Source organism: Myodes glareolus, chromosome X (assembly GCF_982192425.1).
Source record: "Myodes glareolus chromosome X, mMyoGla1.1, whole genome shotgun sequence".
NCBI classification, from domain to species: domain Eukaryota; kingdom Metazoa; phylum Chordata; class Mammalia; order Rodentia; family Cricetidae; genus Myodes; species Myodes glareolus.
The window spans coordinates 62,105,573-62,177,661 of NC_142053.1; the positions used below are offsets into that span (position 1 = coordinate 62,105,573).

At 36.3% G+C, this 72,089-nt stretch overlaps 1 pseudogene across 1 annotated transcript; it reads left to right on the top strand.

The window, feature by feature from the left end:
* The first annotated feature begins 9,305 nt into the window (after positions 1 to 9,305).
* LOC125389448 (cyclin-D-binding Myb-like transcription factor 1 pseudogene) lies at positions 9,306 to 44,237 on the top strand (annotated as a pseudogene). Its single transcript, XR_015000237.2, has 3 exons — positions 9,306 to 9,412; positions 9,673 to 9,751; positions 41,239 to 44,237. The product of XR_015000237.2 is annotated as a cyclin-D-binding Myb-like transcription factor 1 pseudogene (transcript).
* Positions 44,238 to 72,089: the final 27,852 nt, after the last annotated feature.

Consider the following 72,089-nt stretch of genomic DNA (forward strand, 5'->3'; position numbering starts at 1 on the left):
CTGCAACCTCATGGTGGCTCACAACCATCTGCAATAAGATTTGGTGCACTCTTCTGGCCTGTAGACACACATTCAGGCAGAACATTGTATACATAATAAATAAATCTTTTTAAAAAAGAAAATTTGTGTGACAATCCAGGCTGCAAAATGTCTCTGTCAAATCCAGAGTTTTGGAAGTTGCTTACAATGTACTTCCTGTTTTGTTAGATAATATCATATCCTTCTGGAGTCTTTGATGAAGTTGAAGAATTTCTAGTAATAGCTTTCTTTAGTTATGATAAAAGATAAAGGAGCTATAAATATTATAACTATTATTCTTGTTTGTTAGCTGTTTTGTTATAGCTAATTTTACTATGCTAAAGTTAATGCCTTCCTTTTTATTTAAACAGAAAGAAGGGGTTAATATAAGTATCCCCTCTGTGTTCTGTGATTACCATTAATGAGTAAAGAATCTGATTTGGACTTATAACAAGGCATAACAGAGGCAGGCAGGAAAATTTAGGCTGAATGCTGGGAACAAATGGCAGAGTCAGAGTAGAAACATTGGAGCCAATGCCAGAGTAAGATATGCTGAAACTTTGCAAGTAAGCCACTGCCACATGACATTTTACAGATTAATAGAAATGGGTTAAATTAAGATGTAAGAGTTAGTCAATAAGAAGTTAGAGCTAATGGTGATTAAATCAAATTAAATGGTGATTTAATTAAAACAGTTTCTGTGTGTTTTTTCAGATCTAAGCTAACTGGGTAGCTGGAAACCAACAAGTGGCTTCCTCCATCAACATCTGACTGTACTCTATCTATATTGCTATTGCCTTGTCTTCCAAGCCCAGATACATTTTTAAAATAAAATGTGATCCATTCCCATATATATCTTGGTCTGAATCTGTCTTTATTATACAACTGAAATCATTTCCTTACCTGGGACGCTTTTGTTTAATGCTCATTATATGTGGCTATGACTAACTCCAGGGCCCTGCCTGTTGGCTCTGCCTTATCCATCATGGCAGATGGATAGTATGTTTACTATCTCTGCTAGCCATGCTCTTGCTCCAGTTCCAGGGATGCAGTGGGTCAATATCAATATGAAACAATTAGTAGTATGCTGCTCACAAACCCCATTTAAGTGTAAGACCTCTAGAAAGAGCCAGAGTTCATATGTCAGCATGAACCAGGTTGTCATCTCTTAAAGAAGCCTATCAGGTTTTGCAGCTAGTGCTGAGTTAGGATGTCTGGTCTTAAAGGAACCATGCCTCTGCTTGCAAACAGCAAAGAAAGAATTTCTGAAAAAAAAAATGCTGCTATCAAGAAGCTTCAATTGGAGCAGTTCTTCCCAGAGAGGTGAGTGGGTGCTAGCCTGGGCAGCCTGCCTGCCTCTCCGGGAAGGGAGCACAGCCCTTCCCCCCTCAGCTTCTGCGGCAGGGTCTTCGGTGTTCCAAGGGACCCCTCCCCTCCCCCCACTGCTGCGGGCCCTTTGTCTCCTGAGTCCTGGGAAGACCAGCTAGCCCTGTTGCCCTGCTGAGCAGTTCTTCCCAGAGAGGTGAGTGGGTGCTCACCGGGGCAGCCTGCCTTCCCAGGAAGAGAGCACAGCCCCCCCCAGCTTCTGCAGCAGGGTCTTCGGTGTTCCAAGGGACCCCTCCCCTCCCCCCCACTGCTGCAGGCCCTTTGTCTCCTGGGTCCTGGGAAGACCAGCTAGCCCTGTTGCAATGCTGAGGCGCTCTTCCCAGAGAGCTGAGTGGGTGCTAGCCTGGACAGCCTGCCTGCCTCTCCAGGAAGGGAGCACAGCCCTTCCCCCCTCAGCTTCTGCGGCAGGGTCTTCGCTGTTCCAAGGGACCCCTCCCCTTCCCCCACTGCTGCGGGCCCTTTGTCTCCTGGGTCCTGGGAAGACCAGCTAGCCCTGTTGCCCTGCTGAGGAGTTCTTCCCAGAGAGGGCTGAGGAGCTCTATCCAGAGAGTGCTGTGAAGTCCTACCCAGAGAGTGCTGAGGAGTTCTATCCAGAAAGTGCTGAGGAGTTTCATCCAGAGTGGGGGAGATGGGCAGGCGCCAATGCAAGAATTCCTCCAACAACCTGAAAGGCAACATGACATCGCCAGAATCCAGGGAGCTCGAAACTAGAAGAATTGAACACCTTACTCCAGAAGAAATAGAAGAAGTCGACTCTAAGCGCTTCTTTATGAAAATAATAGAGGAACTTAAACAGGAGGTGAAAATCTGCCACAAAGAAATGGAAGACAAGTATAACAAAAAAATTGAGGAAATGAGTAAAGAATTGGAAGAGAAATATACCAAAAAGTTTGAAGAAATGAGTAAATCCGTAAATGAAATTCTGGGAAACCAAGAAAAAACAATCAAACAGGTAATAGAAACAGTTCAAGATTTGAAAACTGAAATGGAGTCAATGAAGAAATCACAAACCGAGGGCCGGCTGGCTATGGAAAATCTGGGTAAACGAACAGAGACTTCAGAAAAAAGCTTAACCAATAGAATACAAGAGATAGAAGAAAGAATCTCAGACTCTGAGGACACCATAGAGAAATTAAACACTCTGTCCAAAGACAACAGCAAATCCAACAAATTCTCATCACAAAACATTCAGGAACTGTGGGACACAATAAAGAAACCAAATCTAAGAATAATAGGAGTAGAAGAAGGAGAAGAATTGCATTTCAAAGGTCCAGAAAATATACTCAACAAAATTATAGAAGAAAACTTTCCCATCCTAAAGAACGATATTCCTATGAAGGTTCAAGAAGCATACAGAACACCGAATAGACTGGATCAGAAAAAAACATCCCCTCGTCATATAATAATCAAAACACAAAGCATTCAGGCTAAAGAAAGGATATTGAGAGCTGCAAAGGAAAAAGGTCAAGTAACTTATAAAGGTAAACCTATCAGACTTACACCAGACTTCTCGATGGAAACCATGAAAGCCAGAAGGTCCTGGATAGAGGTACTGCAGAAACTAAGAGACAAGGGATGCAAACCCAGACTACTTTACCCAGCCAAGCTATTGTTCACTATCAACGGAGAAAACAAAATATTCCAGGATAAAAACAAATTTAAACAATACGTAGCTACTAATCCAGCCGTACAGAGAATACTAGAAGGAAAATCACAACCCAAGGAATCCAACATTCCCAACAATGCCTACATTAACTCAGACATCTAGCGACCCTTCAGAAGCACAACTCAAAGAAGGAAAACACATTCACACTACTACCCAAAAAAATGACCGGAGACATCGATCACTGGTCATTAATATTACTTAATATCAATGGTCTCAACTCACCTATAAAGAGGCACAGACTTAGAGATTGGATACGAAAACAGGATCCAACATTCTGCTGTCTACAAGAAACACACCTCAACCACAAAGACAGACACCTACTCAGAGTAAAGGGTTGGGAAAAGGTTTTCCAAGCAAATGGACCTAAGAAACAAGCGGGTGTGGCCATTCTAATATCTAACAAAATCGACTTCAAACTAAAATCAATCAGAAGAGATGGAGATGGACATTTCATACTCATAACAGGAACAATTCATCAGGAAGAAGTCTCAATTTTGAATATCTATGCCCCTAATATAAAGGCACCCACATATGTAAAAGAAACTCTTCTAGAACTCAAGGCAGTCATCAATCCACACACACTAAGAGTAGGAGACTTCAACACTCCTCTCTCACCAATGGACAGGTCAATCAGACAGAAACCTAACAGAGAAATAAGAGGTTTACTGGAGGTACTGAATCAAATGGACTTAACAGACATCTATAGAACATTCCACCCAAATAGGAAAGAGTATACCTTCTTCTCTGCAGCTCATGGAACCTTCTCGAAAATTGACCACATACTTGGTAACAAAGCAAACTTCCACAGATACAAAAAAATATTAGTGACCACCTGTGTCTTGTCAGATCACCATGGATTAAAATTAGAATTCAACAACAATGGTACCCCCAGGAAGCCAAAAACTCATGGAAGTTGAACAGTCAACTACTAAATCACCCCTGGGTCAAGGAAGAAATAAAGAAAGAAATTAAAGTCTTCCTTGAATATAATGAAAACAAAGACACAACGTATTCAAACCTATGGGACACAATGAAAGCAGTGCTAAGAGGAAAGTTCATAGCACTAAGTGCCCACCTAAAGAAAACAGAGAAAGCACACATTGGAGACTTAACAACACACTTGAAAGCTCTAGAAAAAAAAGAAGCTGATTTACCCAGGAGGAGTAGAAGACTGGAAATAATCAAACTGAGGGCTGATATCAACAAAATAGAAACACAGAAAACAATTCAAAGAATCAATGAAGCAAAAAGCTGGTTCTTGGAGAAAATCAACAAGATTGACAAACCCCTATCCAAACTAATCAAACGGCAGAGAGAGAACTTGCAAATTAATAGGATCAGGAATGAAAAGGGGGACATAACCATAGACACAGAGGAAATTCAGAGAATCATTAGATCTTACTACGAAAGTTTATATGCCACAAAGTTGGAAAATGTAAAAGAAATGGACATTTTTTTAGATAAGTACCCTATACCAAAGTTGAACCAAGACCAGGTGAACAATCTAAATAGACCTGTTAGTCGTGAAGAACTAGAAGCTGTTATGAAAAATCTCCCTACCAAAAAAAGCCCAGGACCAGATGGTTTCAATGCAGAATTCTACCAGAACTTCCAGGAAGAGCTAATACCTATACTCCTTAATGTATTCCACAATATAGAAAAAGAAAAGTCTCTGCCAAACTCCTTTTATGAAGCTACAGTCACCCTAATACCAAAACCACACAAAGACACAACCAAGAAAGAGAATTACAGGCTAATCTCACTCATGAACATCGATGCAAAAATTCTCAATAAAATACTGGCAAACCGAATCCAAGAACACATTAGAAAAATCATCCATTATGATCAAGTAGGCTTCATCCCAGAGATGCAGGGATGGTTCAACATACGCAAATCTATCAATGTAATCCATCATATAAATAAACTGAAAGAAAAAAATCATATGATCATTTCATTGGATGCTGAAAAAGCGTTTGACAAAATTCAACACCCATTTATGATAAAGGTGTTGGAGAGACTGGGGATACAAGGATCATACCTAAATATAATAAAAGCAATATACAGCAAGCCGACAGCTAACATCAAATTGAATGGAGAGAAACTCAAAGCCTTTCCACTAAAATCAGGAACACGACAAGGCTGTCCACTCTCTCCATACCTCTTCAATATAGTGCTTGAAGTTCTAGCAATAGCAATAAGACAACATAAGGGGATCAAGGGGATTCGAATTGGAAAGGATGAAGTTAAAGTTTCGTTATTTGCTGACGATATGATAGTGTACATAAGCGACCCCAAAAACTCTACCAAAGAACTCCTACAGTTGATAAACACCTTTAGTAACGTGGCAGGATACAAGATCAACTCCAAAAAATCAGTGGCACTCCTATACACAAAGGATAAAGAAATGGAGAGGGAAATCAGAGAAACATCACCTTTCACGATAGCCACAAGCACCATAAAATATGTTGGGGTTACTCTAACCAAGGATGTGAAAGACCTATTTGACAAGAACTTTAAGCCTTTGAAAAGAGAAATTGAGGAGGATACCAGAAAATGGAAAGACCTCCCCTGCTCTTGGATTGGGAGAATCAACATAGTAAAAATGGCAATTCTACCAAAAGCAATCTACAGATTCAATGCAATCCCCATCAAAATCCCATCAAACTTCTTCACAGACCTTGAGAGAACAATAATCAAGTTTATATGGAAAAACAAAAAACCCAGGATAGCCAAAACAATCTTATACAATAAAGGAACTTCTGGGGGCATTACTATCCCTGACTTCAAACTCTATTACAGAGCTACAGTATTGAAAACAGCTTGGTATTGGCATAAGAACAGAGAAGTCGACCTATGGAATCGAATAGAAGACCCAGATACTAACCCTCAAACCTATGAACACCTAATTTTTGACAAGGGAGCTAAAGGTATACAATGGAAGAAGGAAAGCCTCTTTAACAAATGGTGCTGGCATAACTGGATGTCAACCTGTAGAAGAATGAAAATAGATCCATATCTATCACCATGCACAAAACTCAAGTCCAAATGGATTAAAGACATCAACATCAATCTGTCCACTTTGAACCTGATAGAAGAGAAAGTGGGAAGTAGTCTACAAGATATAGGCACAGGAGTCCACTTCCTAAGTAGTACCCCAGTAGCACAGACAATAAGAGAAACAATGAATAAATGGGACCTGCTGAAACTGAGAAGCTTCTGTAAAGCAAAGGACACTGTCAGTAAGACAAAAAGGCTGCCTTTTGACTGGGAGAAGATCTTCACCAACCCCTCATCAGACAAAGGTCTGATCTCCAGAATATACAAAGAACTAAAGAAACTAGACACTAAAACTCTAATTAACCCAATTATAAAATGGGGTACTGATCTGAACAGAGAATTCACAACAGATGAACTTCGAATGGCCAGAAGACACTTAAGGTCATGCTCAACCTCCTTAGCGATCAGGGAAATGCAAATCAAAACCACTTTGAGATACCATCTTACACCTGTCAGAATAGCTAAAGTTAAAAACACCAATGATAGCCTATGCTGGAGAGGATGTGGAATGAGGGGAACACTCATCCATTGTTGGTGGGAATGCAAACTTGTGCAGCCACTTTGGAAATCAGTGTGGCAGTTTCTCAGGAAACTGGGAGTCAACCTCCCTCAGGACCCAGCAATTCCTCTCTTGGGAATATACCCTAGAGATGCCCAAACATACTACAAAAGCGTTTGTTCAACTATGTTCATAGCAGCACTATTTGTAATAGCCAGAACCTGGAAACAGCCTAGGTGCCCCTCAATAGAAGAATGGTTAAAGAAGGTGTGGAACATATACACATTAGAGTTTTACTCAGCGGTAAAAAATAATGACATCTTGAATTTTGCATGCAAATGGATGGACATAGAAAACGCTTTACTGAGTGAGGTAAGCCAGACCTAAAAAGAGGAACACGGTATGTATTCACTCATAAGTGGATTCTAACCATAATTAAAGGTCTTTGAGCCTATTATTCGTGATCCTAGAGAAGCTAAATAAGAAGACGAACCTGATGAAGATTATTTAGCTATCCACCAGGAGGTAGGAAATAGTCAAGAGTCCCAGGTAACCTTGGGTGCATGGGGGGGGGGGTGGGAGGGTTGTTGGAAGGGGAGAGGGTTAGAGAGAAGGGAGTAGGGGAGGAATGGAGAAAGCTCGGTTGACCGGGATGGGGGGAAGGGAGGAAGGATGAATGTGGGATCAGGGAAGAATATATTTCAACTAAGGGAGTCATATTAGAGTTTACAGGAAACTTGATTATATATGGCATCCCAGGTCCAAGGAGAGATCCCCAGATTGTTCTCTGGACAGAGGAGGGGGTGCCTGAACCGGCCTAGGCCCGTGACCATAATGATGAATATTTTGCTTATCACCATAGATCCTTCATCTGGCATTGGATGGCGATACAGATGGAGGCCCGTGTTGCAGCACCGAACTGAGCCCCTCCAAGATCCAAATGAGGAGCAGAAGGAGGAAGAAAATGACGAAGGACTGCGAGGGATACTATCACCCACTGATTCAAGGGGTCGGATCTAATGAGAGTTTACCAAGGCCAGATGGACCGTGACTGAACGAGCATGTGATCCAACCAGATTCTCTGAATGTGGCCGGATTTTCTGAATGTGGCTGGCCTGCAGTCTTTCCGAGAAGCCATTGACAATGACACTGGGACTGGTTTCCTCTGCATATACTGGATTTTTGGGATCCAATCTGTTTGGATGCTCACCTTCCTGGACCTGGAGGGAGGGGGGGAGGAACTTGGACTTCCCACAGGGCAGGAGACCCTGACTGCCCTTGGGGACAAAGAGGGAGGAGAAGAGGGAGGGGGGGAGTGGGAGGGCGTTGGGAGGAGGGGCGTAAATGGAAACTTTTTATAATTTAATAAAATTACTTTCAAAAAAAAATAAATCTAAAAAAAAAAAGAAGCTTCAATTGACTCTAGTTGTTGTTGGTCTAGAAGCCCATTTTTAAAGCTTTTTATTAGGTCTTATGTTGATCCATTGCTAAGATGGTCATTGCCATTATATAAATGAAGACTTGTAGTAGTAAGAGCGTGGGGCCCTTGTTCCATCTCACCTGGCTAGATTGCACCAGAAATAATTACATAGAAACAGTATTCATTTAATCCCTGCCTGGCCCATGATATCTAGCCTCTTCTTGGCTAATTCTTAAATCTTGATTCAACCCATTTTTAATAATCTGTGTAGAACCATGAGGTCGTTGCTTACTGGGAAAGATTCAGCATGTCTGACCTGACAGCTTCATGGAAGCTCTCTCTGACTCTGCTTTCTTCCTCCCAGAATTCTGTTCTGTATACTCCACCCTCCTAAGGACTTCCCTATCAAAAGGTCAAGGCAGCTTCTTTACTCAACCAATGAAAGCAACACAAATACAGAACAGCCTCCTACTCCAGAGACTGTTCATTCATTCTTGGCCACCCAGACTAGAATAATCACAGAGAAACTATATTAATTACAGCACTGTTTGGCCAATACCTTAGGCATGTTCTCAGATAGCTTTTGTATCATTAATTAACCCATTTCAATTAATCTGTATATTATTATGAGACTGTGGCTTACCTGGAGATTTTGGTATCTGTCTATTTTATCAGTTGCAAGGTGTCTCCCTGACTCTACCTACTCTCCCTTTCTTTCCTTCCTGACTTCACCCTGCTAAGGCCTTAACTAAAATAGCTTTATTCATCAACTGATAAAAGGAAAACATATGCAGAAGGACATTTCATATCACCACAGGCTTCCAACATCCTTGAAGCTTCAAGTAGTTAGGGATCCAGTTTTAGCTTTATTAACATATTTTAGAAAGTTTAGTAGAAATTTGTTATTCTTTTATTAGTATTCCTGTAGGCTTGAAGAATATCATTTATACCTTCTTGAATCTTACTTTTTCCATTGCAATTATATTGGCAAAATTTTCTATGTCTTTTACAAATGGTTTTTTTGTAAGCCCTTTCGTCATAATATGTTTTATATTTTAATAATCTTATTTTTGATATATAACTTCATCTTTAAATTTATATCAGTTTTTCTTTTTAATATCTATGCACTAGACTTTGTGATCCTTGTATGCAGAAGAAGTAGCCATCTTGGTTAGCTAAAGCACTGTGACCTCAGTGATGATTTAGGATTCTGTTTCCATGGTAACCTTTCTTCCTCAGTAAGGACTAGTTTAGGCTGGTCTGATACTTTATCCTTTCATGCTACATGTTATAGAGATTTCTAATAATTTTTATTAGAAAATAACATTTTTGTGACTTAAAAGTTCTATGATATTAAAAATTTGAGGTAATTAATAATTTCTTCTAAATAACTTCTATCTTTTTCTCCACTGTAATGATAAGAAACTTTTTGTAGTTCTACTTTGTGTGCTTTTCATTCTATATTTGCTTTGTAAAACCAATTTTTCTTATTTTGCTAATCTCAGAATAATTTATATACAGTTATGAAAAAAATTCTCTTCACTTTGTGTTAAACAATAAAATCCTATTTATGTCCCATCATAGAACTAGATTATGAATAACATGATTTTCTTTTTCTTTGTGAAGTGAAACCTTCTCTAAAATTTAAGTTTGTTTGGCTTACTTTAATGGAAACAAGACATCAGTAACATCTGAGACTACTTTGGTAAGTCCCTTTTCTCATTGCTCCTTTTTAAGCATGTATAGAGGATTTACTCTGTCCTTGGCATATTTAATTTGTACACATATTCTGGTATGAAAATGTATGAACTGAGTTATAATTAATTGCAAGGAATTTGTTCCTAATATAGTTTTTTAAAATAAATAAGCTCTCTCTACTTAAAAAAATATTAACTTCATTTTGATAATCAGTTTATCTATTTTGTCCTGTTTTCTCTATTCTCCTTTTTATTTTGACTTTTAAAAATTTATATTCTTGGGTGATTCTTTCCTAACTTAAAGTCTAGCTCATTGTTTGTGCTCTAAGTATGTTGTTAGCAGTCATTGACACTGTAAATTCAAGTCATCTGTCATATTAAAATATTGGTCATATATTCAGTATTTAAGAACCACTTTAAATATGTCTGATCATTATATCATTCCCATTTTATATTTTCTTTATTATTCTGTTTCCATGGAAAATATGAATATCAAATTTTTACTTGAGCTTTATTTCAGTTTGATTTTTCTGTTCTGCTGTAAACACCAGACTTAAAAGTTTTTCTGGCTACAACAGGTTCTATGTCAGATTATGCTTTGGGGTAATAGTCACTTAAGGAATTAATGTAAGGAACTCAAGAGACAGAAATCTAGAGCAGAAACCATGGAAAAAGACTGATTACTAAATTGTGTTCAGGCTCAAAATCAACTGTCTTTACTTTTTCCTGTTTTTAAAAAAGCTTCAAGTATTTTATGAGGTAAATTTTAATCATATTTAATCTGTGCATCATCCATGCCATCCATCTGTACACACCCAAGTTTGTAACCAATCTTTAAAATTCTTCAATACCAATTTGTGCTGCCCAAATATTTCTCAATATGTGTACTTTTATGGAGATTTTTCAGCTTACACTCTTAGTGAAAATTTCTTCTTCTTCCAACAGTTTACAATTGCCTATATATAAAGAGAGACATTTAGTCTGGCTTTAGATTTTTAATGTTTTGTGCATGCTGTTACAAATTATGTGAGTTCAGGTGTAAAGCTGCCCTGCTGGGTCCCAAGAATCATGTTACATTATATTCATACATCAAATTGTATCTCATAATTTTTACCTCTTTCATTCACAATAATGCTTGAGTCTTGAAAAAGTGTGGTGTAATTCAACTGAGGGCTTAGCATTCTTCAGTCTCTTTAATGCACATTGGTCAGCTGTGGGTCTTCATGCTAATCAGAATATTCTTCAAAAAGAAGATCCTTAGATTGGAGTTAAGAGATGCATTGATCGGGGCTGGAGAGATGGCTCAGAGGTTAAGAGCATTGCCTGCTCTTCCAAAGGTCCTGAGTTCAATTCCCAGCAACCACATGGTGGCTCACAACCATCTGTAATGAGGTCTGGTGCCCTCTTCTGGCCTGCAGGCATACACACAGACAGAATATTGTATACATAATAAATAAATAAATATTTAAAAAAAGAGAGATGCATTGATCTATGGGTAAAACATCAAATCATTAATTGGTGTTTTAGCAATATATCCTTTTAAACAAGTTTTATCAGTATTTTTCCACTATGGCCTATAAACTTTTTAAGTTCTTGGCCAAAAATGATACCAGGTATGGGTTTCATCTTGTGAGACAGATTTTTAACCTTATAAAATGTATAGTTGGTTGCTCCAGTGATGGTCCTGCAACTGATAACCAGTGAACATATTTTATCAGGACAGTTATTGCAGCTATGAATCTTTTCAGAATAAAGTATTATAAAAGACTGCATTCTACCTCCTGAACCTTGTTTAGCACCTTCAAGCACTCTGGAAGTTAGGAAATAGGGATGAATTTTATCAGCTTAATTTCTTCATGTTCTATGACCTTCATGTGTCAGTCTCAGCACCATTTCCTAAGGGTAAACAGATGCAATGGCAATAATCAGTTATGTTAAAGATTATGTAGCACTTCACTGACCAACAACCAAAAAGAATTAAACTGTTCCTTTTGCTGCATTTTACATTTGATAGTATAATGTTTCTAAGAGAGTCATTGTCCTCTCATTGTAGGGTAACTCAATTTAACGTCTTATAAATGCATTTATATGTTTACAATTTAGTGATCTTCTAAAATAGGAAGTTCCCATTAGGCCTTTTCAAAGTCTTTTGAGCTTTTTACCTCTCCCTAGTCTCATTTACCTAACCTGCCCTCCTCTCTAACAACTTAATTTAACTCTTCCTGTCCCATTCATTTCCCTGTAATTTAATCCTTTGTTAGTGTATTTTGCCTCCCCTTACTTGGATTTCATTCCTTACAGACTTTTACTAATTTTTTTCCTGATCATACATACCCAGAGATTCAAAGCCAACATCCACAGATGAGAGGAATGATGTTGCCTTTTCTTTCTGGTTTTGTGGTAACTCATTCATAATGAATGTTTTCACGTCCATCCATTTACATGTAAATGTTATCTAATTTTTTGTAATATTTAAGTATCATCCTGTTTTGAAAAATCTGTCATAATTTCATCCATTTATTAGTTGGTAATCATCTAGGCTGTTTACATTTTCTTGCCATTGTGAATAAAGCAGCAATGACTACAAACAATTGGGTATCTCTAGAGTAGGACATCCTGGAGTCTTTTCGGTATATACCTAGTAGTCATATCCTGGATCATATAATAGTTGTACATTTAGCTTTGGGAGTATTTTTCACACTGATTTCTGTAAGTACTGTACCATTTTTCAGTCCTACCTGCAGTGAATTATTTTCACCCATATCACAAATATCTGGTAGCCTTTGCTATAAGTTATTTTCTTAATGAATGATTTCTCTTAACTCAGAGTAAATCCACACCCTCTCATTTCCTGTGGAAACAAAATAAAAACCTCTTCTCCAAAGTAACATATCTTTCGACTTCAATTTTGAAGTAAGGTATTTTCAAAGGTATTTTCAAAATACCTATCTTGGATTAATTCAGCAGCATTTATAAACAAACATCTTTTAGCAGCTGTTGCTCCTTCTTCAGCATTCAAACAACTCAAAGAGAACATAATAGCATTCAGTATCCAGACTATCTGTATATTTTTTATCTTTATGTGGCTTTATTTTAACCTCTATTTCTTTAATTTTTACTTTTAACTTTTGGCTTTTTGAGACAGGTTCAATGTGCATTCTCGACTATCCTGGAACTCCCTCTGAAGACAAGGCAGTCCTTAAACTAACAGAGATCTACCTGTCTCTGCCTCCCAAGTGCTAGGTTTAAAGGTATATGCCACCACACCTTGAACTAACAGAGGTCTGCCTGCCTGTGATTACCAAGTGTTGGGATTAAAGGTTTGTGCCACCATATCCAACTACTCTCTCTTTTTTAAGGACTTTAACCTTTTTCTTTTCTCTTCCTAGCCTGCATATATTTTTAACACACTGTAAACCATTTAGATTTTTTTTTTTTGGTCTTTGGATCTATCTTTACTGTATCTCTCTCTTTTTCTGATCACACAAGTCTTTAATTTGTTAAGCAATATGAAGAGGATTAAAGCTATGGCTTTGACTGCTGGATCCAGCCAATTTCTTAACTTTTTGATATTCCAGCTTCATGGCTGAGGAACTGGCTGTAGCCATGTTTATTGCCAAAACCCTATGGTATTTTAAGGTCCCTGCCACAAAGCAAACTGCAGCAGACTGCTCACATACCACACTCAAATGATCTGTAGCCCGACCTGCCTGAAAGAATCAAAGTTTGCACTGGCAGAATGGCTCAGAAAGCCATTATTTTAAAACAGTGCAGCTTTTTTCAGAGACCATCAGAGAAAATGCTACTTCAATATAGCTGTGCTTAACTCTATTCTTTTTTGTCAAGAATTACTTCCAAGCTCTCCCAAGATTTATGTGGAAGTAGTGGTGGGTGCCATTTGTTGTCAGAGGTTGCTTCTTCTGCGGTGGTGTCATAACTGCAGAGGAATGGGCTTCCTTCTTGCCAGAATTCTCCTGTTCTCCTTGACCTGCCTCTACTTTCTGTATGGTTATCCCACCTGTACTTCCTGCCTGGCTTCTGATCAATTATCATTTATTTAAAATATAATTGACAGTATACAGACAATTGTCTTGTGGGTGACTTTATTATTCTATCTTATTGATTTCATTATACTTTGTTTTGTACATTTAGTGTTATGGTTATTATACAATGCAGGGATTTACATTTCTAATCATGACAGTTTGATGCTCTATATGTCTCTTGGACATCAATTGACATTTCTTTCTTTAGTATAGGGAAACTTTCCTTTACTGTATTATTGAAAAATATTCTTTGCTTTTGACTTCGGTCTCTTTTTGCCTTTTTATACCTATTATTTCTAGATTTGGTCTATTTAAATTGCCCCAGAGACTTTTAATTCTTTATTCTTTTTTGTTTGTTTTTATTTATTTGAATTTTTGTTTGATTGGTTGATCCAATGATTAAATACTTACACCTTGTGATCAAAACCTGATATTTTCTATTGCCCTTGTTTCAGTTTAATGGTCAAATTTTTGAGTAAATATGTTGTTTACATTTTGAATTTTTATGTTTTTTCTTTTTCATTTTCCTTTCCTTCTTTTGGAGATTCAAGTATGGCATTAATTTTGAAAGCCCTAACATAGAAAGGTTACAATTTTATTATGAAAAAAATTGTATTTTAAGTGCATGGTTCTCGCAGTAGGCATGAGCACTATATACCTCGGAACAAAAAAGGCTCTTTTCCTAAACAATGAATGATTCATAAATATTTAATATTATTCAGTTGAAACATGAAAGCAATAAGACTAAAAATAAGACAACTTAACTATTAGAAATAAGGAAAAAATTAAAAATAACAATGAATAATTATCCATTCTTTTTTATTGATTTTTATTTTGCTCTACATTTTTCTATGCTCCCATCATTCCCTCTCCCCTCCCCTTCAACCCTCCTGTAAGGTCCCAATGCTCACAATTTACTCAGAAGATCTTGTCTTTTTCGACATCCCATGTGAATTTGATCTAAGTATGTCTCTCTTAGTGTGCCCTTTGTTGTCTAAGTTCTTTGGAATTGTGATTTTTTAAGATTGCTTTTCTTTGCTTTATGTTTTAAAATCACTTAAGAGTGAGTACATGTGATAATTGTCTTTCTGTGTCTGGATTACCTCACTCAAAATGATGTTTTCTAGCTCCATCCATTTCCCTGCAAAATTCAAAATGTCATTATTTTTTTCTGCTGTATAGTATTCCATTGTGTAAATGTACCACGTTTTCCTTATCCATTTTTCAGTTGAGGGGCATTTAGGTTGTTTCTAGTAATAACACTTTTGGGTATATATGCAACGGAGGCTCAATCATGCCACAAGAACATGTGCTCAACTATGTTCATAGCAACATTGTCATAGCTACATCCTGGAATACTGCTTTCTTAATTGTATGAAAGCAAAAGCAATCTAGCATCTATTAAAACTATGTATGTGATATGTATATATCCAGGACAGGGAAGTCCACTTGTTTGTTCCCAACAGCTTATCCCTGTAAAAACCACACAGAAACTGTATTCTGTCCAATGATAGTCCTGCCACTGATTACCAGTAAACCTATTTTAGTAGGACAGTTATTGCAGCTATGAATCTGTCTTTGGTAGAGCTATATGACTTCACTTGGCTATGCCTTCTTTCTTTCTTAGCATAAAGTTTAATATTTCCCCTTACTTCTCTTCTACCCTGCCATGTCCAAGATATATTCTTTTTAACCAATGGTAGTAACATCACACAGAGGGGAAGCCCACCTCATCTCTTTTTTTTCTGTATAAATAAAAAGGAAGGTTTTAACTTTAACATAATAAATTTACATATACCAAGATAGGCATCCAGAAAGAATTAGAGTTACAATATTAATAATTACTTTATCTTTTAACATAGCTAACAAAAAATATAAATATAACTATGCCTCAACTCTATCAAAGACTCCACAAGGATATAATTTTACCTATGTAAACAGGAAGTGCATTGTAAGCAACTTCAAATATGCTAGAATAGACAGATTCATTCCACTGCCTGGACAGTCACACAAATTTCTTCCGTACCATTGGGGCATCCATCTTCAGCCTATAGGCACATAGTATCCACCAGATTTTTCCAAAAAGCAGGAAATTTGAAGATCTAGTCTGACTTATAAAGTCAAAGTCCATTGGTTGCATTCTTCTGCGTCTTACAGAATGTCTGGCAGACTCTTTCATATAGTAGGAATCATAAAGACCATCTTAACTTTACACAAATTCAGCAGTCATTTCTCTTTGGGTCCTAAATGTTCATTTCATACAGCATAGCATCAAACACTCCAGACAAGAGCAGTTTCTTACCCCAATCTCTAATCAATGTAATAAGGATCCTCCTTGGTTCCCATCATCCACTTGAAGTAGCTTGGTGTTTCCAGAAAGAGATGTGTCACACTGTGATGAAAAGTCCTAAGTTCTTAAATATTTTAAATGTCATAAACTGTAGTCTTTGAAAGGTATGAAGAATGTCTATCCATTTGAAATACATCTCTGTATATCTAGAAAATCTAATTAACATGATTATAAATGTGGATATTTTAACCTATATTTTTTAATTACATTTTTAAATAAGATGGAAAAACACAATGCCTTAATCAGGATCAGAAATACATATTTGCAGTATAACAAAATTGATCTTAAATTTGTATCAATAAACCAAGATCCATATTAATGCAAATCTCTATAGCATATCCTCCTATAAATGTAAACAAGCCTTTATAAACAATAATTGCAAATATGGGCATAGTATTCTCCATACTGCTTCCTGCTTTTTATTGGGTGAAGTAATTTAGGGGTGTATTTACAGTGACCTTTTGTGGGCTCTTGGTCAATCAAGCCACATTTACATGGAAGGATTCCATAGGTTCTCAGACTCTGTGGTAACAAAAGAAGAACCTGTTTTCTGAAATAAAAAATTCCTAGACACAAATTCTGAAGGAATGATTCATTTAATGTATATAAATATATATATACATACATATATGTATATATATATGTTGCTTAGCTTCTTTGCAGTCCAAAAATTAAAAGAAAACACAATAGTATACATATTACCGACTCTCTGTATATTGCAACTTTATGTGGATTATTTTTCTTACTCTATTACTTTTTATACAAGTTTAATATTTATTTTATTGTCTTTACTTCTTTAATCTGTGACTATCTGTATTCTTTTATATTATAATTGCTTTTTCTTTGCTCTTTTTCTTCTCTCCCAACCTATATACATTTTGAAAACACACTGTCTCATTTAGAAGTCTTTTACATCTGGATTTGTCCTATTATGTATCTGACATTCTTTTCTGTCCAGGAACACAACTTAAAATGCTAAGCCGTGGTGTGACTAGGGCCAAGGCTGTTTTGCCTTTTGGTTATACCCAGTCCAACATGTGGGAGACACATTAAATGCCTCTGAAAGCCACACACACTTCACCAGTTCCAAATATGCAGTGGGTCTATACCATACCATTAAGCAATTTGTAACACTTTGCTCACAAACCCATTTAAATGACCAGTCTCCTGAAATACCCATAATTTGTACAGGAGCATGGCTCAGGAAGCTGCCATTTAAAACCAGGTGGGTTTATTTTTTATGTTGCCACTGCATCAGGAAAACCTCTCTTAAGGGAGCTGCGGATTGTTACCATGTGAAAATTTAAATGGGGTTTAACTTTGTTTTCTTTGTGTGTGTGTCTAGTGTTCCTTTCCAAGCTTTCTCATGTTATACATGGATAGAGTCGAACACTTTGGAGCATAAATTTTTTGTAGGAAGTCCACTTGTTTGTTCACGGATGCCCAGTCCTGAAATAACCATTCAGAAACTCTATTTAAATCAATGTTTGGTATATTAGCTTTTGTTTCTTATTGGCTAGCTCTTACATCTTAATTTAAGCCATCTTAATGTGTGTATCACTACGTGGCTTTGGTTTACTGGGAAAGTTCCATCTGACATCTGTCTCTGGTGATGTTACATAGCTTCTCTTAACTTTGCCTTCTTTCTCACAATATTCAGCTTCATTTTCCCTACCAATATCTATTCTATCCTGCCAGGCCCAAGGCAGAATTTTTTTTATTAACCAATTGTATTCACAGCATATAGAGATAAATCAAGCATCACATAGTTGAATGAATATCTTTGTAGCATGATTCATCTTTGGGGAAGATACTCAAGAATAATATCACTATATTCTGAGGTAGGTTGATACCCAATTTTCTGAGAAACTGCCATACTGATTTCCAAAGTGGTTGTTTAAGTTTTCATTCCCACCAGCAATGGATGATTGTTCTCTTTACCCCACATCCTCTCCAGTATAAGCTATCATTGGTCTATGTTATACTCATTCTGACATTTGTAAGATAGTATCTCAGAGTTGTTTTAATTTACAATTCCCTGATGGTTAGAAATGTTGAAGATTTCCTTAAGTGTATTTTGGCCATTCAAAAATTCTTCTGTTGGGAATTCTCTGTTTAGTTCTGTACCCCATTTTAATTGAGTTATGTAAAATTTTAATGTCTAATTTCTTGAGTTCTGAATGTAGTTTGGAGATCAGTCTTTATTCTAATGTGGGGTTAGTGAAGATCTTTTCCCATTCATTATGTTTCCTTTTTATATTATTGACTGTGTCTTTTGTTTTACAGGAGTTTTACACTTTCTGGAGGTCCCATTTATGTATTCTGTGTCTGTACTACTCGAGTTATATTTAGGAAGTGGTCTCCTGTGCCCAAGCAGTGAAATCTACTTTCCACTTATTATTCTATCAGTTTGAGTGTTGTACAATTTATATTGAGGTCTTTAATCCATTTGGAATTGAATTTTATGCATGGGGATAGATATGGATCTATTTTCATTCATCTACATGATAACATCCAGTTATGCCAACACCATCTGTTGAAGATGCATTCTTTTATCCATTGTATGATAGATTCTTTGTCAAAAATCAGGTGTTCAGAGGTGTGTGGATTAATATCTGGGTTTTTGATTTGGTTCTATTGATCAGCTTCTGTTTTTATGCCAGTACCAAGCTGTTTTTATTACTGTAGCTCTGTAATATAACTTAATGACAAGGATGGTGTTGCTACTAGAAGTTCCATAATTGTACAGGATTATTGTAGCTATGTTGTGTTTTTTTGTTCATCCATATGATGTTGACTATTGTTCTTTTAAGGCTTGTGATAAATTGTGTTGAGATTTTGATGGGGATGGCATTTAATCTATAGATTGCTTTTGTTAGGATTGTAATTTTTATTATGTTGAACCTCCCTATCTAAGTACATAGGATATCTTTCCATTTTCTGGTATCTTCTTCAATTTCTTTCTTCAAAGACTTAAAGTTCTTGTCTAATACATCGTTTACTTCTTTGGTTAGTGTTACCCCAAGATATTTTATGTTATTTGTGGCTATTGTGAACTACAGTGTTTCTCTGTTTTTTTCCTCACCTTTTCCATCATTTTTATATAGGAGGGCTACTGATTTTGAGTTGTTCTTGCATCCTGCCATGTTACTGAAGGTATTTGTCAGCTGATGGAGTACACAATTAAAGTTTTCAGGGTCACTTATATCATTTTCAAATAACAAAAATTGACTTCTCCTTTTTCAGTTTGAATCCCCTTGATCTCCTTTTGTTGTCTTATTTCTATAACCAGAACTTCAAAAACTGTGTTGAAGAGACAAAGCGAGAATGGACAACCTTGTCTTTTTCCTGAATTTAGTGGAATAACTTTGAGTTTCTCTCCATTTAATTTGATGTTGGTTTTCAGATTGCTATATATTGCTTTTTTATGTTTATATATGTTCCTTATATCAGTGATATCTCCAGGACCTTTATCATCAAGGGGTGTTGGATTTTGTCAAATGCTATTTCAGGATCTAATGATCATATATTTTTTTTTCCTTTCAGTTTATTTTTATTGTGGATTACATTGAAAGATTTTTAAAGCTTGAACCATTCTTGCATCTCTGGGATGAAGCTTGTGTGATCATGTATTATGATTGTTTGATATGTTCTTGGATTCGGTTTGCCAGTATTTTATTGAGTATTTTCGTATCCATGTTCATGAGTGAAATTGGTCTGTAATTTTCTTTCTTGGTTGAGTCTTAGTAAAGTTTTTGTATCAGAGTAGCAGCAGCCTCATAAAATGAGTTTGGCAATATTCCTTCTGTTTCTATTATGTTGAAAAGTTTGAGGAGTATAGGTATTAGCTCTTCTTTGATGTTCTGGTAGAATTTTGCACTAAATCCATCAAGTCCAGGGCTCTTTTTGGTTGGGAGGTTTGTGTTTATAGGTCTATTTAAATTGTTTACCTGGTCTTGATTTAATTTTTGTATATGGTATGTATCCAGAAAATTGTCTGTTTCTTTTATGTTTTACAATTTCATAGAATACTGTTTTTGTGTAGTATGACCATATAATTCTCTGAATTTCCTCAGTGTCTGTTATTATCCCCCCTTTTCATTTCTGAATTTGTTAATTTGTAAGTTCTCCTTCTACCTTTTGATAGTTTGGATAAGGGTTTGTCTGTCTTGTTGATTTTCTCAAAGAACAATCACTTTGTTTCATTGATTTTTGTATTGTTTTCTTTGTTTCTATTGTTTTGATTACAGCCCTCTATTTGATTGTGTCTTGCCTTCTACTTCTGAGTGCATCTACTGTTGTCTTCTAGAGGTTTCAAGTGTGGTGTTAAGTCACTGATATGAGCTTTCTCAGTTTTCTTTATGTAGGCACTTAGTGGTATGAACTTTCCTCTTAACACTGATTTCATGCGGTCCCATAGCTTTGCGAATGTTGTGCCTTCATTTTCATTGAATTCTAGGAACTGTTTATTTTCTTACTTTCCTTCCTGCTTTCTTCCTGTCTTTATTTTCTTTCTTTCCTTACTTCTTTCTCTCTTTTCTTTCCCCTTCCTTTCTTCTCTTTCTTTCTTTCTTTCTTTCTTTCTTTCTTTCTTTCTTTCTTTCTTTCTTTCTCTCTTTCTTTCTTTCTTTCTTAATTGACCCACAGGTGGTTCAATTATTTACTATTAAATTTCCGTGTATTTGTAGGCTTTCTGAGAGTAGTGCTATTGTTAAATTCTAACTTTATACCTTGGTGATCCAATAAGACACAGGGGATTGCTCCAATTCTTTGTATCTGTGGATGTTTGCTTTGTTACTAAGTAAGTGATCAATTTTAGAGAACGTTCCATGAGGTGCTGAGAAGAAAGTATATTATTTTGTGTTTGGGTGGAATTTTCTATAAATGTCTGTTTCACCCATTTCTTTCATGACATCTGTTAGTCCTATTTGTTCTCTGTTAAGTTTCTGTCTACTTTATCTATCCATTGCTAAGAGTGGACTGTTGATGCCTCCTACTATTAGTATGTAGGGTTTGATGCATGATTTAAGTTTTAGTGATGTTACTTTTACATAAGGTGGTGATCTTGTATTGGGGGCATAGATGTTCAAGAATGAGACTTCATCTTGAAGGATTGTTTCTGTGATGAGTATAATGCATTCTTCTCCATTTCTTCTGATTAATTTTAATTTGAAATCTATTTTGTTAAATATTAGGAGAACTATACCAACTTGTTTCTTAGGCCCATTTGATTGCAAAATCTTTTCCCAACCTTTTAATTTGAGGTATTGTCTGTCTTTGAGGTTGAGGTGTGTTTCTTAAATACAGCAGAGTGCTGGATCCTGTTTTTATATCAATACTCTTAGCCTACATCTTTTTTTCTTTTTTATATTATTATTATTAATTTATAAAATTTTCCACTTCCTTCCCTCCTCCCAATACCCTCCCACTCCCCCAACTCCCTCTCCTCCTCCCTCTCCAGTCCTAAGAGCAGTCAGGGTTTCCTGCCCTGTGGGAAGTTCAAGTTCCTCCACTCTCCCTCCAGGTCTAGGAAGGTGAGCAAACAGACTAGGATCCCAAATAGCCAGTATATGCACACGAAACAAGTCCCAGTGCCATTATTACTGGCTTCTCAGACAGCCCCCATTTCAGCCATATTCAGAGAATCTGGTTTGATCACATGCTCGTTCAGTCCCAGTCCAGCTGGCCTTGGTGAACTCTCATTAGATCAGTCCCCTTGTATCAGTGGGTGAATGCCCCCATCGCGGTCCTGACTTCTTTGTTCATGTTCTCCCTCCTTCTGCTCCTCATTTGGACCTTGGGGGCTCAGTCCAGTGCTCCAGTGTGGGTCTTTGTCTCAATCTCCATCTATTGTCGGAGGAAGGTTCCCTCTGATCCAGACTTCCTTGCTCACGTTCCTTCCTGCACTGGTCCTTCTGCTTCTCATTTGTACCTAGGGAGTTAAGTTCTGTGTTCCAATGTGGGTCTCTGTCTCTGTCTCTATACCCATCCATTGCCAGATGAAGGTTCTATGATGAAATGCAAAATATTCATCAGTATGGTTATGGGCCAAGGCCAGTTCAGGCACCCATTCCTCTGCTGCCCGGTGATGGGGGGGGGGGAGGAAGGATGGATATGGGAGCAGGGAAGTATATATCTCAACTAAGGGAGCCATTTTAGGGTTTGCAAGAGATTTGATTCTAGAGGGGTTCCCAGGTCCAAGTAGAGGTCCCCAGATTGTTCCCTGGGCAGTCTATATCTTTTTATAAGTGAATTGAGTTCATTGATAGTAAGAGATATTAATGACCAGTGGTTGTTAATTCCTGTTATTTTTTGGTAGTAGTGCTTGTGTGTTTTTCTTCTTTGGGTTTTGCTGGTGGAAGGTTTTATGTTGCCTGCGATTTTGTGGGTCCATTTAACTTTCTTGAGTTGTGGTTTTCTTTCTAGTACTTTATATGGGGCTGGGTTTGTGGTTATGTATTGTTTAACTCTGTTTTTTTTTTCAAGAATATCTTGTTTTCTCCATCGATGGTGACTGAAAATTTTGCTGAGTATGTTAATATGGGCTTCCATACATGGTCTCTTACTGTCTGTAGCACATGTGCCCAGAAACTCCTGGCTTTTATTGTTTTTAGTGAGAAGTCGGGTATAATTTTGATAGGTCTACCTTTTTTTTTTTTACTTGATCTTTTTCCTTGGCAGTTCTTAACATTCTTTCTTTATTCTGTATTTTTTGCATTTTGATTGTTGTATTACAAAGGAATTTCTTTTGATCTAGTTTATTTGATGTTCTATTGGCATCTTGTACCATCATAGGTATATCCTCCTTAAGGTTAGAAAAGTTTTCTGCTATGATTTTGTTAAATATATTTTCTGTGCTTTTGAGCTGGAATTCTTCTCCATCTTCTATCTCTAGTATACTTAAGTTTGGTCATTTCATGGTGTTACAGATTTCCTGGAGGTTTTGTGTTAAGAATCTGTAGGATTTAATGTTTAATTAAACCAATGCATTTCTTTCCTTTAATATCTTCATCAAATGATATACTTTCTTCTATCCCTTATATTCTGTCGATTATACTTGCCTCTGTAGTTTCTGTTATTTTACCAAGATTTTCCATCTACAATTCCCTTGGTTTTCTTTATTGCATCAATTTCAGTCTTCAAGTCTTGAACTGTTTGCTTAACCTGTTTGACTGTTTTTTATTTGTTTTCTTGGGGTTCTTTGAGGGATTTATTAATTTCTTCCATTTTTTTGCTTGTCTTTTCCTCCAGTTCTTTAATAAAGTTTTTCATTTCCTCTTTAAAAGTCTCCTTTTTCTTCATAAACTTATAATTAAAGTCATTTTCTTCTACTTCTTCTGGGTTAGTTTGGTCAAATCTTCCTGTTGTGTGACCCCTGTGTTATGATATTAACATGTTGCTTTTAAGATTAGATGAATACTTGCACTGGTCCTTATGTATCTCTTCCTTCAAATGAGGACTGCAGTGTTGACTGAGGTTTCTATTCCACCAGGTCCCACAGCCAGGAAATCCCAAATAAACACACAGATGTCTACATTAATCATAAACTGGTTGGTCTAGTAGCTCAGGCTTCATATGAACTTTTATAATTTATATTAGCCCATAATACTTGTCTGTGTTATCCAAACGACTTGGTACCATTTTTGGTGAGGTAGTCATATCTTGATATTTCTGTGTCTGGGTTCCTCTGTATTGACTACAGACTGACCCTTTCCTCTCACAAAATTATCCTGTTCTCCTTGTCCTGCCTCTATTTCCTGATTGGTTGCCCTGCCTATATACTTCCTGCTTAGTTAATGGCCAAACAGAATTTTATTAAAATACAATTGACAGAGTACAGACCATTGTCCCACAGGATGGCAGTATCTTTGCATCTTGGTCCAATCATTGCAGTGACTGTCTGAGTCTTTGGGAATTGTTCTTGGTCTGCTCTGTCCTGTCAATGTCTTTGTCTCAGAGACAAACTGAGGACTCTATATGTCTGCTCTCTTTGTCCTATCACTTGCCCCCCTCAGTGTTGTAGCAAGATCTTGATCTTCTCAGTATTGTATCAAGCAGTGTTTCAGAGTTCCAGGTTGCAGAAGGATAGGAAAGTTTCGGCGAATTTTGAAATGTTCATTTCATGTCTTTTTTTTCTCTTTGGTTCTTTTTCACAAGCTATCTTTTAGCTAAATTATGTTTTCATATATTGTTAACATTCTTTCATTCAACCTCATTTTCTCAGTATTCATTCTGGATTTTTTTCATTATCCTTCTGACGTTTTGATCATGTTTATTCCTTTTTATTTTTTGTTTCTATATCCCAACAAAAGTTTAACTTCCTGTCTTGGAAGTTGTTTACGTAACCCCCCCTCCCCCGTCTACTATTCCTCGTGTTCTGTTTCTTTTCAGATACCGGCAGTTATTCCATGTATATCTGACAGCCATGGTATGTCAATTTCCAGTAACACTAGACACGTTTTCTACCATTAAGGCTGGATGAAGCAATCTGTTAAGAAGAAAAGGTCCCAAAGGAGGAAACACTGTGTGAGACAGAAGACCAATTTACACACTTGTATCATGTATACAGATGGCCTAGGTTTGTCCCATGCAGGCTCTCTGGTTGTTGTTTTCATCTCTGAGAGCCTCTTTGAGCCCAGGTTAATTGGCTCTATTGGTTTTCTTGTGGTGCCTTTCATTCCACTGACTCCTATAATCCGTCTTTCTCATCTTCCATAGGAAACACTGAGCTCTGCTTACGCTTGACTGTGGCTCTCTCTAAGTTTCCATCAGTTGATGGGAGAAGTCTCTCAGATGATAGATGGTCTAGACACCAATCTATGATTGTAGCAATAATGATTAGGAATAATGATTAGGAGTAATGATTAGGAATCATTTATTTTGCCATTTATATTTAATTCTATACTTGATCTCTTGTGAATTCTGCCTCTAGGCCTAGGCCCTGCATGGAAAATCCCATCTAAGGATATGGGTCTCCACCTGTGCCAGACAACAGTTCATCACTCCAAAATTTTCTGTGACATTTTTACCCCAGCATATCCTGTAGGCAGGAAAATTTGTAGGGTAAAGGGTTTATGGTAGGATGGTGTCCAAGTTTCTCCACTGAAAATCTTGCCTGATTAAATGAGATGGCTAATTCAAGGTCTCTATCCTTCAGTACTCTTAGCCCTTTTGATGGTTCCTCATAGATTCCTGGATATTTTCATGGTTCTAGGTTTCTAGCTCATCCCAGAAATTTCCCCGAATTCTAGTTGTCTCTCCCAATACTATCTTATTCCGTCCCTCCTACACCTGAGCTCTCCTGCTCATATCCGTATTCCCCCTTTCAAATCTCTCCCCCATACCCACTGGCAACGTTCATTATATTCCCCCTTCAAAGTGAGATTCATTAATCCCCCAATTGAGCCCTTCATTATAGTTACCTACTCTGGAAGTGTGGGTTGTAGCAGGGTTACACTTTAGAGCTAATACTCATGTTTTAGTAAGTATATACCACATTTGCTTTTCTGGGTCTAGGTTACTTCTCGCAGGATGATTTTTACTAATTCCATCGAAGTCAGCAAGTTTCCATATGTCATTATTTATAAGAGCTGAAAAATTCTCTAATGTGTAAATGTACCACATTTTCTGTTGAATTATTATGAATAAAGTTGCTATGAAGGTAGTTGAGCAAATATACTTGTGATATTTTGGAGATTTCTTTTGGTATATGCCCGAGTGCTGTAACTGGATATTGAGAAAATAGATTCCCAGTTTTATGAGAATCTGTCATCTTGATTTCCATGGTGACTGTACAAGTTTGCACTCCCAACAGCAGTAGGAGTGCTCCCCCTTACTCCACATCCCCTGCAGCATAAGCCGCCATGTGTGTTTTTTATCTTAACCATTCTGACAGGTATAAGATAGAATCTCAGTGTTGTATTGCTTTGCATTTACCTCATAAATAAAGATGTTAAACATTTTTTAAGTGTACTTTAACCATTTGAGATTCTTCTCTTAAGAATTCTCTATTTATATCTTTATCACATTTTTAATTGGATTTTTTTTTACTGTCTACTTTCTTGAGTTTTTAATATATTTTGGAGATTAGCCTTTTGTGGGATTGATTGAGATCTTTTCCCATTTTGTCCTATGTATAGTGCCCTTTAACTTACAGAAACTTTCAGTTTCAGGAGATTCCGTTTATTGTCAATTGCAGTGTGTGTGTTACTGCTGTTCTACTTAGAAAGTGGTCTCCTGTTCCAATATGTTCAAGGCTATTTCCCATTTACTCTTCTATAAGGTTCAAAAAACTGGAGTTTATGTTGAGGTTTTTGATCCATTTGGACTTGAATTTTGAGAACAGTGATAGATATGGAACGATTGACATTCTTTTACATGTCTCCATCCATTTATAAGAGCACCATTTGTTTAAGATGCTCTCTTTTGGGGGGGAGTTGCACAATTTTTTACTATTTTGACAAAAAACAAGTGGCAGTACATATGTTGATTTATGTCTGGGTTTTATATTTTATTACATTGATCAACAAGCCTTTTAAAGCCATTACAATGTACTTTTTATTACCAAATTGCTATTACATTGTAGTACAGCTTGAAGGTTACATGAAAGTTTTAGCTATCCTATATTTTATTTTTAATTTGAAGCTGAATATAGTTCTTTAAAGGTCTATAACAAATTATGACTGAATTTTGATGGAGATTATATTGATTCTGCATATCCATTTGGTAAGAAAGCTACTTTTTCTGTTAATCCTTTTGATACATAAACATGTAAGATCTTTTTTTGGTTACCTTATATAATTTTTTTTCTTTAAAGACTTGAACTTCTTATCACACATGTCTTTTACTTCCTTTATTATTTCTACACCAATATATTTTTTATTATTTGTCAAAATTGTAAAGAGTGTTTAATATTTGTATTGAGTTTGTCAGTGATATTTTTGAGTTAATCTTGTATTCAGTCAATTCAGTAAACTATTTATCAGCTGTAGGAGGTCCTGGTAGAATTTTTTTTGGTTCCCTTTGTATACTATCATAATATCTGCTAATAATGATACCTAGACTTCTTATTTTCTAATTTCTATCCCTTTGATCTCCTTTAGTTGGGCTATTGCTCTAGCTAAAATTTCAAGTACTATATTGAATAGTTATGGAGGGAGTAGACAGACTTTTCTTGTTTCTGATTTTAGTGAAATTCATTTGCTTTACTCTTCCCTTAATTTGATGTTGACTGTCAGCTTGATGTATATTGCTTTTATTATGTTTTAGTATGTTCCTTATATCCTTGATATCTCCAATTCTTTTATAACAGGTGGATGTTGGATTTTGTCAAAGAGTTTTTTAACATCTAATGCAATAATAATAATTTTTCTTTAAGTTTATGTGGTGGATAAAAGTCATACATTTTTATATCTTGAAACATTCCTACAACTCTGGGAAGAAGCTGTGTGATCATATTCATGGTCAGTGATCATTTTATATGGTCTCAGTTTTAGTTTCCAAGTTCCTTATTGAGAATTTTTGCACACTGTACATTTTTGAAATTGGTCTAACTCTCTTTTGATGTTGAGTCTTTGCATGGTTTGAGTATCAGAATGAATTTAGTCTCATAAAACAAATTTGACAATGTTCCTTCTATTTCTATTTTGTGGAAGTATTTGAGGAGCATATGTAGTAGCTCATATCTGAAGGTCTCATAAAAATTCTGTACTTACACCATTTGAACCTGGACTTTTTTGTGCTGGGAGACTTTAAATGACTGCTTCTCTTTTTTTGGAGCTTTTAAGTCTAATAAACTGTTTATCTGATCTTGATTTTTCTTTGGCATGTGGCAACTGTTAATAGAATGGTCCATTTATTATTAAGATTTCACAGTTTTGTGTAGTACAGGTTTTTTAAGTATTGTCTAATGATTCTTTTGATTTTGTTCATATCTGTTGATATGTCTTCCATTTTCATTCTGATTTTCTTAATTTTGATATTTTCTCTCTTCCTTTTAATTAGTCTGGGTATGTGCTTGTCTTATTGATTTTCTAAAAGAACCAAAACTTTGTTTCATTGATTTTTTTAAACTTTTCTCTTTATTTCTCTTTTATTGATATCAGATCTGTGTTTGATTATTTTCTTCTTTTTACTCCTCATGTGTTTATTCTTTTTGTTCTTGAGCTTTCTTGTACACTGATAAAACACAGGTACAACAATGCTCTAATATCTTTATCCAGGCACTTAGTACAATAAACTTTTTCCTTAGTACTAATTCCATGGTGGCTTCTGAAATAATTTTCATCGAATTCTAGGTAGTCTTTAACTTTAATACTTCTTCCTTTATCCAGTGACAATTCATAGAGTGTTATTCCGCCTCAGTGAATGTATAGGCTCTCTGTTGTATCTGTTCTGGTTGAAATCTAGTTTTAATCCATGATGGTCTTATAGAATTCATGGACTTATTTCAATTTTCTTGTATATTCTGAAACTTGTTTTATGACTGAATATGCAGTTAATTTTGGAGAAGTTTCCATGAAGTGATGAGAAAAAGATATATTCTTTTGTGTTTGTGGTAACTGTTCTATAGATATCTTTTAGATTAATTTGAGACACAACATCTCTTAGTTCCAATATTTCTCTGTTTAATTTCTGTCTGGATGACCTGTTCATTGGTGAGAGTAGGTTGTTAAAGTCTCCCACTTGTTAATGTGTGCATTCAATATGTTTATTTATACTTTGTTAGTACTTATTTTACAAATGTAGGATCCCCTTATATTTGTGGCATAGATGTACAGAACTGAGATGCCATATTGGTTGATTTTTCTTTAATAGTTATGAAATATCATTCCCCATTTCTTTTGATTAATTTTGGTTTGAAGTCAATTTTGTTAGATATTAGGAAAGCTACACCCACTTATATGTTTGCTCCATTTGTTAGGAAACCATTTTTCACAAATCTTAAACCTGAGGCAATGTTTACCTTTGATGTGAAGGAATGTTTATTGTATGCAGCATAAGAATGGATCCTATTTTCACATCCATTCTTTTTTCTTGTATATTATTACTGGCACATTGAATTCCTTGATACTGAGAGATATTAAGAACCACTGATTTTTTGTTCCTGTTACTGTGTTGTTACTTGTGATAGTGGTGATAGTGGTATATGTGTGCCTCATATGTATATGTACAACTATATGAGTGTTACCTTTCTTTAGATTTGGTTGGTGAGAAATTATAAATTCTAAATTTTTTTCTGGGTTTAATTAACTTCCTTAGGTTGGAGTTTACCTTCTAGTACATTCTTTAGTCCTTGATTTGTCAATAGATATTAACTTTGACATTTTTTCAGGAAATATTTTGTTTGTTCCATCTATGTGGATTGAAAGTTTTACTGGGTATATTACTCTAGGCTGTCACTTGTGGTCTATAATGTCTATAAGAATTCTGCCCAGGCTCTTCTGCCTTTTACAATCCCCATTGAGAAATCAGGTATAATTCTTATAGGTCTGTCTTTATATATTGCTTGGCCTTTTTCTCTTTTAGCTTTCATCTTTTCTTCTCATGTAGTTTTAGTGTTCTGGTTATTAGGTGGCACAGGGATTTTCTTTTTTGATCCAACCTATTTGGTGTTCTGTAAATGTCTTGAACTTTTATGGACATGTACTTCTCTAGGTGAGAGAAATTTTCTCTATGGTTTTGATAAATATATTTGCTGGATTTTTAAACTGGGATTCTTCTCCATTTTCTTTTTCTATTATTCTTAGCTTTAGCTTTTACACAGTATCCCAGATATCCTGAATGTTTTGTTAGGAGATTTTTGGATTTAACATTTTCTTTGATCAATGAGAAACTGGTTTTGTCTATTGTATATGTGACTCCTAATATTCTCCCTTCCATCTTTTATATTCTTTTATTTTTCTTTTCTTTTTTTTTCTCAAAGTTTATTAAAATACAAAAGGCTCCATTTCCGCCCCTCCTCCCAACTCCCTCCCACTCCCCCAATCCCACCCCTCCTCCCTCTCCATCCCCAAGAGCAGTCAGGGTCTCCCACCCTGTGGGTAGTACAAGCCCCTCCCCCCTCTCTCCAGGTCCAGGAAGGTGAGCATACAAACAGACTGGATCCCAGGAATCCAGTATATGCAGAGGAAACAAGTCCCAGTGTCATTGTCAATGACTTTTCAGAAAGACTCCGAGCCAGCCACATTCAGAGAATCTGGCCTCATTCAGAGAATCTGGCTGGATCACGTGCTCGCTCAGTCCCAGTCAACTGGCCTTGGTGAACTCTCATTAGATTAGTCCCCTTGTATTAGTGGGTGATCGCACCCCTCGCGGTCCTGATTTCCTTTTTCATGTTCTTCCTCCTTCTGATCCTCATTTGGACCTTGGGAGACTCAGTCCAGTGCTCCAATGTGGGTCTCCATCTGTATCGCCATCCATCGTCAAATGAAGGTTCCCTCTGATCTTGGCTTCTTTGCTCACATTCTCTTTCCTTCTGCTTCTCGTTTGGACCTAGGGAGTTAAGTCCAGTGCTCCAATGTGGGTCTCCGTCTCCATCTCCATCCATCGCCAGATGAAGGATCTATGGTGATAAGCAAAATATTCATCAGTATGCTTATGGGCCAAGGCCAGTTCAGCCACCCTCTCCTCTGTCCAGAGAACAATCTGGGGATCTCTCCTTGGACCTGGGATCCCATTTATAATCAAGTCTCTAGTAATCCCTAAACTGACTCCTTTAGTTGAGATATATTCTTCCCTGATCCCATATCTATCCTTCCTCCCTCCACCCTTCCCAGTCCCCCCGAACATTCCCCATTCCTCCCCTGCTCCCTTCTCTCTAACCCTCTCCCCTTCCAACAGCCCTCCTACCCCCCCCCCCCCCCCCGTGCACACGAGGTTACCTGGGACTCTTGTCTATTTCCAATCTCCAGGAGGAAAACTACCTGAATTTTCTTCAGGTTCACCCTCCTATCCAGCTTCTCTAAGATCACGAATAATAGGCTCAAAGACCTTTAATTATGGCTAGAATCCATTTATGAGTGAATACACACCATATTCCTCTTTTTGGATCTGGCTTACCTGACTCAGTAAAGCGTTTTCGTTCCTTTTTTTTATTATTTTTTTAATTTTTTTTATTTCTTTATTTATTTTTATTTTTTATTTAATTTTTACTGGGAACCCCTCCAGAATCAAGTCTCTTGCAAACCCTAAAATGGCTCTGTTAGCTGAGATATAAACCTCCCTACTCCCACAACCATCCTTCCCCCCCTCCCATTCCCCCAAGCCTTCCCCAATCCTCCCCCTCTCCCCTTTCCCTGACCATCTTCCCTTACTTCCACCCCCCCACCCCCCATGTACCCGAGTTTGCCTGGCAATCTTGCCTAGTTCCACTAACCAGGAGGATAACTATATGATTTTCTTCAGGTTCACCTTCTTATTTAGCTTTTCTAGTATAACAAATTATAGACTCAAAGACCATTAACAATGGCTAGAATCCACTTATGAGTGAGTACATACCATATTCCTTTTTTGGGTCTGTGTTACCTCACTCAGTAAAGCATTTTCTATTTCCATCCATTTGCATGCAAAATTCAAGATGTCATTGTTTTTTACCGCGGAGTAAAACTGTAATGTGTATATGTTCCACACCTTCTTTAACCATTCTTCTATTGAGGGGCAACTAGGTTGTTTCCAGGTTCTGGATATTACAAATAGTGCAGCTATGAACATAGTTGAACAAATGCTTTTGTAGTATGATAGGGCATCTCTTGGGTATATTCCCAAGAGTGGAATTGCTGGGTCCTGAGGGAGGTTGACTCCCAGTTTCCTGAGAAACCGCCACATTGATGTCCACAGTGGCTGCACAAGTTTGCATTCCCACCAACAATGGATGAGTGTTCCCCTCACTCCACATCCTCTTCAGCATAGGCTATCATTGGTGTTTTTGACTTTAGCTACTCTGACAGATGTAAGATGGTATCTCAAAGTGGTTTTGATTTGCATTTCTCTGATCACTAAGGAGGTTGAGCATGACCTTAAGTGTCTTCTGGCCATTCGAAGTTCATCTGTTGTGAATTCTCTGTTAAGTTCAGTACCCCATTTTTTAATTGGGTTAATTAGAGTTTTAGTCTCTAGTTTCTTGAGTTGCTTGTATATTTTGGAGATCAGACCTTTGTCTGATGAGGGGTTGGTGAAGATCTTCTCCCAGTCAAAAGGCAGCCTTTTTGTCTTACTGACAGTGTCCTTTGCTTTACAGAAGCTTCTCAGTTTCAGTAGGTCCCATTTATTCATTGTTTCTCTTATTGTCTGTGCTTCTGGGGTTCTACTTAGGAAGTGGCCTCCTGTGCCTATATCTTGTAGACTACTTCCCACTTTCTCTTCTATCAGGTTCAAAGTGGACAGATTAATGTCAATGTCTTTAATCCATTTGGACTTGAGTTTTGTGCATGGTGATAGATATGGATCTACTTTCATTCTTCTACAGGCTGACATCCAGTTATGCCAGCACAATTTGTTGAAGATGCTTTCCTTCTTCCATTGTATAACTTCACTCCCTTGTCAAAAATAAGGTGTTCATACATTTGTGGGTTAATATCCAGGTCTTCTATTCGATTCCATAGGTTGACTTCTCTGTTCTTATGCCAATACCAAGCTGTTTTCAATACTGTAGCTCTGTAATAGAGTTTGAAGTCAGGGATGGTAAAGCCTCCAGAAAGTCCTTTATTGTATAAGATTGTTTTGGCTATCCTGGGTTTTTTGTTTTTCCATATAAACTTGATTATTGTTCTCTCAAGGTCTGTGAAGAAGTTTGATGGGATTTTGATGGGGATTGCATTGAATCTATAGATTGCTTTTGGTAGAATTGCCATTATTACTATGTTGTTTCTCCCAATCGAAGAGCAGGGGAGGTCTTTCCATTTTCTGGTATCCTCCTCTATTTCTTTCTTCAAAGACTTAAAGTTCTTGTCAAATAGGTCTTTTACTTCCTTGGTTAGAGTAACCCCAAGATATTTTATGCTATTTGTGGCTATCGTGAAAGGAGATGTTTCTCTGATTTCCCTCTCTGCTTCTTTATCCTTTGTGTATAGGAGGGCAACTGATTCTTTGGGTTGATCTTGTATCCTGCCACATTACTAAAGGTGTTTATCACCTGTAGGAGTTCTTTGGTAGAGTTTTTGGGATCGCTTATGTACACTATCATATCGTCAGATAATAACGAACGTTTAATTTCATCCTTTCCAATACGAATCCCCTTTATCTCCTTATGTTTTCTTATTGCTATTGCTAGAACTTCAAGCACTATATTGAAGAGGTATGGAGAGAGTGGACAGCCTTGTCGCGTTCCTGATTTTAGTGGAAAGGCTTTGAGTTTCTCTCCATTCAATTTGATGTTAGCTGTCGGCTTGCTGTATATTGCTTTTATTATATTTAGGTATGATCCTTGTATCCCCAGTCTCTCCAACACCTTTATCATAAATGGGTGTTGAATTTTGTCAAATGCTTTTTCAGCATCCAATGAAATGATCATATGTTTTTTTTCTTTCAGTTTATTTATATGATGGATTACATTGGTAGATTTGCGTATGTTGAACCAGCCCTGCATCTCTGGGATGAAGCCTACTTGATCATAATGGATAATTTTTCTAATGTGTTCTTGGATTCGGTTTGCCAGTACTTTATTGAGAATTTTTGCGTCGATGTTCATGAGTGAAATTGGCCTGTAATTCTCTTTCTTGGTTGTGTCTTTGTGTGCTTTTGGTATCAGGGTAACTGTAGCTTCATAAAAGGAGTTTGGCAAAGATTCTTCTGTTTCTATATTGTGGAATACATTAAGGAGTATAGGTATTAGCTCTTCCTGGAAGTTCTGTAGAATTCTGCATTGAAATCATGTGGTCTTGGGCTTTTTTTTGGTAGGGAGATTTTTGATAACAGCTTCTAATTCTTCACGACTAACAGGTCTATTTAGATTGTTCACCTGTTCTTGGTTCAACTTTGGTATATGGTACTTATCTAAAAAAATGCCCATTTCTTTTACATTTTCCAACTTTGTGGCATATAAGCTTTCATAGTAAGATTGTGGTTATGTCACCCTTTTCATTTCTGATCTAATTAATTTGAGTGTTCTCTCTCTGCCGTTTGATTAGTTTGGATAGGGATTTGTCGATCTTGTTGATTTTCTCCAAGAACCAACTTTTTGTTTCATTGATTCTTTGGATTGTTTTCTGTGTTTCTATTTTGCTGATTTCAGCCCTCAGTTTGATTATTTCCAGTCTTCTACTCCTCCTGGGTGAATCAGCTTCTTTTTTTTCTAGAGCTTTCAAGTGTGCTGTTAAGTCTCCAATGTGTGCTTTCTCCATTTTCTTTAATTGGGCACTTAGTGCTATGAACTTTCCTCTTAGCACTGCTTTCATTGTGTCCCATAGGTTTGAGTATGTTGTGTCTTTGTTTTCATTAAATTCAAGGAAGACTTTAATCTCTTTCTTTATTTCTTCCTTGACCCAGGGGTGATTTAATAGTTGACAGTTCAACTTCTATAAGTTTGTTGGCTTCCTGGGTGTAGCATTGTTGTTGAATTCTAACTTTAATGCATGGTGATCTGACAAGACACAGGTGGCTACTAATATTTTTTTGTATCTGTGAAAGTTTGCTTTGTTATCAAGTATGTGGTCAATTTTTGAGAAGGGTCCATGGGCAGCAGAGAAGAAGGTATATTCTTTCCTATTTGGGTGAAATGTTCTATAGATATCTATTAAATCCATTTGATTCAATACCTCCAATAATTCTCTTATTTCTCTGTTGTGTTTCTGTCTGATTGATCTGTCCATTGGTGAGAGAGGTGTGTTGAAGTCTCCTACTATTAGTATGTGTGGTTTGATGACTGCCTTGAGTTCTAGAAGTGTTTCTTTTACATAAGTGGGTGCCTTTATATTAGGGGCATAGATATTCAGGATTGAGACTTCCTCCTGATGAATTGTTCCTGTTATGAGTATGAAATGTCCATCTCCATCTCTTCTGATTGATTTTAGTTTGAAGTCAATTTTGTTAGATATTAGAATGGCCACGCCTGCTTGTTTCTTAGGTCTGTTTGCTTGGAAAACCTTTTCCCATCCCTTTACTCTGAGTACATGTCTGTCTTTGTGGTTGAGGTGTGTTTCTTGTAAACAGCAGAATGTCGGATCCTGTTTTCGTATCCAATCTCTAAGTCTGTGCCTTTTTATAGGTGAATTGAGTCCATTGATATTAAGTGATATTAATGACCAGTGGTTGTTGACTCCGGTTATTTTTTGGGGGGGGGGTAGTGGAGTGTATGTTTTTCCCTTCTTTGAGTTTTGCTTGTGATGGGTCACTAGATGCCTGAGTTATTGTAGGCGGTGTTAGGAATATTGGATTCCTTCATTTGTGATTTGCCTTCTAATACTTTCTGTAAGGCTGGATTTATAGCGACGTATTGTTTTAATTTGTTTTTATCCTGGAATATTTTGTTTTCTTCATTGATAGTGAACGATAGCTTGGCTGCATAAAGTAGTCTGGCCTTGCATCCACGGTCTCTTAGTTTCTGCAGTACCTCTATCCAGGACCTTCTGGCTTTCATGGTTTCCATAGAGAAGTTTAGTGTAATTCTGATAGGTTTACCTTTATAAGTTACTTGATCATTTTCCTTTGCAGCACTTAATATTCTCTCTCTAATATGAATGTTTTGTGTTTTGATTATTATATGGTGAAGGGATTTTTTTTTTTGATCCAGCCTATTTGGTGTTCTGTATGCTTCTTGAACCTTCAAAGAGATATCGTTCTTTAGGTTGGGGAAGTTTTCTTCTGTAATTTTGTTGAATATATTTTCTGGACCATTGATCTGCAATTCTTCTCCTTCTTCTACCTCTATTACTCTTAGATTTGTTTTTTTTATTGTGTCCCAAATTTCCTGAATGTTTTGTGATAAGAATTTGTTGGATTTGCTGTTCTCTTTTGTCAGAGTGTTTAATTTCTCTATGGTGTCCTCAGAGTCAGAGATTCTTTCTTCAATCTCTTGTATTCTGTTGGTTATGCTTGATTCTGAAGTCTCTGTTCATTTACCTAGATTTTCCATAGCCTGCCGGCCCTCGGCTTGTGATTTCTGCATTGCCTCCATTTCAGTTTTCAAATCTTGAACTGTTTCCATTACCTGTTTGATTGTTTTTTCTTGGTTTCCCAGAATTTCATTTACGAATTTACTCATTTCTTCAAACCTTTTAGTATATTTCTCTTCCATTTCTAACTCATTTCCTCAATCTTTTTGTTATACTTATCTTCCATTTCTTTACGGCAGATTTTCACCTCCTGTTTAAGTTCCTCTATTATTTTCATAAAGATCCGCTTAGAGTCAATTTCTTCTATTTCTCTCGAGTAGGGTGTTCAATTCTTCTAGTTTCGTGATCCCTGGATTCTGGAATTGTCATGTTGCCTTTCAGGCTGTTGGAGGAATTCTTTCAGGTTGTTGAAGGAATTGGCGCCTGCCCATCTCCTCCTCTCTGGATGAAACTCCTCAGCACTCTCTGGATAGAACTCAGCCCTCTCTGGATAGAACTCCTCAGCACTGCAGCAGGGATAGCTGGTATTTCCAGGACCCAGAAGACAAAAGGGCAGCAGCAGTGGGAGCAGGGAGGAGTCCGGTGGAACACCGAAGACCCTGCCACAGAAGCTGTGGGTGGAGGGGTTGTGCTTTCTTCTGGGACAGAGAGCCCAGGCGAGCACCCACTCACCTCTCTGGATAGAACTTCTCAGCACTACAGCAGGGCTAGCTGGTGTTTCTAGGACCCAGGAGACAAAAAAAAACCCATCTCTTATATTCTGATGGTGACTCTTGCATTTGTAGTTCCTGTTTACTTCCTTGGACTTTCTATTTACTAAATTTCCTAAGTTGTGTTTTCTTTATGGCTTCTACTTTGATTTTCATGTAATAGTTTCATTTACCATTTCTGTTTATTCTTTACTTTCTTGGCATTCTTTAGGGTTTGTCATTTTTCTCTATTTTTTGATTTTCTTTTTCTTGACTTCTTTAAGGTAGGTTTATTTTTCCCTCTTTAAGGACCTCTTTCATCTTGGTAAAGTTGTGTTTAGGTTCATTTTCTTGTGAGTCATTTATGTTGGGATATGTAGGTCTTGCTTTTGTAGGATACCTGGGCTCTGGTGGTGCCATATTTCTTAGGCTGTTGCTGATTTTAATTTTACACAGGCATTTAGCCACCTGTGTTTTTCATGGTTAGTTCTAGTTCCTTGTTTCTGAGATTGTCTTTGTTGGATGAGTGTTTTTTTTTTCCTCTTGGTTTCTGTTTCCTCTTTGGTTTTCTCAACTTTGTGGCCTGGATTTCTGGTTACCGATGTGATCTCTAATCTAGGAGGCAGTCTTTGTCCACGTTTGCAGTTGGACTTCATGCAAATCATTTAGTCTTTGGTGTAGCAGATGATCTCTGTTCCTCTGATTAGTGCAGATTGTTCTTCTGACTAGTGTGGCCTGCACTTAAGCAGCAGAAGTCTGTTCAAACTGGTGTTGTTTTCTCCTTTTATGAGTGGTGTGGCTTGCAGTTAAGTGGTCAGAAATTAATTGAGCTTGAGAGCAGGGCACAACAGGGCTGGTGATGAGCTGAAAAATCTAATGAGAAAGAAAGTTCCACTGACATGTGGGTTACTCAATGTGATTCTAATTGGTGTCCCCTGCCCCTGAGTGGCAGATGTCTGCTGGGGTTGGGGGCATGACCCAGCAGTAAGGCTAGAGCAAGCTAGGATGTTATGATGACGATGCATATTCTTGAATTTTTGAAATCATTGTCTTATAAATCATCTAGGTCATTTTTCTCAGGGGATATTACTATGAGAATGTTAATTTTTGTTGGAAAATTATTGTTTTCGTTATTCCTATTTTTGTATTTGTGATGGACTCTAGGTATCTGAAGTAAGGTTGTTTGTAGTATTTTTTGGTATGTAAATACTAACACTCTTATATTGAATGGGTACTCAATGCTCCGCTTCCTTTTACTTCAACTTTGCAGGTGTTTGACTATCTTCATGAGTCTTATAATTCAGTCCTTGGGTGATTCTTTGTATTTGTTCATATGTAACTTTAGAAGTAGTCTTGACTCAATTCATGATAAATGAAGTTTCACAGATAAGGAACAAAACTCACAGGATTCTAAGAGTTGAGTCACTCTTCAAGAGTTCGTGGGAGGTGCTTAGGTGTTTTCCCCAAGCAATGAGTGATGCTTGTTTTGGTGATATGACTTTGGGGTTCCTAAGTAAAAAGTTGGTCACACAGGGTTTTTCAGAAAGCAAGTGCCAGACTTGTGGTCCTAAAGCAAGTTAAGAGTTTGCATAGAATTGTTGGTGTGAGTGTAGTGCTTTTCCTTGAAAATGGGTAATCATCTAGTTTCCATGGGTGGGTGAAGCAAGAAAAGCTATTCTAGTGTTAGCTGAGGAAGAAACCAAGTGTGCGCACTGGACATGGGCAGTTTCAGGTGGAAGTGAAATATATGATCTCTCATTAATATTGGCAAGAGAACTAAGGAAACTGGGGTGGTGCAGAGGGGTTAACAGCATGTGTTGTTGATTCTCAGCTGAAGAGAGTATATAGGAAGACATACAAAATGAGTAAGGACAGGTAGTCTTTATGTAAGTTGCATGGATGTGTAGATCTGATCATAAGAGTCTAGTGCTCATTCCTCAATATGGACAACACTCAGATAGTGAAGATGACTGTAGTTAGAAACACTAATTATTTCTCTGCCTAGAGAAAGAACTAAATAAATAGGTGCATCAAGAATAAGTGGTGTTGACTGTCCTAGTAGAATCAAATTGTGTGAGAGTCTAGTCTCCATGGCAAGGAATGGAGATAAGCTTCTTTTTCTGAATGGATGAAACAAAAAATCATGTTATGTATCTGAAGTGAGTAAGTTAAAAGGGACTCAAAAAGGAAAGTGGGTATGAATTCATTTGGCAGGTCACAAAGGTCTCAGTTAGTTTTGTTCATGGATCTCAAAAACTTATGAATAGGTATGGCATTGTCCAGTGTGAGCTGGGTTTTATACTATCAACTGTTCATTAAAGAAAGTGTTCACAGTCATGACTATAGGCCAAAGTAATTTCTCAGTTTAGAATCCATCTTCTCAGATGACTTATGGTTTTTTTAATCTTATAATGAAAACTAATGTATACAATGCCTTACTATTCATAAAATATTTCACAACATACTAGGGGCTTTTCTTTGAATATTCTGATAGATTTTAATAACTTCATTTATACCTTTAGTACCAGATTTTTTCTTTTGTTATAAATTCTCCAGATCATTTTCTATTCTTCATTAGTTACTTGCGTATGCAACTGTCTTCTTTCCACTACTTAGTTTCAATTTATATTTTTTCTACATATATTTGACCTCATCGCACCTTTTCACAATTATACTTCATTTGCATTCATATAAATTAGCTGAATTTATAGCTAATAACTGTATATATTGACTATCAGAAGCTAAGCCACTTATAATATTTAGAACATGGGTTTATCTTGGTTATTTCTTTTTCAAGATGAGGTCAGATACTTTTAGATGTCTATGCTTTCTGAGTATCCTTACCTTTCAAAATGGTAGTCATCTGAAGCTAGTCTTACAGTTTTCTCAGAGTAGGTCAATTAGTTCTATCTTCATCTTGACTTCTGTACATGCTCCTGGTTATTCTATGAATTATCATTTTCTGAATCTTCTTCTATTAAATATGTAAACAATTTTTTCAAGGTAAGTAAACAGTGTTCTCCTATGATATTATAGCAGGAATAATTACTGATTATGCTAATATTATTACTGCTACTATGATTATTACTATTTTTCTAACATGAATGGAATTAATATAACTACTTATTCTGGATATAAATATTTCATCAATGTATATTTATATACCATTACTCAATTTTTTCATCTAAACGTTGAGTAGATTATATCCCATACATGATAGAAATGCCTACAATCTTAACTGTGAGATTGTTCCAAATTTGGTTGTGTGTCAATGTTAAGTACACAAAAATTGATCTGAATTTTCTTATACTACAGAATGGAAAAGATACTGGGGCAATATTTGAAAAAGTTTGAATAACTCTATTACATAAATTTTCAAGTTTATTTAAATAATATAAGAGTATTAATAATTGATTCTAGATGGAAATTGAAAATATAAATGTGTTATATAATACAGGTGAGCAAATAGACAAAAAGCAATTTACTACAAAGATGGGGAAAAGAAATTGATATACACAGAAGACTGAAAACTTGTCTCACCTTCTATTAAAATAATAACAGACCAAAAAGAAAATACTTCCTTGAAAAACACTTAGTTTTCTAGAAATGAATACTAAGAAATCAAAAAAGTCTATTGCATTCATCACACTTAATTTTTAACCTGTGTAAACAAATGATTACTGAAAACATGAAATTGCATGATTATTTAATTTACCATTTTTATCAAAGTAATTTATGTAAATGTATACAAGGATATGATTATCAATAAGACTATATAGTGAAATTTAAGACACTATGTTTGTTATTGTATTTTTTATATTGAAGTACTTACCATATTAAGTCAACATTCAACACACCCAACATACATTTAACTTTCAAAAGGCATATCATATGAACTGTGATGTGAAAAACAGTACACTATTGTATCCTTCCAAGTATATGGGTTACGTTAAAATAAATTTTTGAATATTGTGGTGAAATTTATATCAAATATGCATTTTGTTATGCATTTTAAATAACTTATACAATAAAATTCTCCACATTTTACTTTCTAGACTCTATTATATTGTAACTTTTTATTCTATGAGCTTCCTTGAATTTTGAAAGTCAGACTTCCTACTTTCATCAACATTTTTACATTTTTATGAGAGTAACACTATGTGGAAATGTATTAATATTTAAATTTTTTCTGTATTCTGAAATTTGTTTGAGAGATGCCTTATTTACTCTAAAAACACATGTAAATAAAGACATTCTATAGTTTGTCTATTTCAATTTTAGTATTTGTTTGATTTAAGCACTGCAATGAAAATATGAAATGGTCCTAGGATGCAATTAACGGAAAATTAACATTTTATTTTTCAGCTTTTAATTGCATACTGATATTAATCAACAATTCTCTGAAGTTTCCATGTTTAATCATTTGGAGCCTCTTGAATTAGTCCTGTGTTCTCAGATTTATCATCAAACACATATTGCCAACTAAATCAGGAGAAAAGATAAAGTATAAGAAATCAAGCATCCTCAAGCTGAACTATATCCAGTCCTTTGTCACACTTACCAGATTTATCTAAACCTCTGTTTGCCGATGTTAAACAGGCAAGCATTGCAGACAACACCACTTTCATGTTATTCAGATTAAGGAGAGGAGACTGGAGTATATAGGAAATGTCGTGGATGTTCTAGCCTGACACTAGATTTGAATATGAGTACATTTGAAGAGGATTCTGAGCCAGTAACAATTGAAATTGTAAGTTCTGTCTTACCTACAGAAGACACAGAGAGAAACCTCATTCTCTGCCTTCAGAATGAAACTGATAAAATGGAAAACCTTACTGAACCTCTGAATAAGAGGCCTTGTTTGTCCTCAGAGGATGATTCCACTCCTTGTGTACCAGCAGCTGCATCCCCACTACCAAAAATGGAACAGAGTTTTCAGTTGGTCACAACCTCAGCCACAGAATTGACAGATGAAGAGATTACTGGGGGAACTATGTTGCAGTTTGTGATTTTACAGGATGATAAACCAGAAAAAAAAATTCCCTTGGCAAGTAAGGAAGAGTCAAGCATTAGGCAAGCATGGGTCACAGCTAAAGAAGATAAAGTTAATCTAATCAAACAAGGACATAAATGGAAGCAGGGAGTGTGGTCTAAGGAGGAAACAGATATTTTAATGAACAACATTGAATGCTATATGAAGGAACATGGAGTAGAGAATGTCGCAGAAATCATTTTTAAGATGTCAAAAGGTAAAAGAAAAGATTTCTACAAGACTATATCATTGGGTCTGAATCGACCTTTGTTTTCAGTATATAGAAGAGTGGTCCGAATGTACGATAACAGAAACCATGTGGGAAAGTACACCCCTGAAGAAAGTGAGAAGCTCAAGGAGCTTTGGCAGCAGCATGGTAATGACTGGATAAAAATAGGTGCTGCCATGGGAAGAAGTCCATCTTCTGTCAAAGACCGTTGCCGACTAATGAAGGATACTTGGAACACAGGGAAATGGACCAAAGAAGAGGAACATATTCTCAGAGATGTGGTTCATGAATTGACATGCACTGAGGTGAATGAAAAAGTCACAAAGGGTGTGTCTTGGTCAACAGTGGCTCAACGAGTAGGTACTCGCTCAGCAAAGCAGTGCCGAGCAAAATGGCTCAACTACCTGAACTGGAAACAGACTGGAGGAATTGAGTGGACAAGGAAAGATGATGTCACTCTCATAAACAAGCTTACAGAACTTGATGTATCTGATGAAAATGAAATTAACTGGGATAATTTAGCTAAAGGATGGAAAAGTGTTCGTTCACCACAATGGCTGCATAGTAAATGGTGGACCATTAAACGGCAAATAACAAACCATAAGGACTTCACATTCCCAGTCCTAGTAAAAAGTCTTCAACAAATATATGAGAGCCAAAATGCCAGTCTCATGTTTTGGGAAAATAAATCAGGATCTGAATTGTCAAATAGTAAACCTGACATCAGTGTTCAACAAGTCCCATGCGTAGTCGATGGTGTAGAAGATAACAGTACATGCATCTGTCCAGTCAGCATGACAGGATTGCAAATTACACTTCAGGTTGCTCCTGGTTCTTCAGCAGACTACCCTGTGGCTATTGCTAACTCTGAAACAATAACCCTGCCCAATGGACCACAATAGATATCTGAGATGCTTCCTTCTTTCCATTCCCACAACTTGTGTCAACATCCTTCAAAGCAACTCAGCTCAAGGACTTCCCTTACTTAGTTCTGGTGCTGCAACTCCTTCTCCTAACCCATCAAATTTCACTTTTTATCCCCAGAATATCTACTGAACACTAAAATCAATGACATGTGGAGTGTCATATATCAAGATTCATTACTAAAATATTTGAGAAAAATAACAATGATTTTTACACATCCCAAGCAGAATTGACAGTCAATATCAATATCAATTGCTTTGATTTTTGTGGTCTTGTAAATTCATTTAAAGCAAACAAATTACCTGACAGAATTATTTAACTAACCTGGCTTTGTAACAATCATTTAATTATACCCTGGTTTCTAAATTCAGAGACCCAAAAAGCATAGAAATAATAAACTGTGCTATAATTACACCAGAATAAGTCTGTGACATCAACCATAAGGATAAGAAATTCACTCTGATTTATCCAGTTACTCACCATAGTAGAGCAAGTGCTTCCTTTACACAAGTCGTGACAAAACCATGTTTCGTGCCCTTTCACTACCTGGTTTTATCAAGGCATTGGGTTTTACAGGTGCTGAACCTGTCTTGCAATTCACAACACTAATAGGTCTAATAAACCAAAAACTGCAAGCATTGTATATCATTGCTTCCTTTATGGGCAACATCATTTCTAAAATCATAAAGGATATTGAACTTGTGAAATATTACTAGTCTATCCTTAGAAACAAGCAAAATTCCAAAGCAATTATATTGGAAGAGTGATGCCTGAGAGACTTTAATTTCTAATCTTCTGAATCACATAGATACAGTAATGGTGATGAAGTGTTACTGGATCTGCAGAGGAACAGGACTGATGATCAATATGACTTACTTCTAATCTCCTGACTCACATAGCTACAGTGAGTTAGTTGTGAACATTAAGACTATGACTTTTTTTTTTACTATTTTCAATAACACTGAGATCCAGTTTTATAATGCTGTGTGAGTGGACAGTGAGAAGTTTAATTGTACATCCTTGTGTGTGGAATGTTATATAATAAGGGGATTTTTCCCCTCAGATACTTGAAAAGTTTCAAAGCACTAAAGGTTAACTGCAGCAATATTCATATTATACCTCAGACATGGTATTGATTAAATATCTATAAGGATTGCTTACATTTTAAATAAGTCCTGAAAGAACTTATTGGCTACAAATAAAGATATTTTAAAGATGACTTAGTGTTAATTATTCTTGATTAACCCATTGTTGGCACCTAGAGACTATTTAGGCCCTAGAATGTAAGTAAAGAAAATTACTATAATTTTGCTGTCGTTAAGGGGAATATGAATTATTAAACAAAACAACTTTTATGGAAGATGTTTCCACTCTCTCATCTAATTACAATTTTTAGTTCATAATTAGAACAGTGAAGTGAAACTAAATGACAAAAGAGGTATAATCCCTACACTTGATAACCAGAACAGTTTTATTACATGTACAATATTAAATACACAGAAATCAGATAGAGAACTTGTATTGTTCCCTCAACAGGCAATATGCTACATTAAATGGCAATTTTAAAAACAAAGATTGCATATGTAACAAAAGAAACAGATCAATTTTTGTTCCTACTGGTTATGTTTAAACTGGCTTGTAGATTTGAATTGAAATGCTTGCTTCAAAAATTCATCAAAAGTACAGTTATATAGTTTGATTTTGATGATATTATTACAAGCATAATTAACTATTTCACATTAACAAAACACAAACAAGATAAGAAATGTGTGTTAATTAGGGAATAATTTGTATTAAGCTTAATAAGAAAAAATATCTTACAAGGCTAAAGGTTAAGATACTTTTGTGTGTGTGTTTGCTAAAAATTTCTTTTTGCATGAAGGGATGTTTAGAGCAATCATGAAGACTTCATATAGATTAACTCAAACATGTAGCTCTTTCACAAAGTTAAACAAAAGTCTAAGTCAGCACTGTTTTGCCATAGAAATACTTATAACTCTTTGAGTCAGTCCTTTGTCATGAGAAAATGCTCAATATTTGAGAGCACAGTATCTGTTAAGTAAGTGAAACACATGGAGTAGCCTCCTCATCTATACTTCCAAAGTAATGATAAATAATTAAGAGCAATATATAGTAGGGCATACTCTGCTCTCAACAAAATTACTGTCCATTTCAGAGTGTTAAAATATTTTAGTTAGGTATGCATTGAGACTTTTCCTTTTGCATTGGTATCTTCCCTGAGGCAAAGACCCATTCTTTTTCCAACCCTTATTAACTGATATCACTGTTTATACCACACGACAGAGTCAATACATGTTTGTCTCTAATTTTCCTATACATGTACATATATCAGATATAATGGACAAATATGTGTGTGTATGTTACAGAATGAATGTAGATTAAATTGGTTGAAATAAATTAAAGATGCTTTAGAATTTATCTAAACCAAGTCATTATATATAGTAAATGAGAAAGATCAGTGAAGAAGGAACAACTAGTAGAAACTGTTGATGTCAGGTTTAAGTTGGAGGCTATAGCATCTTAAAGGCTACTGGCTGAAGGAATTCCTAAAGCACCTCCCCCTTTTTAAGTAAAAGAGTTCTTAGCCTAATACAAAACTATATACAATAATAATAAATATCAAGTAAAAAAAATTAAAAGTACAAAAAAACATAAATAATATCAAACAAAAAACATGTGATAAATGTTTTAATAATTATCCTAGCCTAATGAGTTTAAGTTGTATACAATAAATAACTTGGACAAGTCAAGAAAATAAAGTAACTACAACTATCTAGTCTTCAACTCCATCAAAGATCTGAGAGGGGAAATAATATTACTTGAGTAAGCTGGAAGCACAATCGAGCAACTTCCAAAAATGTACAACAAATAACATAGACAACTGAGTACCAGGACGATCACCCAAAGTCTCATTTTCAATGTTGGAGCAACCAACTTTAGCTGAGACCTAGAGTAACTGACAGACAATTTTCAGAGGCAGGAAATTTTTCCAAACCTTCTTACCCTGTCTTAGCATGATTCGAAGTCTTTTTTCTTGTATCTCACTTGTCCTGCCCGGACTTTGTGCATTTTGTCAGTGGCTGATGCATGGACAGTTCTTTGCACAAAGTTCAGTGTCTTTGGTGCTCAACATTCTCTCAGGAATATAAAGGTGCTTCCAGGAGCAATCGTGTCTCACTTCAACAGAACCCTAAGTTATTTAAATGTCACATTCTATAGAAGTTTGAAGTGGCTGAAGATTACCCATCTATGCAGAATATAATCTTTATGTATCTGCAGAACCTGGTTAGTATAACCATAAGTATGACAAGCATAGATGACTATTGAGCTATAATTTTTAATATCTATATAACTTAAAGACTAAGACTTCAGATTAAAATTTTAAACAATTTTTAAACAATGGTACAACAAATAAGGACAATGATATCAAAATGTAAACAAAGTATAAGTATCTTGATCAGATGTAGAAATGTATATTGCTATATGATCAATATATCTTAAAATTGTATCAATATACATAATGTCTTAAGCAGAGGTAAAAGCATGCATGGTTACAATATGACAAGATAACTTTGCCTAGGTATACAAATATTATAGGCTAAAATAGGAACATAGTTAATATAATTTAAGTTTGGGTCAATATACAAGAATCTATACCAATGTAAATAATAGCTCACAAATATTCACTCCATTACTCTCTATTAATATTGGTGTGAGTTCACATTAATCTATTATCACACCCAATGTCTCTCCACTTTTATTCAAAGATGTCCCTGAGCCTACATAATTTCCCCCCCAACACTATAACAGTTATAATTAACACCTAAATTATTCCCTGAGGACAAATTTTGTGGGGAGAAGGGACATTGTCTTCTAGAATTACTTCCAGCTGTCAAGGGATGATGTACTTTCTATGGGATCCTGTGAAAGTAAAACAAGGGTTAAGTTCTATGATAACTCTCTGGTATAATTGCAAATAGTTTCTGAGTATGTGGTAGGGTTGCTCTGAGTTTCCTGTTTGGAGTTCTGGCCAGAATATTATACAAAATGTGCAACATTTCAGTAAACAAAGTTGGAACCATCTTGAGCAGCTGGCACCCCAAAATGGTCTTATAGTAGTGCTATCAGCATCATGGCATCAAAATAACCAGGTGGAGTTAAATCTTCTTCTTGAAACTCAAATATTATTGCAGGAAAATACATTCCTCACTGTTGAGAACTTAATTATTATTTATACAGACTTATACAGATTTATATAATCAATAAAAGGTATGATAAAGACAAAAATGGGTGTGAAAAAAGTAAATATTTCTAAATTCTTTTTCTATCCTATATCATGGCTCATGACTTGAGACAAAAATTCAGAAATTTTATTTTAACAACATGCTTGTGTTTATAGTATAACAGGGTCAGTGTCCAACTTCAAAGACAGTTTTGATTTTTAAGTGATTATGATTGTCATTTTAGTTTATGTTTTGAGATTTTTACTCTCAGATAATATGTTCTCATAAGTAATAATTCTCTTTGCTTGGTGATCCTATCTGGATAGTTTTCCTGTTAAGGCTCCTAGATGTCCAGGGTCTCTTGATTTTTTAAAGATGAGTATTTTTCTGCAAAGTTAAGGGCAGAACCCTTCTCCAATGCTTATGAGTTTTTTTAACACCTTTATAAATGTCACTGGTGTGGATGAGCTGTCTTTTTTTTCAAGAAGTTTCTCCTTTTCAAATCAAATCCTTATTAATTTTTATAGCATTCATAGTTTTTCATCTCTTCTGGAAATAAGAATGAAACCCCTTCCCCAATGTGGCATATCACCTGGTTTCCATTGTGAGGTCAACACATCCTTCAAATACACTGGCAGAGTTAATTCAGAAGACTTTTCTATTATCCATTGTCTCTCTGCTGCTGCTGTTTCTTTCTTATTAGCATTAATAAAATTCAAGGTTATTAAGGCATTATGTAATTTATTTCTGGGGTATTTCTTATCCCCTTCTGTTTGTTTAACATATCCTTTATAGTTCAATTTGAATGTACTATAACAGCCTGACATGTATGATTGTGTAGTATACCTATAATATGCTTAATATTATAATAAGCAAAAACTGTTTCATTTTCTTAGAGACATATGGTGGACAATTATCTGTCTTTATTTATGCATATAAACCCATGATGATCATAACTTCTAATAAATATGTAATTACTGAATCAGCCTTTTCTGAGCTTAACGCAGTTGACCATTGAAAAACTGAATCCATATCTATAGAGTGGTACACATATTTTAATTTACCAAATTCTGTAAAGTAGAGAAAATACATTTGCCATATTTCATTTCTTTGTGTATCATTTAGTTTGTTTTCTTCTGGTAGCAGTGTGTTTGGTTATAGAAAGAGCAAGTAGGGCATCTCTTTATAATCTCCTTTGCTTGTTTCCATGTAAAATAACAGTTTTTCATTAAAGCTTTGCTATTGACATGATTTTATTTAAATTCTGAGGCCGACAACATGCTTTCAATCAATAGTTGATCAATTTATCCATTACCATGTGCTAGAGGGCCTGGCAGACTTTTATGGAATGAGGTGTGTGTTATATGTATATAGAAAAAATTTATTCCTGATTACATCTTGCACCTGGATAAATAATAAAGTCAATTCTACATCGTCTGGTATAAATTCAGCAGTTTCAATATGCAATACAATGTTTGCTGCATATTGTGAATCAGTAACTCTATTGAGATGTTCTTTAAAATCCCTTATTTCCATAAGAATATCATATAATTCTGCCTTCTGGACAGAATTATAAGGGTTTTGATCCTCCTTAATTATTACTTCTAATAAATGTCCTGATTTCCCTGATATGTTTACACCAGTATAAAATCTACGAGCTCTAGTTATTGGTATATCATATTATAATTTGGGGATGAATAAAAGAAGTTGTCTTTTTGAGATTACATCTATTGTTTTTAGGATAATTGCTATTAATTTCACCCAGAAAAATAACATAAGATCTTTGCCATGGTTCACTCTCTTTCCATAACTTTTTGTTTCATCAGTAGTGAAAGGCACAGTAATCTCTGCTAATTGACAATGTCTCAATTTACTTTTCATGATAAATTCACAAATCTTTCCCATATAAGTTTTTAGTTTTTTACTTGGTTTATGTGTTAGAAAGATTCATTCTAAGATAATATTGCTCCTCTACATTAAAATTCCTATCAGAAAAATTCTGGAAGGGAATATGACTAAAATACAGTTAAGATTTGCACACACCCTTTCTACATGTGCATACTGTAATTTCTCCTCAAAAATTGTCAATAACTTTTCTGCTTCAGCTGTTAATTCTTTGTGACTATTCAACTTTTATTGCCATCTAAGGTTTGGTGTAAATGAACTATTATATCAGGCGTTATCCCAACAACTGGTCATAGAATGGAGATTTCTCCTAACAGTCTTTGAAAGTCATTCAGATTCCACAATTGGCCTCTTCTAATTTGTACCTTCTGTGTCCTAGTTTTCTGCAAACCTATTTTATAAGCTAGGTAATTTCCAGAATCTCATTTCTGTATTTTTTCAGGAGTAATTTATAATAGCCATTTAGTCAAAACACTCTTTATTTTTTCAAACATTTTTTAGAAGTATCTTCATTTGCATCAGATAAGAAAATGTCAGCCATGTAATGGTAGATTGTAACATGATGGGCTGGCTTGTTGGGGTTTATGTCCTGCCCAGTTACCCACAGCTGGCAAACCCCCCCAAAATCACACAGAGTCTACATTAGGCTATAAACTGATTGACCCTACTAGCTCAGGCTTCTTATTAGCCCTCATTACTTATATTAACCCTTTATTCTGATCTATTTTAGCAATATGGCTGGGTACCTTTTCCAGCTGGCAGGTCACATCCTGCTTCCTCAGTGTTCTGCACAGGACTGGGAGGAATCAGATTCCTTCTTTTCAGAATTCTCCTGTTCTCATTTCATTGCCTCTACTTCCTGTCTGCTTTTCCCACCTATACTTCCTGCCCTGCCAATCAGTGTTTATTTAAAACATGATTGACAGAATACAATCCTCCCACACCACTTCTCCCCTTTTTTTAAACAAAGGAAAATATTCATAGTCCATTTTTGGGGGATGTGGGCATAGTATTCCAGGATGCTTCCAGCTGGTTGGGGCCCTGATAATGTTATAGGGACCTAAAGAAAATTTAGAGTTATAATAAAGTCCTGACTGACACATCTTGTGAGTCTTGATCATCTCAGGCAGCAGTCTTGAAGCTGTTCTGGATGAAGAACTCAGACATCTGGGCCATCTATTCCTGCCTGAGATTTCTCAGGTAGTCTTCCCTCATCAAAGCTGGTTTTTTTTTTAACTTTGAATAAATTCAGAGCCTCTCGTTTTCTGTGGAAACAAAAGCAAAATCTCTTCTCCAAAGTAACATACATTTTGACTTCAATTTTGAAGTCAAGGAATTTTCAAAATATCTACCTTGGCTTAATTCTGCAGTATTTATGAGCAAATATCTTTTAGCAGCTGTTGCTCCTTCCTCAGCATTTAAACAATTCAAAGAGAGCATAATAGCATACAGTATCAAGATTCTCTGTGTATTTTTCATCTTTACGTGGCTTTACTTTAACCTCTATTTCTTTTATTTTTACTTTTAACTTTTGGCTTATTGAAACAGGTTCTCTACATATCTTTGTCCTGGAAGTCCCTCTGTAGACCAGGCTATCCTTGAAGTGGTTGCTGGGAATTGAACTTGGGACCTTTGGAAGAGTAGGCAATGCTCTTAACCTCTGAGCCATCTCTCTGGCCCCTGTCAATTTTTTTTTTCAAGACAGGGTTTTTCTTACCTTTGTAGCCTGTTCTGGAACTCACTCTTATAGACCAGGCTGGCTTCAAACTCAGACTTCCATCTGCCACTCCCAAGTCTGGGATTAAAGGTGTGCACCACCATAACCCAGCATGTATGTCAAATTAATGATATACTTTTCAATAGTATTTTTTCAGGTAACTTTTGATTTTTGATGGTATTAATCTTGCGTATTAACTGTTCATTATTATTTTATAAAGACTGTGTGATTCCTAAAAGTACCACATTCTATTTTATTAAAATAATATGAAGAAAAATCTGAGTCCCAACATCCAATAAATATTTATTTCACAATAACCATATAAGCCTTGTAGAAGACAATCCATAGTATTAGCAAAAAAGTTACTTAACTTTTTAATATTAATATAATCTGACATATTGATTTATTAATTACCTGTTATGAGATCTGGTAAATTGTTTTTGGTGTAAAATGTTTATTTTCCAGCAGATGTCATGGTTGCAGATTTGTGAATAGCAGCAGTGCAACCAGTAGCGAGAGATATTGTCCTTAGCCACTTTGATTTTCCATCTTGTTACTGGTTAAATACTGATAGCTATTCTTTGCTTGAAAGATTAAAAAAATAAATCAATTCCATTCATGGAACAATAAACACAGAACACCCTTGCAGGAAGCATAACCCAGAAGCTGTACAGGTCACCACATGGCAAGGAACTGTGCAAGGGAACCAAACCAGGGAATGCAACAGTGGCGGTGGGAGGGCATGCATGCACTTTGGAAATTTCCATGTCACTGCATGCAGTAAGCTCACATGTGGTAGGGAATCAAAAAAAAAAAACCAACCAAACAAACAAAAAAACAGAAAAACAAAACAAAACAAATAAACAAACAAAAAACGTAGGTAGAAGCTAGCCAAGCAGGCAGGGTTGGGAGACTAGGCCTTGGACCAGTTAGGTCTTTAGGCTGTCCACCATGCAGGTGTGAAATACAAATCCACATAAATGCCAGACAAAGAATGATGCTAAAAAGAAATCCCATACTAGCTCATAATTGAAAATAATACAGGATTATTTATTTAAGGAAAGACTCACAAATCAATATCCTGTTATGAAATGGAGAACAGAAACCAAATCCCACAGCCAGAAAAGAGGGCAAACATGCACTGTATATTTCCATGAATAGTATAAGAGGTCACATCCAAGTGTCATTTTGATAAACAACTAACCAGGACAATGGGTTGATGGTTTTACTTATCTCTATTTAAGACTTATAGTTCCAACTTAAGAAAAAAAAAACATAATTCACATGAGAAATAAATTAGTTTGACATTCATATAAAGCTATTTTATATCTCACAGTGAGTGTTTCTTAAAAAAACTCTATCCTGGAACAACAAACACAGTATAATCTGGAATTGACAGATATTAGAATATTGTTTCTTTTTAATAGTTGAAGATGGTCATCTGAATGTCTGTATTCATAGTTAATAAAACGAATCCAGATGTCTAGATAAATGGGATAAAGAAGAAATCATGTTTCGTCAATAGTGGGATTTTTTAAGTTATTTTTTAACATAGCGGCATAAGTGTGATAGGCTGTCTTTGCATATTCTTTAAAAGAACATACTTTTTATCTAAACCATGTCAGTAAAAAAATTTTGTCTAGTTTTGGATTATTCTTGTCTAGGTTTCCCCAACAATGTTCACTGAAGAGATATATTATTTTGGGATTGTCTTCTGTTACATTTCCTCCTCCATAAACTACCTTTATTCTTTTGTGGGAAGTAACAGACGTGGGTCCATTCTACCTCGACTAAAGGTCTCAGATATCAGGCCTATTCATGACCCTTCAAAGATACAATGTAGTAGGAGCCCACTTGTTGGTTCCTGGTGTGGGTCAATGGTCTGTATTCTGTCAATTATATTTTAAATGAATGTTGATTGCTCAGTACCAGGTAGGAGGTATAGTCCTGAAACCCAGAATGGAAGTAGAGGTGGGTCAATGAGAACAGGAATATTCTGGGAAGACGGAAGCCCATTCCTCTGCAGTCCTGACCCTGCCACAGAAGAAGCAAGATGTGACTGCCACACTGATTGAGGTACCAAGACACATGGCTAACATAGACAAGAATAATGGGCTAATATAAGTTATAAGAGTTAATAAGATGCCTGATCTAATGGACCAATCAGTTTATAGTCAATGTAAACCTCTGTGTGATTTCTTTGAGACTTAATGACTGCAGAAACCAGGCAGGACAGAAACCTCAGTCAACAGGTTCCTGAATGCTCAGACCCAAAATAATCACAGAGATACTGTATTAATTAAATCACTGCTTAGGCCATTATCTCTAGCTTCTTATTGGCTAACTATTACATCTTAATTTAACCCATTTCTATTAATTGGTGTATTGCCACATGGCTGTGGCTTACCAAGTAAAGTTCAAACATCTGTCTCTAGTGTGGCTACATGGTTTCTCCCTGACTGTGCCTTCTTGTTCCCAGCATTGAGTTAAGATTTCCCTGCCTACATAAGCTCTGCTTTTTGCAGGCCCCAAATAGTTCCTTTTTTAACCAATGGTATTCACAGCATACACACAGGAATCACACATCAATATGACAGGAGACTTGACCCAGGGAGTGACTACCTACAGGATGCTTGACCTAAGGTATCAACTCTGCATGTCCTGGCTAAACAGCAAAATGCTTGACTCAGAGTACAATTGCTTGATGCTTTAGGTATTGAAGATATAATTCATCTGTATCATGTTGAAGCAATCTTTGGTCTTCTTCCCTTTTTGGAGTGAGATATATAAACATATGGAAAATGAATGTGGGACAATTCAATAGTCACTGGACTTCCCTCCCTGTTCTATTCTGTTTCTCTGTAAATTTCTTTTGTACTTCTGTTCTTACTGCCTGACATTTCTAATCTACATGTCCCTACTCTGGAATGTGTGAACCCTGATGAAGCTGGATCCTAAGACTTTCTCAAATTTGAGGTCTCCCTTTCCTTTTAGATTTATGGTTGTATGTGTGTATGTACATGTGTGTGGATTCATAGCTTTTTAATCAATATATGCTGAGTTCATTTAGAGTTTGTATGCATATGATTTCAGGGCTGTCTTCTTAATGTTGGATAACAAATCATGAGGTTCATTCTTAAGGAAGAATATCTCTTCCTCTCATGACATTCATTAGTTTCTTCTATTTCTTCCTTCAGGAGTCAGAGCCTATAAGATTTTCCCTCTTCTATGTAGACATACCTTTTGTATAGTCACAGTTCTCATCTTATTTAGGCAACCATATTGTTAAAATATCATGTGTTTTGCTTCCTTGTCATTTCTTGGAGAAACAACCACACAGAAGTTTTTCTTTTTCTATGGTTTTTATAGTATTTCTTATTTTTTTCTGCAATGTTCTCTGAGTTTTAAGTATAGGGAATGTTTTTATTGATGTACTTCTTTGGACTAGGAACCCTGTGATCAATTTTGTTTGCATTTCGACCAGATAGGATTTCCTGTAACATTCTCCATCTGTTACAAAGGAGGCATCTTTAGTTGAGAGTGAGATATATTTTTCTTTGTGTTTATAAGGATAAATATTTCAAATGCAGAGGGATTATGCCACTCAAAGAAAGTTTTGATACTAGGTTTTCCTCTAAGTTCCATGACCATGCTAGTCTTAAATATTTGGCTAAATTTTGATTAAGAATCATAATTTCCTTCCTGTTGAGTAGACATTAAGTCCAACTAGAATGCTGTTTGTTACACCCAAAAAATGAGTGCCGCTATTTTACCTTTAGGAATACTTTATCTTGCTGGTCATTATTGTGGTTTACAGGTTTTACAGATGGGCAGAACTCAGGCAATTAGGCTGCTTTTTTGTCCCAACCTCCCAGAAACAAAATAATCACACAGAAACTATATTACTTAGATCACTACTTGAACCATTAGCTCTAGCTTTTAATTGGCTATCTCTTACATCTTAATTTAAACCATCTCCTTTAATCTGCTCATCACCATGAGTTCATGGCGTACCAGCAAGTTTTCAGCACATTTGTCTCTGGTGGTGGTTTCATGGTGTATCCCTAATTCTTCCTTCTTTCTACCAGCATTCAGTTTAGTTTTCCCCACCTATCTACGTTTTTCCCTATCAACAGGCCAAGACAGTGTCTTCATTAATGGTAATTGCAGTGTAGAGAGGAGAATCTCACATCACTTTCCCTTTTCTGTTTAAATAAAAAAGAAGGTTTAAGCTTTAACATAGTAAAATTACATAAAACAGTTATCAAGCAAGAATTGTGGTTACAATATTTATATCCACTTTATCTTTTATCATAATTAAGGCAAAGTATAAACTGTCAATTCTTCAATCAAATTTTCAATCAAAGATCTTCAATCAAATTTTCAACCAAAGGTCCACGAATAATATAATATTACCTATGTTAACAAGAAGTGCACTGTAAGCAACTTAGAAAACTCTAGAATTGACAGGGACATCTGGCTGCCTGAACAGTCACCCAGAATTCTTCTGTGTAGTTGGATCATCCGTCTTCAGCCTACAGGCCCATAGTATCCAGCACATTTCCATGAAGCAGAATATTTCAAAGATTACACATATATTGGCAATTTGTCAGTTAATTTCTTCTCTGTCTTGCAGAATGTATTGCAGACTCTATCATGAAGCAGGAAACAGGAAAGATGGTCTTAGTTCCAGGGAAAAAGCTACTAAACATTGTTGTTTAGTGTCTGGAATTCCTTTCTAATCTTTTTTAGGTTTTGCGAAGATTTATTCAACCATCTTGTCTCCAATTTATTGTGAGGAGCTACATATTTGTTCCTGACTTCTCAGCCCTGAAATAACCACAGAGACACTGTATTAATTAAATAATTGCTTTGCCCATTAGCTCTAGCTTCTTATTTGCTACCAATTATATTTTAATATAACCAATTTCAAGCTATCAGATTATTAAAATAATAGAGTAAAAACAAATAAGCCACGTATAGATGAAAATTCACAGAGAGTATTGATTATGTATATTATTGTGTTTTCATTTAATTTTTTGACTGTGGAGAGACATTTGATCTGGGAATTGCTCAGTTAAACCAACCTTTATACTTTAATTTTATCTTGTCTTCAAAAATTGGATCTACGCATATGTTGCTTTGGAAAAGAGGTTCTTCTTTGTTTCCACAGAAGCCTTGAACTCAGGAGCCAGGAGTACAGTCCTGAGCTTCTTAGGTTTCCCTATATTGGTGCTAGTTGAATACTGAGGAATATGTTTTCTTGTCAAATTATAAGCAATTAAACCAATTCTGTACATGACTTTCCCAGTAAGAATTCAGAAAGCTAACAGACTTAGGAAAACCCTTTGTTGGCTTACAAGGACTTAACATGGGCCTAGAAAACTGGGGAGGAAAAATACATTAACTTAAGATAAACTCACTTTCCCAGAAGTGGTTTCCTAGTTCAGTCCAGGACTTTCTTCTTATAACAACTCATAATGAGGGAAACATGCACATGTCTCTACCTAAAAGTAAATTTCATTCTTTATAAGATTGCCAAGTGTCATTCTTGTGAAATAATATGCTTAACACAAAATTCTATAACCCCAAACCTCTATATGCTGTCTGTTGATATGGTATGAGCCTTCTAACATTGCCACAAATGTGGGTCTGTTGAGAATTAAAATGATTTATTCCTTCATGACTGGGCTGTAATACAGGAAAAAAAAATCAGTGTACCTTTCCTGAAGGTTTCATGTGGCTCATGGGATAAAAATAAACAGAGAAATTTATTTTCTGCTTTGGGAGAATAGGTTCACTAATGGAGCAATATAGAATATGTCTTTTAGCCATATTTGTGGTATCAATAGGGTTCCTAAGGGGTTGTGTACGCTGTCGTAAAAAGAAACTAGTAGTATTTTTTTGCTATTGCTATAGCCAGTCTGTTTATTTGTACAGCTTATATTTAACTATAATCTCCATTTTATTTTTATTCTAAAATTTGTACAATTCACTTTCAATACAATTATAGTGTAACAACTTGTGATGTGAACTGGAGACTTAGGTCAGAAGTGAAAACATTTGATGCTATTCTAGAGGACATAGGTTCAATTTCTAGAATCTATAATTGTCTCTAACTCCACAGATAGAAAATATAACACCCACTTCTGTCTTTACTGAGCACCAGGTATGCACATATTACACATGTAGCAAAATATATGCATATTTTTTTGAAAGTAAATTTTATTAAATTATAAAAGTTTCCATTTCCGCCCCTCTTCCCAACACCCTCCCACTCCCCCCACTCCCTCTCCTCCTCCCTCTTCGTCCCTTAGGGCAGTCAGGTTTTCCTGCCCTGTGGGAGTTCAAGTTCCTCCCCCTCCCTCCAGGTCCAGAAAGGTGAGTATCCAAACAGACTGGATCCCCAAAATCCAGTATATGCAGAGGAAACAAGTCCCAGTATCATAGTCAATGGCTTTTCAGAAAGACTCCGGGCCAGCCACATTCAGAGAATCTAGTCACATTCAGAGAATCTGGTTGGACCGCGTCCTCATTCAGTCCCAGTCCAACTGGCCTTGGTAAACTCTCATTAGATCCGACCCCTTGTATCAGTGGGTGATAGCATCCCTCGCAGTCCTGATTTCGTTTTTCATGTTCTTCCTCCTTCTGCTCCTCATTTGGACCTTGGGGGGCTCAGTCCGGTGCTCCAATGTGGGTCTCCGTCTGTATCACCGTCCTTCGCCAGATGAAGGATCTATGGTGATAAGCAAAATATACATCAGTATGGTTATGGGCAAAGGCCGGTTCAGGCACCCACTCCTCTGTCCAGAGAACAATCTGGGGATCTCTCCTTGGACCTGGGATCCAATATATAATCAAGTCTCCTGTAAACCCTAAAATGACTCCCTTAGTTGAAATATATTCTTCCCTGATCCCATATTCATCCTTCCTCCCTCCCCCCCCCCAATCCCAGGCCACCGAGCTTTCCCCATTCCTCCCCTACTCCCTTCTCTCTAACCCTCTCCCCTTCCATCAACCCTCCCACCACCCCATGCACCCGAGGTTACCTGGGATTCTTGTCTATTTCCTACCTCCTTGCGGATAGCTAAATAATCTTCATTAGGTTCATCTTCTTATTTAGCTTCTCTAGGATCACGAATAATAGGCTCAAAGACCTTTAATTATGGTTAGAATCCACTTATGAGTGAATACATACCGTGTTCCTCTTTTTGGGTCCGGCATACCTCACTCGGTAAAGTGTTTTTTATTTCCATCCATTTGCATGCAAAATTCAAGATGTCATTGTTTTCTATCACTGAGTAAAACTCTAATGTGTATATGTTCCACACCTTTTTTAACCATTCTTCTAGTGAGGGGCACCTAGGCTCTTTCCAGGTTCGGCTATTACAAATAGTGCTGCTATGAACATAGTAGAACAAATGCTTTTGTAGTATGTTAGGGAATCTCTAGGGTATATTCCCAAGAGTGGAATTCCTGGGTCCTGAGGGAGGCTGACTCCCAGTTTCCTGAGAAACCGCCACACTGATTTCCACAGTGGCTGCACGAGTTTGCATTCCCACCAACAATGGATGAGTGTTCCCCTCACCCCACATCCTCTCCAGCATAGGCTATCGTTGGTGTTTTTGACTCTAGCTATTCTGACAGGTGTAAGATGGTATCTCAAAGGGGTTTTGATTTGCATTTCCCTGATCGCTAAGGAGGTTGAGCATGACCTTAAGTGTCTTCTGGCCATTCGAAGTTCATCTGTTGTGAATTCTCTGTTAAGTTCAGTACCCCATTTTTTAATTGGGTTAATTAGAGTTTTAGTGTCTAGTTTCTTGAGTTCTTTGTATATTTTGAAGATCAGACCTTTGTCTGATGAGGGGTTGGTGAAGATCTGCTCCCAGTCAGAAGGCAGCCTTTTTGTCCTACTGACAGTGTCCTTTGCTTTACAGAAGCTTCTCAGTTTCAGTAGATCCCATTTTTTCATTGTTTCTCTTATTGTCTGTGCTACTGGGGTCCTACTTAGGAAGAGGCCTCCTGTGCCTATATCTTGTAGACTACTTCCCACTTTCTCTTCTATCAGGTTCAAAGTGGACGGATTAATGTTGATGTCTTTAATTCATTTGGACTTGATTTTTGTGCATGGTGATGGATATGGTTCTACTTTCATTACAGGTTGACATCCAGTTATGCCAGCACCATTTGTTAAAGATGCTTTCCTTCTTCCATTGTATACCTTTAGCTCCCTTGTCGAAAATTAGGTGTTCATAAGTTTGTGGGTTATTATCTGGGTCTTCTATTCGATTCCATAGGTCGACTTCTCTGTTCTTATGCCAATACCAAGCTGTTTTCAATACTGTAGCTCTATAATAGAGTTTGAAGTCTGGGATGGTAATGCCTCCAGAAGTTCTTTTATTGTATAAGATTGTTTTGGCTATCCTGGGTTTTTTGTTTTGCCATATAAACTTGATTATTGTTCTCTCAAGGTCTGTGAAGAAGTTTAATGGGATTTTGATGGGGATTGTATTGACTCTATAGATTGCTTTTGGTAGAATTGCCATTTTTACTATGTTGATTCTCCCTATCGAAGAGCAGGGGAGGTCTTTCCATTTTCTGGTATCCTCCTCAATTGCTTTCTTCAAAGACTTAAAGGTTTTGTCAAATAGGTCTTTCACTTTTTTGGTTAGAGTAACCCCAAGATATTTTATGCTATTTGTGGCTATCATGAAAGGTGATGTTTCTCTGATTTCCCTCTCTGCTTCTTTATCCTTTGTGTATAGGAGGGCAACTGATTTTTTGGAGTTGATCTTGTATCCTGCCACGTTACTAAAGGTGTTTATCAGCTGTAGGAGTTCTTTGGTAGAGTTTTTGGGGTCACTTATGTAAACTATCATATCGTCTGCAAATAACGAAAGTTTAACTTCATCCTTTCCAATACGAATCCCCTTGATCTCCTTATGTTGTCTTATTGCTATTGCTAGAACTTCAAGCACTATATTGAAGAGGTATGGAGAGAGTGGACAGCCTTGTCTCATTCCTGATTTTAGTGGAAAGGCTTTGAGTTTCTCTCCATTCAGTTTGATGTTAGCTGTCGGCTTGCTGTATATTGCTTTTATTATATTTAGGTATGATCCTTGTATCCCCAGTCTCTCCAACACCTTTATCATAAATGGGTGTTGAATTTTGTCAAATGCTTTTTCAACATCTAGTGAGATGATCATATGTTATTTTTTTCTTTCAGTTTATATATATGATGGATTACATTGATAGATTTGCGTGTGTTGAAATAGCCCTGCATCTCTGGAATGAAGCCGACTTGATCATAATGGATAATTTTTCTAATGTGTTCTTGGATTCGGTTTGCCAGTATTTTATTGAGAATATTTGCATCGATGTTCATGAGTGAGATTGGCCTGTAATTCTCTTTCTTGGTTGTGTCTTTGTGTGGTTTTGGTATTAGGGTAACTTTAGCTTCATAAAAGGAGTTAGGCAATGACTCTTCTGTTTCTATATTGTGGAATACGTTAAGGAGTATAGGTATTAGCTCTTCCTGGAAGTTCTGGTAGAATTCTGCATTGAAACCATCTGGTCCTGGGCTTTTTTGGTAGGGAGATTTTTGATAACAGCTTCTAATTCTTCGCGACTAACAGGTCTATTTAGATTGTTCACCTGTTCTTGGCTCAACTTTGCTATATGGTACTTATCTAAAAAAATGTCCATTTCTTTTACATTTTCCAACTTTGTGGCATATAAACTTTCGTAGGAAGATCTAATGATTCTCTGAATTTCCTCTGTGTCTGTGGTTATATCCCCCTTTTCATTTCTGATCCTATTAATTTGCATGTGCTCTCTCTGCCGTTTGATTAGTTTGGATAGGGGTTTGTCAATCTTGTTGATTTTCTCCAAGAACCAACTTTTTGATTCATTGATTCTTTGGATTGTTTTCTGTGTTTCTATTTTGTTGATATCAGCCCTCAGTTTGATTATTTCCAGTCTTCTAGACCTCCTGGGTGAATCAGCTTCTTTTTTTTCTAGATCTTTCAAGTGTGCTGTTAAGTCTCCAATGTGTGCTTTCTCCGCTTTCTTTAATTGGGCACTTAGTGCTATGAACTTTCCTCTTAGCACTGCTTTCATTGTGTCCCATAGGTTTGAGTATGTTGTGTCTTTGTTTTCATTAAATTCAAGGAAGAGTTTAATTTTTTTCTATATTTCTTCCTTGACCCAGGGGTGATTTAGTAGTTGACTGTTCAGCTTTCATGAGTTTGTTGGCTTCCTGGGGTAAGCATTGTTGTTGAATTCTAATTTTAGTCCATGGTGATCTGACAAGGCACATCTAATTACTAATATTTTTTTGTATCTGTGGAAGTTTGCTTTGTTACCGAGTATGTGGTCAATTTTCGAGAAGGTTCCATGAGCTGCAGAGAAAAAGGTATATTCTTTCCTATTTGGGTTGTGTGTTCTATAGATGTCTGTTAAGTCCATTTGATTCAATACCTCCAATAAATCTCTCAATTCTCTGTTTGGTTTCTGTCTGATTGACCTGTCCATTGGTGAGAGAGGAGTGTTGAAGTCTCCTACTATTAGTGTGTGTGGTTTGATGATTGCCTTGAGTTCTAGAAGTGTTTCTTTTTCATAAGTGGGTGCCTTTATATTAGGGGCATAGATATTCAGGATTGAGACTTCCTCCTGATGAATTGTTCCAGTTATGAGTATGAAATGACCATCTCCATTTCTTCTGATTGATTTTAGTTTGAAGTCGATTTTGTTAGATATGAGAATGGCCACACCCACTTGTTTCTTAGGTCCATTTGCTTGGAAAACCTTTTCCCAACCCTTCTCTGAGTAGGTGTCTGTCTTTGTGGTTGAGGTGTGTTTCTTGTAAACAGCAGAATGTTGGATCCTGTTTTCGTATCCAATCTCTAAGTCTGTGCCTCTTTATAGGTGAATTGAGTCCATTGATATTAAGTGATATTAATGACCAGTGGTTGTTGACTCTGGTCATTTTTTTTTTCGGTAGTAGAGTGTATGTGTTTTTCTTCTTTGATTTGTGCTTGTGAATGGTTGCTAGATGTTCGAGTTATTGTAGGCCATGTTGGGAATGTTGGATTCCTTTGGTAGTGATTTTCCTTCTAAAATTCTCTGTAAGGCTGGATTAGTAGCTACGTATTGTTTAAATTTGTTTTTATCCTGGAATATTTTGTTTTCTCCGTTGATAATTTACAATAGCTTGGCTGGGTATAGTAGTCTGGGTTTACATCCATGGTCTCTTAGTTTCTGCAGTACCTCTATCCAGGATCTTCTGGCTTTCATGGTTTCCATAGAGAAATCCGGTGTAAGCCTGATAGGTTTACCTTTATAAGTTACTTGACCTTTTTCCTTTGCAGCTCTAAAAAATTTTTTCTTTAATATGTATGTTTTGTGTTTTGATTATTATATGGCGAGGGGATGTTTTTTTCTGATCCAGTCTATTTGGTGTTCTGTATGCTTCTTGAACCTTCATAGGAATATCGTTATTTAGGTTGGGAAAGTTTTCTTCTATAATTTTGTTGAATATATTTTCTGTGCCTTTGATCTGCAATTCTTCTCCTTCTTCAATGCCTATTATTCTTAGATTTGGTTTTTTTTTATTGTGTCCCAGATTTCCTGAATGTTTTGTGAAGAGAATTTGTTGTATTTGCCGTTTTCTTTGACTGGAGCATTTATTTTCTCTATGGTATCTTCTGAATCTGAGATTTGTTCTTCTATCTTTTGTATTCTATTGGTTATGCTTGATTCTGTAGTCTCCCTTCGTTTACCTAGGTTTTCCATATCCAGCCAGTTCTCGGTTTGTGTTTTCTTCATTGCCTCCATTTCAGTTTTCAATTCTTGGACTGTTTCCTTTACTTGTTTGATTGTTTTTTCTTGGTTTCTCAGGGTCTCATTCACGGATTTACTTATTTCTTCAAACTTTTTGTTATATTTCTCATCCAATTCTTTATATTTTCATATCCTGTTTAAGGGACTCTATTGCTTTCATAATGGCACTTTTTTCCACTTCTTCTGGGTTAAGGTGTTCAAGTCCTTCTATTGTAGGTTCCTTGGGATCTGGTGTTTTCATGTTGTTTTTCAGATTGTTGGATGAGGTCCTGCCTTGGCATCTGCCCATCTCTTACTTCAAATGTTCTCTATTGGAACTTCTGTTACCAGGTCAGGTTCCCTTCTTGGGCAGGGACTTCACTGACAGAATGCCCACCTTTCCTCAGGCAGGCTATTGAAGCACAGGCACTCCCTCTTTCCGGGATGTGCTTACAATGCAGGCCTAGCTTGCAAGGCAGCTGAGCTGGGGAAAATTTATGGTCCCAGGGGGAAGGGAGAAATATAGGAATTCGTACCTGGATGGGAGCTGGGATGTCAGGCGGGAGGTGGTAGCCAGCACTGCAGGGCGACCTGGGCGTCTATGGGGTCGGGGAATGCCCAAGCTCCTCCTCACTGGGACCCTGCCCCGGCCTGAAGGAAACTCACCCCTCCTATGGCCCTCTGCTAGAAGTCAGGGCCCCTGCTGGTCAGGAATGTGGTTGAGCTTGCCCCTGGTCCACCTGTCCTCAGGGAGGCCTTTCAGACCCAGCAACTGCCTCCAGCCGGGATGCACCTGCAGCCCAGGCTCAGCTCGCAAGGCAGCTGAGCTGGGGAAATTTTATGGCCCCAGGGGGAAGGGAGAAATTTAGGAATTCGTACCTGGATGGGAGCTGGGAAGGCAGGTGGGAGGGGGTAGCCAGCACTGCAGGGCGACCTGGGCTTCTCATATATGCATATTTTTAAAGAATCATTTATTTTTTTATTTTATTATTTTGCTGGCATGTTTGCTTAACTGTCTTTTAGCTAGCATTTCTGGGACATTAAGTCGATATTTAGGGCTACACTAATTACAAATAAAAAGCTTATTAATGTTTGTTGCATCATATTCAGATGCACTTTAAATTGTGCTTAAAAAATCATATATAGGCATCCCTCCAGCTTTGCTGTTAGTCTGTAGTGATGCTAACACCTATCTTGCTTTTGTATCAAGAGAGTTTCACTGTGACTACAAAGATAAGACACCTTCTACCTCAGACAAAGGTCCTACCTAATTGTAAATCTGAGTTCTGCTCTCTCGAGGTTATAGTCAAGAGGTATAGCTAATTGACAAACCTTGTGCACCTGGAATAGGAAGGTAGTTTGTTCCTTCCTCAAACAGAAGTCTAAGGACCCAACTAAATTCCAGTTCCCTTTATGGAGAAAACTTAGAATTCCACCCTGGGATTGGTTTGCCTAAAAGAGTGTTTTGATCTAGGGTGTAAATGCAACTTGTTTTGTTCTAGCAACAGAATATTTAACTATGACTGTATCCCTTGACTTTCAATTGATATGGTCCTTTCCTTGTATCATATTAAGGGAGTCTTTTTCCTTACTTCTACCTTTTGGGGTAAAGGGTATTTTAAGCAGTTGGAAATTAAACCTGGGTAAATTTTCAGTACTCACTGAAAAAAAAAGCCCTCCAGATATTGTCTTTAAAAAAAGATACCTTCAGTATAGTGTTAAAATAGAGAACAGACTCTTACTCAGGCTAAATTACTTGAAGCAGCCCCTCTCTCTGATAGATATGCATAGAGACTATACTAAGAACATTGTCTGTGCATCTCTAATTAAAACTTCTCAGTAACAAAATTTCTCAAATGATAAATTAGATACATTTTATTTCTGTGATAAGAAACTATGTCTGAATGTGACTTATGAAAGAAATAATTTGCCATAAGGTTTCAGTGAGAATGGGATGAGAGAGAGATAGAGAGGAGGCAATGGAGAAGTACAGAGGAAAGAGAAAATAGAGACTCCTTATTAAATAGTGTTATTCTTTTGGTCTCTGGTCCCTTTAAGGGACAAGCCAGTCCCATTCCCAGTGATCTCTGACCTCTCGTCACCATCTTTAATCTCTTTCTGTTCTCTCTCTTGGCATGTGCACATGTGTTTCCTCTCTGTCTCTCTCTCTCTCTCTTTCTCTCCCTCTCCTTCTCCCTCTCCCTTTCTCTCTCTGCCCCCTCCCTTTCTCCTCCATAACCCCCAGAATAAATATTTCAATCTCATTCTACATGTCCATGTCTCTGTCTCCTGCCCACCTGCCATGTGTCTGCTTGTCACCGCACTGGCTGCTCCCAGAGCCCGCGTTGCCTGACGTCTCTCTTGGGACTGGCTGCTGCCTGCCATGTCTCCCAGGATGTGGGAACCACCCGGGGATCTTGGGCAGGCTGCTCAGGAACCACCCGCTAGCAATTTTTAAAGAATGTTAAGTAGGAAAGTAAAGGCAGCAGAAAACCAGAGCCAGAAGTTGACTGATCACAATTTCAACCATGAATGCAAGAGTGACCTGGATTTGGACAGGGTCTATAAACTCTCAAAACTTAATCCTACTGATGTATTGCCTCTCATAATTCTGCAGCACCTTCTTAAACAGTGGTGGCAACAGGGAAATGAGTGGTCAAGTACTTGAAATTATGGGGTACGTTTGTCACACAATCTACAGGTATACACCACATGTGTATTTGCGGCACGCTTCCTGACCAGCAGGAATGAACACCACTAAAAATGAGAATTCCTTCTCTATCACGTCTTTATTCGGAGCACTCGGTTGAGGAAAATTGGGGAAGGGAAGAGAGCAGGGACAAGAGAAAGCTTAGAGAGAGGAAGTAGAGCCCAGAGGCAGCTGCTTTTAAACGGTGGAGAGGCTTGAATGCTGTCCTGATTGGTTAATGCCATTCTGCTAGTCTGAGCATGTGCAGGCAAGGGTGCTCAGCCCCACGTGGCTAAGCCAGGTATGGACTTGTATACCTCCAAACTGCAGGACCACCTGTGCCTCCAGGTGGCTCCCTACATGTATTAGCATCCATGAATCCTGATGCACACATACTTCCCTGACTTTTGATATAAAATCACATCTTAACAAGGGACTACTACTATGAAACTCCTCCTTTCTCAGAGAAATACATGTAGGGATATCTGATGCTGTCACTTGAGCCTGATTCTACTGCACAGTCACTGTTAAGCTGTTTTCTCTCTAATTCATTGCATTACTTATCTTTCCCATAGAATACTTACCATCATCAACCCTACAATCCAACTTAATATTCCGTTTGAACCCTGTACTGGTTTGTTTTTTGTATCAACTTGACATGTGCTAGAATCATCAGAGATGAAGGATCCTCAGTTGAGGATATGCCTTCATAAGATCAAGCTGTAATGCATTTTCCCATTTAGTGATCATTGAGGGAAGGTCCATGGTTTTGGTGCTATCCCTGCATGGGTGGCCCAGGATTCTATAATAAAATAGGTCAAGCAAGCCATGAGGAGCAAGCCAGTAGGCAGCTCCACGGCCTCTACATCAGATTCTTCCTTCAACATCATGTCCTGTTGGAGTTGCTGTCTTGACTTTCATCAATGATAAACAGCAACACTAAAGTGTAAGGTAAAGAAACGTTTTCTACCCTGACTTGTTTTTCTGTGTTTTATTACAGCAAGAGAAACTCTAATTGATACACCATTCCACTTGTATTCAGCATATTTGAGAGATATTGCTATATTATGTCTCCTACCTTGCTGAATCCGAAGTTTTATACCTAAACTGCTTTCTATCACAAGTTGTATTGCCAACCTAAAAATATATTTTTAGACCTAAAAATATAAGCTTTTATATTTTTAATATTATATACTTCAAATCTCTTTTGTGAATTTCATTTCTAAATTTGGTAACAAGAAAAATTGTAAGTATAACTACCTATTCCCTGATACCATCAAAATCCCAAGAAAGATATAATATTACCTGACTGAACAGAAATGGCAGAGACAACTGGTTACCTAGACTGTTTTCCTCTGCAACATTGGGGCATTTGTCTTTAGCCTCCAGGTATGGAATATCTAACAGACTCACCTTTGAAGGAGGAATTTTTGAAGGACTGTCTTACCATATCTAAGCAAATTTCAGCAGCTACCATTTTTCATTTCCTACCTGCCCAATTTGGATAGCATAATATCAGCAGTCAGGGCAAGGGTAGTTTCTTGTCCAGTGGCTAATTTTGTCACTATAAAAACAAACTTCATATAAAGGTACTTTGATGCTCATCATCCATTATGAAGTAAATTGGTGCTGCCAGGAGTAGATGTGTTTCCCAGTCATGGAAAGCTTTAGGTTATTATAACATCTTAAATGCTACATTGTCTAGGTATCTGAAGTATTTGAATACCATTCATCTATCAAAAACAAATCCTTATTTAACATTGAAATTAAATCTAACATGACTACAAGTTTGAGTTAGATTATTATGGATGACTAAATACTAAATGGTATCTCTTAATTCTACATTTTATTTTTAAATGAGCTACATAGACACTATAACTTAAACAATAACCATAAATTTTCATCAATATATAAAAATATTTTAAATAAGAGTAGAAATGCATGTAGATTATGTTCTAATATCTTCTAATGAAAATAACCTTAAATTGATATCAGTATACCAAAATACATACCAATGTATAATATTTGAGTTTAATAGGTGCTTTTTAACTTAATGTAGATTCAACATTTTATCCTAAGATTTCCATATTTCTACTTTTTAAAAAGATCCTTGAATTCACCCTCCCATACTTAGTTTCCTCCTTTACCTTGGCCAGTACTAATTTGCAAACAAACTCACTAAATTATGATAAACATACATAGTAAATGTACCTCTTGGGAATGTTGGTGTTCTGTTCTTAAAATTACTTCCTAATTGTGATAAACATACATAGTAAATGTACCTCTTGGGAATGTTGGTGTTCTGTTCTTAAAATTACTTCCTATTGTCCTTGGGATGATGCCATCTTTATGGTTCCTTGAAAAAGTTTAGATAATGGACATGTCTAGGGAAAAGTAGTTGTAACATTTTTTTTGGTCCAGTCTCCATCTTATGGGAAAGTGTAGGGCTTATATTAACTCCAGGATTGAGTAGTCTGTGAAATTGCACCCTCTCAGCTGGTAGCTTTGAATTTGCTTGAACAGTCTGTAGTTCAAAACATATATTTGGGTGGTCTTTATCTGCTTAATGTCATCACCAAAGTTCAGGTAAAATTTTCATTTTGGGACCATATTATCTTTACGGAGACGTCAAAGGTTGCTGCTCATAATTGTCATAGAATACTTCAGAAAACTTAAACATTTTAAATGTAAAATCTAGAGAAGACCTCAGAGAGATTAAAAGACAACAATCTATTAATTATATCTGGAGTACACAAACATAATACATTGTTACCTGCTTTCAAGCCCAAAATAATGTATAGGTAGCTAGATGAAGCCTATTTTAGGATTAAGTTATTTCTCTAAATGACCATTGATATCATGGTAGAAAGATTTATATATATATATATAAATATATATAAATACATATATGTGTGTGGATGTGTGTGTATGTATATGCATGTGTGTATGAAGATATATGCACTATATTTTATAAATTTAGCAATAATATTTACTCATTAAGAAAAGTTTTAAATAGTCAAAATAAAATCCAAAAGATAATTAGAAAACAGCAATAGAACAGTCACTTAATTTTTTCTTCTGCCACATACCAGATATTTCTTATGATGTGAGGTAGAGATTTTGGATTTTCCTTTAAAGAGCTTGCTTGTATTTAGTGTAGAGTAGTACCACACCCCAAATCCAAAGTCATCTTTGGTTTTCAATTGGACCACAAAAAGAACTTTCTTTTGTAGCTGTACATAGGAGTAAAAATATCCATTTGGAAAAATTTAAGATAGTCTACTCTGTTGGAGGAGTATTATATCACAATTTATTCTTTCTCTTGAAACATTTTCTCTTTATGATTCCTCCTTCTTTTACAGATGCTTAATTTGTACAGTAGTCTTTAGATTCTTTGTGGGAAGCATTTATTCTCCTGGAAAGACAAAAATAAACCTGCGTGGCTTAACCCTAAATTTGGGGAGTTCCTTTTATTGGCAGGTTATCTCTTTGTTAAGGAAAAAATGGTTTTTGACAACTTAAAAATATTATCTTATAATGCTAAAATTATTTTTGGTCAAATGAGAGGCATTTGTTAGTCCTAAATGGTAGTTTGGATTAAATTACCAAACTGTTTGATGATTTCTCACCTCCTAATGAAGAGGTCTCTCTGATGTTAATCTAGTATTATAGTATTTATCAATCTTGATGATACCCATAGCATTTCTTCTGTGGAAAGAAAGCAAAACCTCTTCCCCAATGTAATATAATATATATATATATATATATATATATATATTGGTTTTCAATCTGGAGTCAACTCATCTTTAAAATGTATAGGCTAATTTAATTTAGCAGGTTTTTTTTATTATTATCCAATGTCTCTTCACAGATGTATTCCTTTTTCATTAGAATTTAAAATTTAAAGTTAATAAAATACAGTCTAATGTATCTTTCTGTTTGTTAAGCATATTTAAAAATACTTTCAGAACTTTCTGTAACTACTTGTCCTGAAGGATTGTGTGATAAATTTTTAATATCATTTGTGTTGTAATATGCACAAAACTGCTTCACTTTACTAGAGGCATAGGCTGGAGCATTGTCAGTCTTCATTTGAACAGGTATTCCCATAATTACCCTGACTGTTAATATATGGGTAATTACAAAATGAGAGTTTTGAAAATATAAATTCTTTGCCCATTGAAATCCTGTATTTGTATCTATGGTTTAATGCACATATTTTAATGTTTTAAACATTGTAAAATGAAGTAAGTCAAATATAGGGGTTTTTTTAGTATCTTTTGGGCTACTTCCTAAAAGTAATGGAGTTTGATTATACAAAGTGCAAATAGGAGATTTCCTTATAATTTGTTCATCTTATTTCCACGTGATAGAAGACTACTTTTTAAAATTTTTGCAATTAGCTTTGTGCTTCTTGTGAAATTCTGAGGTTTCTAGCACATTTCCTATGAACAGTTGATAAAGTTTATCATTATTTTATGCTAGAGGGCATGGTAGATATGTATGGAATCTGTTGTGTATTATATAAAAGTGAAGTAGAGCTGTTTGTTTTTTTCTGGCTACTCATTCCTGAAATAATAACACAAAATCCATATTATTTGCAATACTGTTTTGCCAGTAGCTTAAGCATATTTCTGGCTAACTCATATCTTATATCTACCTATGTCCATTATTCCGTTAATTGTCACAAGTCTGAGGCTTTTTCAGTGTCGGTCTCCGGCAGGGCTACTTGACTTCCTTGATTCCACCTTCCTTCTCCCAGTATTCAATTTAGTTTTACCCCCTAGCTCTATTCTCTCCTATCACATGCAAAGGAAGATTCAGTATTCATTAACCAATAGAAACAACATATATACATAAAAATCCTCTCACACCATTTTCACTTTCCTTTTTAACGAAGAAAGAAGGTTTTAACTTCAGCATAGTAAAATTACATATAACAAAACAATTTTCAAGAAAGAAATATAATTATAATCTTCATATCTACTTTATCTTTTTTTCATAACTAAGGAAAGCTATAACTATTACTATCTATTCTTCAACACCATCAAAGACCCCAGAAAGATGTAAATTACCTAAATAAACAGGAAATGCATTGTAAATAACTTCCAAAACTCTAAAATTGACAGACATCTTTCTTCCTGAATAGTCACATAAAGTTCTTCTGTATCATTGCAGCATTCAACTTGAGCCTTCAGATGCATAGTATCCATCAGACTTTTTCAAAAAGCTGGAAATTTCAAAAACAGTTCCACCTATATTGACAGTTTGTCAGTAACTCTTTTCTGTGTCCTGCAGAATGTCTGGAAGACTCTTTCATGAAGCAGGAACCCAAAAGGATTGTCTCACATTTAGAAAAGTTCAACAATCATTTCTTTGTGGGTCCTGGAATGTCCTGTTCATACAGCATAGCATCAATCAATACAGGCAAGAGCAGTTTCTTGCTTAAAATGACTAGAAATTTCCATAAGCAGCAACTTTGATGCTCATCTTCCTTGTGAAGAAATTGGTGCTGCCAAGAACAAAACTGTGTGGTTTTCTTTCTGCTACCACTGAATCAGGAAAACTTTTCTTAAAGGAGAAATGGCATTAATCCATGTGTACCTCTGCTTTTATTTTTTATATGTTTTTGTTTTGTTACGTTTTGTTGTTGCCTAGAATTCCATCTCAATGTCTCTCAGGTTTTAAATAGATTTTAGTTGGTCACATTGATGCCAGTTTGTAGTAGGAAGGTCACTTTTTTGTTCTTGTCTGCTCAGCCCCAAAGTACAAGGGATGAACTTTATTTCTGATTTTTTTTCTCTTTTTAAAACTTTTTCTCTGATTGTTTTCTTATAAATTAACAAATAACAAAATTAATTCTGAATCATCTGGAATAAGTTCTTTTGTTTCAATATTTAAAACAACTCTTTCAACATATTGAAAATCAGTAACTATATTAAGAGGTTATGGAAAACCTAATAATATCATGAGAATAGCATATGATTTTGATTTTTTAACTGAATATTAATGGCTTTGAGCTACTTAAGATTATTGACTTAAAACCTGCATTTGCTGATTTATTTTTTATCAGTGTATAAAGTAGGGTCTATGTAAATTTCTTCATAAATACATGAAGAAAAACTCAATTAGTTCTTTTTATAAACTAAAGTTTCTTGCTTTGGATATATTTCTTACTAATATATTTCCGCAATTTTCTGAAAGCTCTTTATCAGTTCTAATTTTCTTCCCATAATGAGGCAATTTTACCATTGGTAAAAAGGTATCACAATTTCTGTTGGACTTATTCCTGCTAATTGATGAAGTCTCAAATTTCTTTTTGAAATCGAATAAGAAAACTTTTCTACATTTTTTCAGCAGATTATTTTTTATTACTTTATAAATAATACCAATCAAAATTTCCACTTCCTCCCCTCCTCCCACTTCTCTCCCACTCCCCCACTCACCCTCTCTCCACCCCCTCCAATTCTAAGAAAGGGAAGGGCATCCTGCCCTGTGGAAAGTCCAAGGACCTCACCCCTCCATCCAGGCTTAGGAAGGTATGCATCAATATAGAATAGAATCACAAAAATCCAGTATATGCAGTAGAGAAAAATCCCAGTGCCATTATTATTGGCTTCTCTGTCTACCACAATTGTCAGCCACATTCAGAGAGT